Source organism: Erythranthe guttata, chromosome 11, assembly GCF_056151865.1.
Source record: "Erythranthe guttata isolate IM_541 chromosome 11, IM_541, whole genome shotgun sequence".
Taxonomy (NCBI): domain Eukaryota; kingdom Viridiplantae; phylum Streptophyta; class Magnoliopsida; order Lamiales; family Phrymaceae; genus Erythranthe; species Erythranthe guttata.
Genome location: NC_142543.1, coordinates 16,201,542 through 16,273,630, shown reverse-complemented (window position 1 = coordinate 16,273,630; position 72,089 = coordinate 16,201,542). Strand labels below are relative to the sequence as shown.

The 72,089-nt window shown below is 36.8% G+C and overlaps 2 protein-coding genes and 1 non-coding gene across 3 annotated transcripts; all 3 read left to right on the top strand.

Annotated features, from left to right (window-relative positions):
- Window positions 1-19,443: 19,443 nt before the first annotated feature.
- Window positions 19,444-19,551, top strand: LOC148767094 (small nucleolar RNA R71). The gene has a single exon (XR_016034595.1). It is a non-coding gene; the product is annotated as a small nucleolar RNA R71 (small nucleolar RNA).
- Window positions 19,552-26,309: 6,758 nt separating this feature from the next.
- On the top strand, window positions 26,310-27,478 carry LOC105959133 (uncharacterized). Its single transcript, XM_012983180.2, has one exon. It carries the CDS (start codon window positions 26,378-26,380, stop codon window positions 27,449-27,451), a length of 1,074 nt encoding a protein of 357 aa, XP_012838634.2. The 5' UTR covers window positions 26,310-26,377; the 3' UTR covers window positions 27,452-27,478.
- An 11,719-nt stretch (window positions 27,479-39,197) lies between these two features.
- Window positions 39,198-42,985, top strand: LOC105959399 (vacuolar-sorting receptor 1-like). Its single transcript, XM_088825356.1, has 6 exons — window positions 39,198-39,448; window positions 40,003-40,695; window positions 40,764-40,946; window positions 41,180-41,462; window positions 42,279-42,410; window positions 42,701-42,985. Exons 2-4 carry the CDS (start codon window positions 40,641-40,643, stop codon window positions 41,257-41,259), a joined length of 318 nt encoding a protein of 105 aa, XP_088681482.1. The 5' UTR covers window positions 39,198-39,448; window positions 40,003-40,640; the 3' UTR covers window positions 41,260-41,462; window positions 42,279-42,410; window positions 42,701-42,985.
- The last annotated feature ends 29,104 nt before the right edge of the window (window positions 42,986-72,089 follow it).

Here is a 72,089-nt window from a genome sequence, read left to right as displayed (position 1 = left end):
TTCTACCAAATGTACATTGACGTGCGGTGGGGTGGTGGCAACATAGAATTAACCAAGGAGGTTTTTTTTCTATTAATCTTCATTACTGCTACTAAAATTGAAGAGGACTTTTGATTTTTTCTTTTTCCATAAACCTAATTTAATTCCTTCTTTGTTTTTTTCTCTCTTATTTTTTTTTTCTTTTTTTCTGCCGTGATTTGCTTATCATATAGCAATTCCTGATTGAATATGGGTCTCTGATGGAGCTACAAATCAATGTTGAGGTTTTTGTTTTACCACTTCTTTGTTGTCTTTTTTTTATTTGATGGGAATTTTTTTTATTCAAATAGTTTAAAAGTGGATTTAGATAGTTACATAGTTGATTATGTTAATTTGGTTGTGGATTAAGTTAATTTTCTATTGGATTTTGATAACTTTGTATTGAATTTCGATAACATTTGAGTGGATTTTAAGTTGCTTGGAAAGGAAAATGTTTTGAATGAATTGAAGTGACATGTTTTTGATTTTTTATCCTTGTTTCTTCTTTTATTTATTTATTTATTTATTTTTTATAACAGCTGATTTTTGTTCTTTTAATTTTGGTAATGTTTTTGTTCTTGATGATTTTTTTGACGAAATTGCTGATGGGAGGAAGAAGATGATGATTTTTTCAAATAGTGGTTTACGTTTCAAAAACGAGAAGAAGATGATTACACGGACTATGCTCTAGGGTTCAATGCAGAGAAGATGGTGTCCTTTATAGTGGTTTTATAGCTTCTTTTTCGCAGAATTTTTGATGTTTTCTTGTTAGAATTCATAGTGATTTTTCTATGTTTATATAGTTGTGTATATAAAGTGGTTTTCATGTTTATATAGCTATTTTATACAGAGTGGTTTTCATGTTTATATAGTTGTTTATAGGAGTGGTTTCATAATATCAGGCTTTATTTTTGATAAATTCATAGTGGTTGTCAATAAATTTTGTACAGATTTTTAAATAACTATATATGCAGAGTGGTTTTTATGTTGACATAGTTGTTATATAGAGTGGTTTTCAAGTTTACATAGTTGTTATAAAGAGTGGTTTTCATGTTATATAGTTGTTATACGGAGTGGTTTTCATGCTTATATAGAGTGGTTTTTATTTAAAAAAAACTAGAAAGAAAATAAATAAAAATCATTTAAAAAAAATTGAAATAAAAAACCGAAAAAAAAAAAAAAAATTACAAAATTTTCTTATAAATCGAAATAAAGAAAACTATTAAAAAAACGAAAAGGAAAAAAAAAACTGGAGTAGCGTGATACAAGGAATACTTTTTGGAGAAGATTTGGGTGTGGGATTATGAGTATAATTTTTTTTTAAATTAAATAATTATAATAATTAATAATTAGTGGGGCATATATGGTTTTTCAGGCCCATTAGATTTATCTCAAATATCATTTATAAATAAATGATTTATCAAGAATTAAAATCCCAATGAAGGGTGTTTGGCATATAGCCCCTAGTTTTAAACACACTATCTCTCATACACAACCCACACACACTCCGAGCCCCACACACAAACGGTTTTTTTATTCTTTTCTTTCATTTTTTTTTTATTTTTTGCATGGAAATTCTATAATGTTGAATTTTTTAATGTGGACACATTTATAGTTTATTTCTCTTTTAGGTACTACAGTATTGTAGTATAAATCGAATTATATATGATGTTCATTTGATTATTCGACCCTAGAACTGTTAGTGAATTATTTCTAACATTCAATTCGAATTCCCATTGCACTTACATCTAAAATAAGCCTTTTTTTCCACGGCACTTTCATTTCACACACATTCAATTGGGCACCACCGTGAGGTTATTGTTGGGTGCTAAATACCAACACGCAAGTACACGTATCGCAAATAAGTAGTAAAGTAGACTCGTGAGAGTCGGATGTCGACCCCACAGGGAATACGCAAATTATTTAATCCTAAGTACCAAATCCTAACAATTGTGATTTTTTATCCAGCCTACGCAGGGTTGTCAAATTAATTAACTAAATAAATTAAACTAATTAAGAACGCAAATAATCACGAGAAAATATCAATATAAAACGGATCTAGGATTTTATCTTCCCCCTATGCGATAATTCTTCACCCAACTACTCTTCTATCATGCAAGTTACGATTCCTAATTATTAACCCAAGACACGAAATTACTCACAACCAGCTGTCGCTGTATTATAAGCCTATTATTCATAAAAGATTCACTATATGTCTATGCAAACCTAGTATAAATAAAGCATTAAATAACAAGTCTCGTAAACGGCTACCTAAGGTATTATCTATATGTCTACGATAATACATGCAATTAACACACTCATCCGGTGAAAACTACTCGAAGGCTCTTCTATCCCTGTTCTAATTATTAAAACGATCTGTCAATCAATTCTAACAATAACAAATAACAACATAAATTAGCTACGTTCATGTGCTAAATAAGATCAAGATAGAAGAAATAATCGAAGAATTAAACTTGCATATAAAAGTAGAAAAAGAGGTTCGAATTACCACATAGGGTTCCAACAAAATCCTAGAATAAAAACTTAGCTACTCATGTTCGTTACGAAAAACATAATAAAAGAAATACGGAAAAACATAAAAGCTAATAAAAGAGGAGAACTATGATGAAGAGTCGTCAAATCTTCGTCTTCGTTCTTGTGCTCCTTGATTGCGTGTAGAAAGATGAAAAATAAAAACTAAAGATAAAAGATAGATCTAATTGTGTGCTTTTGGCCTTTAAATAGGGTGCAAAAATATAATAGGGCGGGTTTCCTTGTGTAATTAAACTTCCTTCACTGCGCCACCTCGCCAATCCGGACGGCCGCGCGAGAATTCCTTCTTAAATCCGGACGGCCGTCCGGTCTTCAATTCTTCAGAATTCTGATTTTTTCACTTTTGACCCACTTTTTCTCCGAATTTGCAGTTTTCACCCCATAAGTTGCCAATTCTTCAATTTGCACCTAAAATACAAATAATAGCCATTTTAAGCACCAATTATCATTAAAACATACCAAAAGCTCCAATTAAAAGGTATAATTAAGTGTATAAATATACACTTAACACACCCCCAAACTTGAACTTTTGCTTGTCCTCAAGTAAAATCAAATTAAGAGCACAAACCACGACTATACATCTCATTACATAGATCGATTGGTCAACTTCGCGTTTTCAGAACTTGCAATTATGATGATAGTTCCTAGGTATTCGCAAGCTTAACATTCAACGGCACTTAGTCACTCACTATTACCAAAAACCACAAATCATACAATTGCTTCAAGTATCCAATATTTGCAAGTTAAAAATAGAGAGAATTTATACTTACATGCATATATTTGACTCCAAATACTCACCAAATTATTTTACTCAACTAATATTGAACAATAAGCTATTGGGATCATTGGGACTTTGTGGCTATCAATTGTTAGGCTCTTTGGTCCGTGGTAGGTAATATGGGTATGTGTGGCTAATTTTCTTGAATTGAGGTAAGTACGCCAAAATTTGAAAGATAGGCGTTTGAAACAATGAATTCACCTCTAGGGACTTTAATAAACTCGATTCTCCAAAATTCACACGTCAACACTCTTGCCTTTGAGGCAATGGATCGAGTTTTCAACACAATTCAACAACTAGTCCTTATTTCTCCCTTCTAATCTATTCTTCTTCCTCTTCTTTATTTATTTTTTTCTTTTTTTTTTTTTTTTTTGAATCGAAGAATTTAGATATATATATATTGATATACCTAAATGGGCCGGCCCAATGGGCCCTCAAATATATCTACTAATTAGGCCCACTGCACGAAAGCCCAAATACCTTCAAAGTAAGGCTTGGGCCCAACAAAGCAAGCCCAATCCAATCACCGGGATATAAATAGGTGTTTTACTCATTTGTAAAGGTACGTTCTCATTATTGATAATCCACCACGAGTTTATTCTCTCTATTCTCTCTACGATCCGTACATCTGACTTGAGCGTCGGAGGGGTTTCCGCCGGATCAACCCCCGGCTTAGTTCACGTGTGCTTATTTTGTAGGGACCTCAGGATCATCGAGTTGTCAAGCTACTGATCCGCTTTGCTCTCCCAACTCATTTTTCCATACCCCTTAGGTGAGCTATATTTTAGCTTCATCATTTTGGCGCCGTCTGTGGGAACGATGCAAACCAGATCACGTAGCCAACAAGATCCTCCTGAGGCGTCAGCTCGGAGAGAGAATGACACAGCAAGTAACCTTCCAGTCCGTGGAGGATCGGGCATACCACCTCCTCCACGCACCGCGGATCCACTTCCCCCACGTCCCACGGAGCCAGCTCCTCCACGTGTGGCAGATCCACCTCGCGAGGTTCAGGTGATCCCTCCTCGGGACCCACCACTCGCCGATCCAGCTCTCCCTGCTCCTCGAACGGTTCAAATAACCGAGGATGCGCTCCAACGCATGATAGCGGAAGCGTCAACTCGCGCCGCCACAGAGGCTGTGACTCAATATATCGCTACGATGGGAGCAAACGCTCCCAATGCGATACCAGCACCAGCTCCATTTGTAGCGCCACCTGTGGCGCCACCGCCAATCCAGAATCAAATAAGTGTCTCCTCCTCTACCTCAGATCCACGGTCCCGAGTGCAGCTATCTACCAACCATAGAGGGGCACAGCCCAGACAGCGACGTCCACGCTCACCCCCACGGGGGAATGCGTCACCACCAAGAGTCCCTCTCTTTAATGAGGGAGAAGGCGAAGTAAACAGCAGAATGTCTCGCCAAAACCTTTTCTCCCAACCAAATAATCAAAGGGATGAAAGAATGCCTCCCCCAACAAGACGCAGTCCCTTCACCATAGACATTCTCAACGAGATTTTACCTCAAGGGGTAAAGATCTCGGGGTTACCACAATTTGAAGGGACCACCGACCCACAGGAACATATAGAGAAATTCAGTGCCATGGCAGATTTATATGGCCCAACGGATGCCGCGATGTGCAAAATGTTCCGCACCACTCTCTCCAAGAGGGCAATGAATTGGTTCAACTCCCTGCCCATAGGGTCGATTGACACCTTCGCTCGGTTGTCGACCCGCTTCACCAACCAATTCGCCATCAACAAACAATATGCCAAGACTCCAGCTCATCTTTTCTCTATAGTACAGAGAGATAACGAGACGCTCCGCAACTACATTAAGCGTTTCGTAGAAGCCGTCCACGAGGTCCCCAGTGTAGGACAAGACATGCTCTCCGGGATCATGCAGCAGAACTTGAAACCGGGTAGATTCAAAGAATCTATCGCCGGAAGACCTCCAGGCAACCTAGAAGAGTTGCTGAATCGAGCCGAAAAATACGTCCGGATAGAGGAAGCCTCTACCCATGCTCCTCCTAAAAGAAAAAGGGAAGACGACCGTCAGGACAATAGGAGGCGCGACGATCGACGTCCACCACTACCACCTCAAGGCCAACCCTCTTCCTCCTACAATAGGTTCACTCCGCTGAACACTCGCCTCACGGAAATCCTTCACGTGATAGAGCAGAAAGGTTTAGCAGAACCTCCACGTCCTATGCAGCCAAACGCAAAGCGAGAAAAATCGGATCGTTATTGTCGATTCCATAAGGACAGAGGGCATACTATGGAAGAGTGTGCACAACTTAAAATGGCGATTGAGAGGCTGATCAAACAGGGCCATTTAGGCGAATACGTCGATAAGCCGCGAAATAAACGCCGTGATGATCCTCCACGCCGAGATAATAACCGAGATCAACAACAAAGACGAGAAGATGGGAGTCACCGGCGTGACCTAGATAACAATGATAACCAACCTACCCGAGGAATCATCTCCTTCATCTCCGGAGGACCGGCGGGAGGCGATTCACATAATGCAAGACGCACACTCGCTCGATCAGCGCGCATGAATCAAGAACGCGCTTCTCCATCCGAACGCGTATATCAAATACGAAGACCTGATCACAGCATAGTCTTCAACTCCTCCGACCTCGAAGGTCCAGAGGAAGACCATGTCGACGCATTAGTGGTAACAACAACGGTGGCCAACTTCTTGGTCAAGAAAATATTAGTAGATGGTGGGAGCTCAGCTGACATCATGTACCTCCATGCTTTTAAGCAGCTAGGCATAGATAATGCCCGTTTTAGTCCCATCTCCACACCCCTGAAAGGGTTCACAGGAGAAGGCATTTTGTCAATGGGAGAAGTGGAGCTGCCTGTTTCTTTAGGGGAAGACCCCTGTCGAATCATGAAACTAATCAAGTTCCTCGTCGTCGACAGGCCATCACCCTACAACATCATTCTGGGGAGGCCAGCCATCCACACATTCAAGTCAGTACCTTCCTCCTACCATCAGAAATGGAAGTTCCCTACTCCCTATGGAATGGGAGAAGTGCTTGGAGATAGACGTCTCGCTCGAGAATGCTATGCAAGGGCCCTACGAGAACCCTCAAAGAAGCCTAAACCGCCCGGAAAGGGAGACGATACCCAAAAATCCGACAAACGGAAGTGGGTCAATGCAATCATTGAGGACAATAAAGAAATCCTCATCAGTGTACCAGACGATAGCATCAAGCTAGCGGCTGTCGAAGAGCTTAAGCTCATAGAGCTCACACCTGGAGATGATTCCAAACTCCTACGCATCGGATCTGATTTAGATCCTGAGACGGAGCAGCAGCTAATCAACTTCTTGCGACACAATGGAGATGTGTTCGCATGGAAAGCCCAAGATTTGTCGGGCATTCCCCCTCAGGTAGCCCTACATCGACTTAACGTCGACAAGAGGATGAAGCCAGTCAGACAGAGGAAACGAACGTTTGGACCCGAACGCAACAAGCATATCAAAGCAGAAGTGGCTAAACTTTTAGAGGCAGGTCATATACGACCAGTTCAGTACCCTGAATGGCTGTCGAACGTAGTGCTCGTTCCTAAACCCGGAGGAAAATGGAGATTATGCGTAGACTTCACTGACCTCAACAAAGCATGTCCTAAGGACCCATTTCCTCTACCCAGAATCGATCAGCTCATCGATTCGACCTCGGGGTGCGAACTCCTCAGCTTCCTCGATGCATATCAAGGATATAACCAGATCTTACTTGCACCAGAAGATCAAGAGAAGGCTAGTTTCATCACTGACCAAGGCATCTACTGCTATCAAGTCATGCCCTTCGGGTTAAAAAACGCAGGAGCCACCTACCAGCGTCTAGTGAACAAAATGTTCGCAGATCAGATCGGTAAAAATATGGAGGTGTATATCGACGACATGCTCGTCAAAAGTGTCAAGGTCTCGGACCACCTAATTGATCTGGATCAGTGTTTCGCCACCCTGCGAAAATATAAGATGAAGCTCAACCCCCTCAAATGTTCATTCGGAGTTAAGGGAGGCAAATTTTTGGGTTATATGATTTCGCAGCGAGGAATCGAAGCTAATCCCGCTAAAATCGAAGCAATCACCTCCATGGCTCCGCCAACATCGATCAAGAAAGTTCAACAACTCAACGGCTGTTTAGCATCCCTGAATAGATTCATTTCAAGATCAGCGGACAAGGCTCTCCCATTTTTCAAGATTCTAAGGGGAGGAAAAAAGTTCGAGTGGGATGAGGCATGTCAAAAAGCCTTCACTGAGCTAAAGTCATACCTCGCTTCACCACCCTTGCTCACAAAACCTCAGCCGGGAGACACACTCATGCTGTACTTAGCTACCTCGGCTGATGCCATCAGCGCGGTCCTCATCCGAGATGGAGGAAGAGGTCACCAACCCATATACTACATAAGTCGCGCTCTTCAAGGGGCCGAGCAACGCTATACCAATATGGAGAAGCTCGCTCTCGCCCTCATCAACGCAGCCCGGAAGCTTCGACCTTACTTCCAGTCACATCAAGTAGTGGTTCTCACCAATTATCCACTGAAGCAAATACTAAGGAGTCCCGAAACGTCCGGACGATTAGCAAAATGGGCTATAGAGCTAAGTGAATACGGAGTAGAATTCAAACCCCGCCCAGCTATCAAAGCGCAAATACTGGCTGACTTTCTAGTCGAAATGACTTCAATGGAAGAAAACACCTCTCTACCTACTTGGTCTGTCAGCGTGGATGGATCTTCCACTGCCACAGGAGGAGGAGCGGGTATCGTCCTAACGAGCCCTGATGGAGATGAGTTCGAATATGCTCAACGATTCGAATTCACAGCCTCAAACAACGTCGCTGAATACGAAGCACTGATAGCGGGAATTCGCCTCGCCCTAGCAGCCGGAGCACGCAAGCTCCTAATCCAAAGCGACTCTCAGCTCGTCGTTAACCAAGTACTTGGAGTTTACGAGGCCAAAGAAGACATCATGGCCAAATACTTAGCTCTCGCGCACACCCTCTTATCTAAATTCGAGAGTTATGAGATAAAGCAAGTACCTCGCTCCAATAACGTCCATGCAGACAAATTAGCTAGGCTAGGAAGCTCCATGGCCAGCATCGGAAGTCGGAAGGTGACGCTCCTCACCTCACCTCAGCCGGAGATAAATTCGCTTACTGAAATACACTACACCGAGGAGGATGAACCATGCTGGTTCACTCCAATCCTGAATTATCTCAAGAAGGGAGAACTTCCAGCGGAATCCACCGAAGCACGAAAGTTAAAAACGAGAGCCGCTCGCTTCGTCATAGTGGGAGAAGAATTATACAAACGAGGGTTCTCATTCCCTTACCTCAAGTGCCTCGACCCGACCACAGCGGATTACGTACTTAGAGAAGTACACGAAGGCATCTGCGGAAATCACTTAAGCGGGAGAACTTTAGCTCTCAAACTACTGAGGCAAGGCTACTATTGGCCAACGATGCATGAAGACGCGAAGAAGTTAGTCCGGAAGTGTAAACCCTGCCAAGAGCATGCAAATATCACTCACCTACCAGCGGCATTAATGCAACCAATTGACAGCCCCATCCCTTTCGCCCAATGGGGGATGGACTTAGTTGGACCATTCCCACCCGCCACAGGAGGACGTAAGTACCTCATTGTAGCAGTGGAATACTTCACCAAATGGGTGGAGGCGGAACCCTTAGCACGTATCCGAGAAGAAGAAGTCATCCAATTCCTATGGAAGAACATCGTGTGCCGCTTCGGAATCCCGCGTTCCATCTCTCGGATAATGGAACCCAATTTTGCGGTGACAAAGTAAAAAATTGGTGCATCGGCTTGGACATCAAGCAGTTCTTCACATCGGTAGCAAATCCACAAGCTAACGGCCAGACGGAGGTTACAAATCGCACCATCCTCCAACACCTTAAGACAAGGCTGGGAAGTGCCAAAGGAAAATGGGTGGAAGAATTGCCTAATGCCCTATGGGCTTATCGCACAACCCCACGCGCAGCAACCGGAGAGTCGCCTTTCAATCTAGCTTTCGGAACAGAAGCTATAGCACCCGTTGAAATAGGTGAACCATCTTGGAGAATCACCAACTATGATCCAGCAGCTAATGAAGAAGCTATGCGAGGAAGCCTAGACCTTGTAGATGAGTTACGTGAGATTGCATACATCCGACAACAGATGTATAAATCACGCATGGCCAAGGCATATAACTCAAAGGTCCGCCCTCGCTCCTTTCAAGTCGGAGATTTAGTCCTCCGAAAAGCTGAAGCCTCTCACCCCATCGGTAAGCTCGACCCAAAGTGGGAAGGACCGTATAAAATCACAAAGGTGGTCAACACTGGAGCATATCGCCTCGAGAACATTGATGGACGCCCTATACCCAGAACATGGAATATAGGGAACCTCAAGCGGTTCTACGCTTAAGGTATACGTCTACCTTACTTCAAATCAGTTAAGGTCATCATCCATACCCCTTCTATATAAAAGTTACTTACAAATTGTCGCATCTGCAGGCTCCACGACCTTCCACGTAACTCGTCTTGTAAGCTGTTCCTAGATGGTTAGAAATTTTTCTACTACATAACCAGGTGCGTTAACATCCCACCTAAACTGGGGGGCTAGTAAATTTATTTTCACCAGCAATTCATCATCACATCTCACCATCTTATTACAGATTGAGATCCATTACGAGAGGATGCATATTACTCAAGCAACGGCCCAAAGAGCGAGAACACTCCATACCACATCGCCAAGGGTAACTATACTTCCATTAGCATTCAACACACGGATGATCTTATTTACTCCTACTAACGTGAAAAAATCATTCCACTAGCAGGCATGGTCGCAGAGTAACTCGCAGCAACTCACGAGTTGATTTCATATCTCGAAATGCGAGGAAGAAAAAACATCCCCATAGCATGGTACGTAGATCGGCAATGCGCATCCCCTCAGCTTCAATTACTAAGTGTTCAATACAAATGCTTAGACAAAATTCCTTTTTCTCAATTATATTTGACAGGCATAGAAACGCCAAAGGAATTCATTTTACCATCAGCACAGCAAAACGAACGAGTACAAGCAAGACGTGGAAGAAGAAGAACAAGTGTAGTACAATCACTTAGAACAATTTTTATCAAGTCAATTTTTTTTTTCTCGCTCCACCAGTAGTTATTTCCCTTCGCCTCATGAAGGCCTATCGCATTAGTCCTTTACTTACATTCGCCTCACGTAGGCATGTAACAATTCTCCTTTGCTATCGTTGAATAAATAATACTTTTCGCTTTACTATCTACGCCTTTACGTCTATACAAATTACCTCTTACCATGAGTTCAAGTCAATACCACCCTACAAACACTTAAAGAGATTTAGATAATCCGTATAGCCTGGCCAGCTGGATTAGCTAAGTCCTTTTATTTGTTTCACGAGGTGTTAATTTTAAAACGTGGCCACGGACAAATATAATTAAGACCCTAGCGGTCCAAACAAAGGGCACGACCCTTAACATAAACCTTGGGAGACTGATCCCCTCCTCAAGTACATCGCGTACAATGCTAAATGTAAACACTTAAAAGCAACGCAGTAATTCTTGACAATGTCAAAATAAATAAATCGAAATTTTAAATTTCAAAGTCAAACAAGGAAGAAAGTCAAACGAAAGAGTAGTGGACATACCCATCTACATCAGCAAAAAAAAAAAATAAAAATAAAAATAAAAATAAAAACAAGAAGGGAAAGATAACTATCCTAGCAAAAATATCTAAACTCCACCACCACGGGCAGAAGACGCCCTCACAGTGGAGTCATCAACAGCCATGTCATCCACGAGCTCTGTGCCCGTTTCGTTGCCATCGACCTCATCTTCATCTTCATCGGATATACCAGCCTCCATCCCGCGAATCACTTCCTCGCTGATCCCACCCGCATCACGCAGATATTTGCGACAAGAACGCACTAATGGCTTATAAACCACAGCCAATGCATGCTCCTCAACCATAGCAGCACACTCATCACTACCTCGGAAACTAGCTTTAGTCTCCTCCACAATGGACTCCTTATAAGCCGCACCACCTGATGTCGCGAGGAACCTCTTCCCCGTCGCCTTCTCAGCTTCATATTTCTCTTTAAGCTGATCGTAGCATTTGTTCAACTTGTGAACATCATCTTTATAAGCCTTCGCATCACCCCGGATAACCTCGAGCTCCTCCGTCCTCTCAGCAAGCTCCTCTGTCCTCCGAGCAAGCTCTTCAGAGCGTAGAGCGAGATCGGACCGCGCTTCCTCCAACTGACTTAGAAGCTCATCCTCACGTGCTTGACTTCGAGCCCGATCCTCTTCCTTACTAGCTTCCGCATTCCTACCGTGCTCCACGAGGTATCTCCAAGTCGCTACCAACTAAAAAAAAAAAAAAAAAAATATATAATAATAATAATAATAACAATATTATTCGCAAGCCAAGAGAGAATAAAACATAAAATCTTGTTTTAAATAGACAAGTACTCACCCGACATATGTCTCCACCAGCTAACTCTAGCATATGAGAAGGACCCTTACCAGACATCCGAACACGATCATACTCTCGAACGAAACCCTCGGTACTCAACATCGGCAAATCATAATCCGACACATCCCAGTACGACTCCTTACCATCGCGGTTTACTCCATAAGTAAACAGCTGTTTCCCTCCTCCACCATGGAAAGCATAAGTCTCCTCTGGCTCTACCCGTGGACGCTTAGGCACAGCCACATACTCGGTATCCACCCTCTTCCCCTTGCCACGGTCCCTCATCGGTGGACGCCCCTCCACTTCACCAGCACTGCTACGATCATCTGCGACTACTCGAGGAGCTTCTACATGGACCTCCCCACGAGGCAAACCATTTGAAGAACCTCCCAAGGTAGAGGGTACCTTCTTCGATGCCTTCTTCGATGCCTTCTTCGACGTCCCATTCGCCTTAGCTTGAAGTGCCGCAAAGGTGATACCCCCATCTACAAGAAATAAAGAATACATAAGAAACATGGGAAATAAACTACAAAAAAAAAAAAAAAAAAAAAAAAAAACAACAAAGAAGAGGAACACAAGTCAAAGCAACAAAAGGATATACGATGCTGACCCTTCACCGTCGGTATCAAACTCCTCGGATCAAATTCCACATCACACAACCCAGATTCCTCAATCCTCTTTGCCATATTTGCAGTCATCGCGAAACTCTCACACGTAGGATTCCAAACTACGGGAACGTCAAAAGTGGGAGCCCTCACGTAAAAAAAATAGTTCTTCCATTTCCCCAAAGATAACTTCACACTCTTCACGAATTGGTAATGAACGCGAGGATGAAAGCAAAAGAAAGGCATCTTATTGGGCCGATGTAACGTAAATAACGCCTTAAATAAACTCACAGACACAGGCAGACCTACTCGCACTACCCTAAAATGAAACGCCTGGAAAATCAAAACAGCACTGGGCGTTAGCTGACTATACCCAATCTTGAATTCCTCGCAGACCTTCAACAAGGTCGGATGCGGTGTAATCTGAGATGTACACGTCAAGTAACCCAAAAACACCGTATGAAATCCATCGGGTGGCGAATACAAACGGTCACCCATCTGAGGCAACAACAACTCAACGTTACTTGGCGCTCCAGATAAACGACGAATAGAGTGTAGATGCTCTTCCGTCAACACATTGTCAAAATCAACTAAGTCCAAATTAATTGGCTTAATTTTCTTTTGCTTCCTCTTATCAATCTCAATATCACCTGGCGGAATATCATCTTCCTCCTCCTCTTCATCCGTCACCTCAACTTCACTACTTAACACCGCTTCATCACTCGCCAAAGGAGCTTGATTCGAATCATCACTATCGCTCCCAAAATCCACGACTCGACGCACACTGCAACGCCCACTGGAATTCGCTTCATCAACAGCAGGGCAAATGTTAATATTGTTACGCACTTCTACATCGTCACCCCACGATTCAATAATTTCTCGCCGACCAACACTTCCTCCGTTAAACAAAACACGCGAATCAGCACCCTCGGAAATTTGCCCGTCAATTACGCCCAAACCACGCTCAAAACCGGCATCTAACGCGCCCTCACGCGCGCGCGTGGCCCCAAAAGGGGCGGATCCACGCGCGCGCACACCAGCTGCCTGCCCAGAGCCACGTGGCGCCTCCCCAATCGCCGAACCCCGCGCGTCAGCATCGATCCCCCCTTCCGACGCGCGCGCGCGTCGCTTAGAGGTTGAATCACGCGCGCGCGCGTCATCACCCTGTCCCCGCCCACGTGGCGCCTCCCCAACCACCGGATCCCGCGCGTCTGCGTCCACCCGCCTTTCCGACGCACGCGCGTGTCGCTTGGGATGCGCGCCCGCCTGCTGCACATTGATTACCGCGCGCGCGCGTCTCTCAACTCCAGCGCCCGACGCGCGCGCGCGTGCCTCTACCTCTGTACCAGCCGTGCGCACGTGGCCTCCCCCCATTGGACCACGTGCGCTGGTCCCCTCCTTTTCAGCCACAGACCCAACCCCCATCTGCACGGAATTTCGCGCACCTCCGGATGTAGATCCGTTTTTCGCACTCGACATCACAAGATTCCCGCGGTCCAAGCCAACCGTACCAAAAGTTTTCTTGCCCGATTCAACCGGATCTCGAAGTTTAATTCGCAAAGATTTCGAATTACCCGAGTTCGACATGTGAAGATTTTCTCCGCCAAGAAACAATCAAGAAAACAAAAAATTTCTACCCTACCGCAAATAAAAAATTTTCAAGAGAAGAATAGCACAGAAGAAAACCTAGAGTTCAAAGTACATACCCATATTAATCACGCAGGAGAGGCAGTTTATCTCTTTCTACCGCACGAGAAGTCTATTTATTTGGCCCTGGTATAATATTTAAAACCCTTAAATATATACCTCGCTGCCAAATAAATAAAATTATCCCTTATTAAAATTAAGGAATTAATTCACCACCAACGGAAACAATTTAATCCCCGACGCAATTAACTCTCGACACGACCCGGATTCCTCTACACAAGTCCCCATCTCGAATCGAGAGTTGGGGGGCTTAATGATATACCTAAATGGGCCGGCCCAATGGGCCCTCAAATATATCTACTAATTAGGCCCACTGCACGAAAGCCCAAATACCTTCAAAGTAAGGCTTGGGCCCAACAAAGCAAGCCCAATCCAATCACCGGGATATAAATAGGTGTTTTACTCATTTGTAAAGGTACGTTCTCATTATTGATAATCCACCACGAGTTTATTCTCTCTATTCTCTCTACGATCCGTACATCTGACTTGAGCGTCGGAGGGGTTTCCGCCGGATCAACCCCCGGCTTAGTTCACGTGTGCTTATTTTGTAGGGACCTCAGGATCATCGAGTTGTCAAGCTACTGATCCGCTTTGCTCTCCCAACTCATTTTTCCATACCCCTTAGGTGAGCTATATTTTAGCTTCATTATATATATATATAAAGATGCACATATATATCCATAGCTTTTTTTTTGTTTTTTTTTTTGTTTTTTTTTTTTTTTTTTTTCGAAGAAGAAGAAGAAGAAAGATCTTATAAAAAATTTCGACCGACCTCCAAGGGATACTTATTAAAAAATCTCCACTCTTCTACCTTCTACAGATTGGTTAAATGAAAGAACACCTTTTCTCCGAGGCTCAAATCAAGGTTTTAAGGATAATTTGACAAAAAGGGTAGGCTTGAAAGGCTCAAACGGTTCAAAGAAGGCCCAAATCATATCCCAAATCACTTACTACCAACACTTCGTATCATAAATGTCCTAAGGTGAGATTTAAAACCGAACAAAGCATGATTGAGCACAAATAAATTCCAAATTTAAAATGCAAAACATTCAACCAAAGCAATGCACAAGTTGTGATTCCTAGCAATAATTCACTTCTACGTTCCGTTGAATCGAAAGCTAAACAAATACATACTCCTTATCAACATAAAACAAGTAATCTCATCATCAAACATTGACCATCTCCCATCATCATAGTTCATCGATGCATCGAATTTTTTTTTTATTATCATTTTTTTAAGCAAATAATAAAACGGAAATAATAAAACGGCAACTAAAGCAAAAAGAAAAACATGCAAACTAACAAACAAGAAAAACATAAATAGGGCGCACATAATAGAAAAACAAATAGTTAACCACCCCCAAACTTAAAATTCACATTGCCCTCAATGTGATTCGCCCGGAGTTTAAGGATAGAAAACACCTGTTTAAGCGTCGGGACCATCGTGGGGTTGCGCACCAACTCCACCTTGCGCATGAGCATCACCATCCTCTTCATCATCCGAAAGCTCGGGTACCGGCTCAAGAATCGGTGCGGGCAACGGAGCCGGTTCGGCGCACTCGGGATTGCCGCATGCCAAATGGCGCACAATAGCTTGGAGCATCTTTCCCGACCACCGTTGGAGGGATTCAATCGTGCTCACCTTGTGCTCCACCGTGGCAAGCCGATTTCTCGTGATTACCAACTCTCGCTCCATTCTTCTTTGAAATCGTCGGTCCGAACTTGTACTTGGACCCTCGGGTGGAGCTATTGGTTGGTTATCGACGGGTTGCTCGCCATCTTGGATGGGTGCCTTGTATTGTCGGGCCGCAAGGTTACTCATCGGCTTCCGAATCGATGTAAGAATATCCGTCGTTTTGGTTGGGACCTTCGCTTTCTTGCATAAGCCGGTAACGAGGCAAGGGAAATAAAACCCTTTGGCATTGTTGACCATGGAGATCCAAAAACGTTCGGTTATGATTTCGCCTATGTTGATCGGTGTGCCCTTGAGGATGTATTATGCAAGAGCGCACCGTTCGGGGTCCACGTGAGTCCACGAGCGGGTGGGAATGAGGTTGGCACAAATGAACGTAAGGCACGCCTTGCCTACTTGGTTGATGCATTTCCACTCCAACTCGTACGCTTCTTCGGTTGAGAGGTTGGACCAAATTGGCGGTCCATCGCACAACACCTCGGCGATTTGATCTCTTGTAACCGCGAGTTTCATTTGCTCCCAATTGAATGGTGTATGGCGGAGGTGATAGAAGGCGTTGATTGCTTGGGCACACCAATCGACCCACTTTCCTCGAACCGTGCTCGATTTCCGATCCGTTGTGAGGAGGATACGGGTGTTGGCGTAGAACTCGCGGACCAAAGATAAATTGATCGACCTCTCCGGTTCCAATAATGCTTGCCACCCTCGTCGTAGGAATTCTTGATGCAACGGGGCAAATTGCGGAAGGGTGATCTCATAGGCACGCTCCGTCACAAGTTTCTTCACTTTTTGCTTCTCAAAGCGAGCACTGGCGCCTTCGACACAAAAAGCGTCGTCGTCGGGGGTCGGAAATTGGTCGGTTTTCTTGCCCTTCCCCTTGCCTTTTGAAGCGCCTTCGCCTTGTGAAGTGCCCTCCCCGTCACGTCCTCGTTTCCCCATACTTTGATAATGCTTGTGGAGGAGATTTGGAGTGAATTGGTGTGCAAAATTTCCCCCAAACTTGACTTGGGCAATTCGTCGAACACCTTGTGGGCGTTCTTGGTGGAATGGATTTTGGGAGAAATTTGTACCTTTCTTGAAGCCTCCCTGCACAAATCAACAAGACACCACCAAGATTAAGTAGTATGTGTGTGTAGTTGGTGAATTTCGGGTGAAATTTGTCAAAGAAAAGTGAAATTTTTGAAAGAGGGGGTTAGGGTTCGAATTAGGAGAGAAAGAGGTTTTGGAATTGTGAAGATTGGGGTGTGGAAAATTCTACTTAAACTGCCCGTTTTTGCACTTTCGGACGGCCGTGCGAGATTTTGGCCTAAAATCCGCACGGCCGCACCGTTTCTCGAAATTGGGCAGAAGCTGCTCCTAATCTCGGACGACCGTGCGAGATTTTAGGCATAAATCCGCACGGCCGCACCAATTTGCCAATTTGGACAGTAGCTCCTCTTAATTTCGGACGGCCGTGCGATATTTTAGGTATAAATCCGCACGGCCGCACCAATGTGTGTTTTTGTCCAGTAGCTGCGCCAAAATCTCACACGGCCGTGTGAGATTCCTGCCTTTTTCTTGCACGGCCGTGTGAATAATTGCAATTAGGTCCCTGCAAAATAAAAACTTCATATTAGTGCCCCTGAAACTTTTTTTTTTTTTTTTTCAAAGCTGAAATAAAATAAGAACTAACACTAACAAGCTAAATAAATAAAAACAAAAATAAAAAAAAAAATAAAAGAAAGAAAAACGAAGGCTCGGGTTTCCTCCCGAGAAGCGCTAAGTTTACAGTCTTCAGCCGGACTTTGTCTGCTTCTTTGTTCAAGCTAACGGGACCGAAGTCACTTGGCAATTGAATTACTCTCCCCGATGACGCTCGTTTGATTTTTTAGGTTGCCACATCCTCCTTGCACGTTCATCACTGTTAGCACCCCAACTCTTTTGACTATCTCTCGGAGGTGTTGAAATTGAGTTCGCACAATAAACGTGCTCCTTCCGATTCCCTTTTCCGTTGTCATCTCCTGCACTCAACGATGCTTTCCCATGGTCCAAAATTGAAACATCAAATTTTTCATGATTTGTAAAATCCATAAGCTCAATAGTAAAACACTCATTATTCTCACATGGATTTTTATTAGCACAAAAAACATTAAATTTGATCGTTTCATCATGCACCGTCATTGTAAGATCACCACTAGCACAATCAATTAGAGTTTTCGAAGTGGCTAAAAACGGTCTCCCTAAAATAAGAGGTATCTCCCTATCTTCATTTATATCGAGTACAACAAAATCAACCGGGAAGATAAATTTGTTCACCTTTACTAGCACATTCTCTAAAATACATTTTGGGTAAACTAAAGACCTATCGGCTAATTGAAGAGTTATAGCCGTAGGTTCAATCTCACCTAACCCAAGATTTTGATAAGTAGAATAAGGCATAAGATTAATGCTAGCACCTAAATCAATAAGCGATCTAAAGTTTTTACCTCCTATAGTACAAGGGATAGTGAACTTACCTGGATCGCCGAGTTTTTGTGGAAGGGGCCGTGTAAGAATTGCACTACATTGTTCCGTGAGTTGGATCATCTCGTTCCCTTGCAATTTCTTCCTTTTTGTCACGAGATCCTTGAGGAACTTCACCCACTTTGGCATCTTTTGAAGGGCTTCAATAAACGGAATATTTACTTGGATTTCAGCTTGTCCAAAAATCTTTGATAATCGGCATTGAGCTTCTTCTTTATAAGCTTCTGAGGATATGGAATTGGAGGGGCTCGTGATTTCACTGGGGATGATAGTGGTTCTTCGTGATTTGTTTCTTTTTCCCCAATCACGCTCGGCTTCTCACTCACCGTGTTTTGCTTCTCTTTTCGTGGGGCTTCCTCCAATTGTCTCCCATTCCTTAAACTCACAGCGTTGCACTACTCGACGTTGTTCTTCCGAGGATCTTCTGTATTTGACGGCAGTGCTCCCGATGGTCTCGCGGTTAGCTGGGTTGCAAGTTGACCCATTTGTGTTTCCAAATTTCGGATGGAGGCTTGGGTGGTTGTCATAAATTGCGCCAATATATTTGCGAGATCTCCTCATTGAGGTTGAGCTTGAGGCGGATTTTGAAATCCGGGAGCTGGTCGTGAATAATTAGGCGGTTGACCTTGAGGTGGTGCTTGCCTTTGTCCTTGCTGATTTCCTCCCCACCCAAAGTTAGGGTGATCCTTCCATCCCGGATTATATGTGTTGGAATACGGTTCCTCTGTTGTCGGTTGGTGTCATGCACATAATCAGAGACTCCGTTTCGTCTACGCCTTGATCGAGAGCTTGGACTGCATGGACTTGCTGAGTCTGCAAAGCCGCTACTTGCTTCGATAGCTTCTCCAATTGGGCCGTGATTGCAGTGACTCCATCTAACTCCAAAATTCCTCCCGTCTTGACTGCTCCGTTGTTCGACCTATCCGATGCCCGCATGTATTTATTTCTAGCAATTCGCTCCAAGAGTTCGTATGCTTCGTCGTAGGTCAAACTCATGAACATACCTCCAGCTGCAGAGTCGAGCACGGTTCTCGAGTTGTCTTGCAATCCATCGTAAAATATTTGCAGTTGGCGCCACTCTTGAAGCCCGTGATTTGGGCACCTCCTTACTAGCTGCTTGAACCGCTCCCACGTCTCGAATAACGCTTCACCGGCTTCTTGTATAAAGTTTGGAATTTCTCTCCGGATTCTCTCAGTTTTTGTTGGGGAGTTGTATGTGTTCATGAAAAGTTGTGCTAGCTGGGCCCAAGACGAGATGGAGTGCGGTGCGCGAGTTTGCAACCATTCTCTGGCTGCTCCTTGTAGGGAGTGCTTGAACATGCGGAGTTGCAATGCTTCGGGTGTTACTCCGTTCATCTTGTGCGAGTCACACGTTTCGAGAAAGTTGACCAAGTGGAGATGTGGATCTTCATGAGCCAATCCGCTGAATAGACCATTGTTTTGGAGCATCGTGAGGAGTCCCGCTCGAATCGCGAAATTGTTGGCTTCAATGGGGGGCTGCTGGATACTTGATTGAAACCCATTAAGCGTTGGAACGGTGTACTCATGCAGTGCTCGTTGACGGGGTGGTGGATTAATTAGCTGGCGTTGTTCTTGCTCAATGACGACTTCCCCTGCCGCATTCGGTAGGCGCCCTTGGTCATCTCTCTCACGATTATTCTCTTCTTCCATCGTTGTGGGAGCATTTCGAGCTAACCGTTGATTTCTCCTGGCTTGCCTAAACGTTCGCTCAATTTCGGGGTCGAGAGGTAGCAAGTTCGTGTCGTGTCTTCTTCGCATAAAAAGTACCTAAAACAACATAATAAAATAATTAAATAAAATAAAAAAATTGGCTGAAGTAAGAAAAATTGCTCAAATTTAATATTAGGATAAATAAATAATTTAGCCGTATTCTCCGGCAACAGCGCCAAAAACTTGTTGGGTGCTAAATACCAACACGCAAGTGCACGTATCGCAAACAAGTAGTAAAGTAGACTCGTGAGAGTCGGATGTCGATCCCACAGGGAATACGCAAATTATTTAATCCTAAGTACCAAATCCTAACAATTGTGATTTTTTATCCAGCCTACGCAGGGTTGTCAAATTAATTAACTAAATAAATTAAACTAATTAAGAACGCAAATAATCACGAGAAAATATCAATATAAAACGGATCTAGAATTTTATCTTCCCCCTATGCGATAATTCTTCACCCAACTAATCTTCTATCATGCAAGTTACGATTCCTGATTATTAACCCAAGACACGAAATTACTCATAACCAGCTGTCGCTGTATTATAAGCCTATTATTCATAAAAGATTCACTATATGTCTATGCAAACCTAGTATAAATAAAGCATTAAATAACAAGTCTCGTAAACGGCTACCTAAGGTATTATCTATATGTCTACGATAATACATGCAATTAACACACTCATCCGGTGAAAACTACTGGAAGGCTCTTCTATCCCTGTTCTAATTATTAAAACGATCTGTCAATCAATTCTAACAATAACAAATAGCAACATAAATTAGCTACGTTCATGCGCTAAATAAGATCAAGATAGAAGAAATAATCGAAGAATTAAACTTGCATAAAAGTAGAAAAAGAGGTTCGAATTACCACATAGGGTTCCAACAAAATCCTAGAATAAAAACTTAGCTACTCATGTTCGTTACGAAAAACATAATAAAAGAAATACGGAAAAACATAAAAGCTAATAAAAGAGGAGAACTATGATGAAGAGTCGTCAAATCTTCGTCTTCGTTCTTGTGCTCCTTGATTGCGTGTAGAAAGATGAAAAATAAAAACTAAAGATAAAAGATAGATCTAATTGTGTGCTTTTGGCCTTTAAATAGGGTGCAAAAATATAATAGGGCGGGTTTCCTTGTGTAATTAAACTTCCTTCACTGCGCCACCTCGCCAATCCGGACGGCTGTGCGAGAATTCCTTCTTAAATCCGGACGGCCGTCCGGTCTTCAATTCTTCAGAATTCTGATTTTTTCACTTTTGACCCACTTTTCTCCGAATTTGCAGTTTTCACCCCATAAGTTGCCAATTCTTCAATTTGCACCTAAAATACGAATAATAGCCATTTTAAGCACCAATTATCATTAAAACATACCAAAAGCTCCAATTAAAAGGTATAATTAAGTGTATAAATATACACTTAACAGTTATTCAGAAGGTTTTAGAAATTGCAACAGTTACGGCGGCCTATAATGTGAATAATCATTTTGATTTCGCAAATCCAGCATATTTATCGCTAGAATGTGCCAGTGAAATTAAATGCTCTAAAAAAACAATAATTAGTTAATCTGACCCGTTTAATAATTAATATGCATATATACATTTCAAGTTACTCCTTTGGGTTTACCTTGACCATTTCAAACTTGACTATACGAAAACGATGTGTCTTAAAAATTCTTAGAGGCAACTGTGGAAAATAATAATAATAATAATAATAATAATAATAATAAATAAATAAAATTTTATCCTAACAATTGTTTTATAAGGCAAGGATATTTAGAAGGGCATATTACAAATAAGCCCATCAGTGGGAACTTATTCATAAAGAGATCCGGACAATATTCTCCTTTACCAATAAGTCCACACATGGTCCAGATTTATGTAAAGGACTAAAATAACCCCTCTTACTTTTATATGCTCCAATTTCATCCTTAACTTAATTTAACTTCAATTTGACCCCAAATTTCACAAGTTATTCAATTTTGACCCAAAACTTTTTTTTTTTCACAAATTTTTTTTTTTCAAAAACTTTTTTTTTCCGCCGGATTCCGGCGTTGACCGGCGGTCAACGCCGGTCTCCGGCATTGACTTTTTTTTTTTTTTTTTTTTTTTTTTTTTTTTTTTCCCGGATTTTTTTTTTCCGGATTCCGGCGTTGACTTTTAATTTTTTTTATTTTATTTTTTTTATTATTTTTTTTTTTCTTCCGGATTTTTTTTCCGGATTCCGGCGTTGACCGGCGGTAAACACCGGTCTCCGGCGTTGACTTTTTTTTATTTTTTTTATTTTATTTTTTTTTTAATTTTTTTTTCTGTAACTTCTTTTTCCGTTTAAACAACAATATTGCTTTGAATGACAGTAATATTAACTATATTACTGTTAAACACAGTAAAAATAACTAAACTATAGTTTAACACAGTGATATTGCTATATTAATCTCTAGCACATTAATATTAACACAACAAAATTCATTATTATTGTATAATAAAGTAATATTACTATGTTGTCTGTTCAACAAATGTAAACAAAATAAAAAAAACCAAAAGAATTAATATTACTGTGAGTGACAGTAATATTACTATAGCAACAGTAATATTACTATAGCAACAGTAATATTACAATAGTAGACAGTAATATTATTACGTTACTCCGTGAATAACTCAAACAAACAAAATATCCAAACAAAAGAATAATATTGATGTGGTTGACAGGAATATTACTATAACAAACAGTAATATTACCGTCAACCACAGTAATATTACCGTCAACCACAGTAATATTATTGTGTTTACAGTAATATTACAATAATAGACAGTAATATTAATACAAACACCACAAAAAAATAATAATATTGATGTTGTTGACAGTAATATTATTGTGTTTACAGTTATTTTACTGTCAACGACAGTAATATAATTACGTTGACTTGTCAACAAATCAAAAAAAAATAAAAAAAATAATAATAAATAAAAAAATATAATATTGCATTAATTTATGTCAACGGCAACACAATTACATAAATGTAATGTCAACGGCAGTACAATTACGTTAATTAACTATCATTGACAGTATAATTACGTTAATTTACTGTCAGTGACAGCACAATTACAGTCAACGTTTAGCGGCGGACGTGGAAAAACAAAACAAACCAAACAAAACAAAACAAAACAAAAAACTTAAAAAAACACTAAAAAAAGAGACCGCCGGAAACCGGCGAAAAAATCCGGAAGAAAAGAAAAGAAAAAAAAAAAGAAGAAAGCAAAAAAAAAAAAAAAAAAAAGTCAACGCTGGAAACCGGCGAAAAAATCCGGAAGAAAGAAAAAAAAAAAAAAAAAAAAAAATTTAAAAAAGTCAACGCCGGAATCCGGCGGCAAAAAAAAAGTTTTTGAAAAAAAAAATATTTTTTGAAAAAAAAAAATTTTTGGGTCAAAATTTAATAATTTGTGAAATTTGGGGTCAAATTGAGATTAAATTAAGTTAAGGATGAAATTGGAGCATATTAAATTATACTCCAAAAAAAAGTCAAAATTGAATTGTTGTGGTCAAAATTGAACTTTTATGGACAAAATTGATTAATTTGGATTACAATTAAGAATTGGGTATAAATGGTTGAGGGTAATATTGGGATACACATGAATGTTTCCTTTAGTTATAATAAATATTAAAGGGATGGACTTATTGGTAAAAGAGATATGTCCCCTAAACCTAGAATAATAAACATGCTTGGTTGGGGACTTTTGCATAAAAATCCCTATTTAGAAATCCGTAAAGCAATTAATTGATAGCGAAAGCATTTAAGGGACTGTTTACTCGATCTTTATAGGATGTACGAGATCTAAAAAAGGAAGAAATTTTAATGTAAAGATATGATTATTAAATTATATTAAAAATTAAATTATCAGAGGAAAACAACTGAAAAATATGAGATGAGAAAATAATTATTGTCATTATTTAAAAAAATTATAAATATGTCATTAAAATTTCTTAGGTTTAGTTGTTTTCTTATTTTTATATATAAAAATAAATCATTACATTTTTTATATTTACAACTAAGATACTGGAATCTAATGGGTAGTCAATTTTATTAAAATAATATTCATGTCCAATAAAATATATGATAGAAATTGACTTTGAATTATTATTTTATTTTCATTTTTTGGAGTGTAGTAGAATTATACACGTTCACAAAGAAATTGCATAGTTGCAAATTGCTTACACTCATTTCTTAATCGCTAGTCCTTAGTTGTAGCCTAGTAGGCTTCGCATAGAATATATGTAGTCAAATATATATATATGTAGAGTGATGTTTGAATTACGTATACACAATTGAATATATATTCACATAAGCAAATTTATATTTATTATTTTTTTAATTTATTTGCTTATGGTATCTTTTCTGGACTATGATTTAATATGGGATATGCCGAGTGATTGTTAATCGTAGATGGGGTTAAATAATCATTCATTAAGCATACACATATATATATCGGTGTGTCGGTGTCTTGGGGTTTTGCAGAATTTATATCTAGTGTAATACAATTATTTATGCAGATCCATGGTTTAATACCATATGATGTATTTCATCAAGTGTAGCATCTCATAAACCGTGTGTGTGATATTATGTCTAGATCTACGATTAACACTAACCCCCAATATACATAACATTTAATTTGTAACATCTAATTAATATAACTCCTCAATATGACTATTGAGTGGTTTGCCCTAATTGATGCATGCACTAACAAAAGAATATTCGTCTGCTCATGTGGAGTCATGAAATTTCTTACAAGTCAAGAACAAAATATATATATATATTTCTAATTTCATCACCTTTAGATATTATTTGTTTCCAATTATTTCATCACCTTTAGATATTTCATGTTTGTTTTTGTTCCATATTCATCAATTTTCTTACGTAAGGGTTTAGATTTTCCTACTCTAACCAACTTAAATAAACTCAAACAATTAATAAATATTTAGTAGATACAAAAATGTGTCCAAATATAAAGCAACATTATAGTTTCATATTAAGTTCATTAATTATGTCTAATAACATATGAAATATTTGTACATTGTAATATAATGCAATGATGTTGTGGAGTGTAAAAATGTGGAATTAACAAATATATATTAAGTTATTATAATTGTTATTAATTTTATGAAGCTAATTAATTTTACAAAAGAAATATACATTTAAGTCCTTGAAATTAATTTCGTTATTACGTGTGAATTGAAATTCTCTTCGAACGCCTAAGAAACTAGATTTTCAAATTTTATTACTTTTTCAATAAATTAAAGTCAAATTATAATTTACGACTACCATCTATAATCGCGATACCTATAATATTGTCCGCAGATAAACAAAAAAGTGTAATACTTTCCATAAATTAAAAGTAGCCAAGACGTATTATTATCATTCATCGGCAAAATCTCGTGATTTGATTATCGATTAATTAATACAATCATTGCACTTCCTATATAAAAAAATAAACGCGTTTCAGTTTCCAAAATAAATGAAACACGGCCTCTATAAATACAGCGGACACCCGTTCATAGTTAAATCAACAGTACAAGAATACAGAAGAACACAGTTCTATATAATATATATCTCACTAAGTATATATTCATAGAGTTTCTTCAAAGTGTTCAATTAGCTTTCTCTTTGTCAAAGTAATGGGTTATCAAACTAGCATATATGGTTATGCAATATTGATCTTATTGCAATTTTTTCTCCATCACCGGTAAGTTTATTTCTTTTTTTTTTTCTTTTCTTTTTTAATTTCTATTTTTATCCATTTGTTTCGATTATTAATTATTCTATTCGTAGTTGGTAACTTGAAGATTTAATTTTGAAATATATATTATTTTTTAATTTATTTTTGTTAATTTGGTATGCAAATCATTATATGAAAGTAATGACTAAATCTAGAATCAAGATTTATCAAATGAGATGCATGCATAATTATGCAGTTGACTATAAATGGACGTAGAATGCCCTAATTCAAAATCAGATTGCCAAATCCTATACTCAAATTTTCTTTTAAATGAAATGTTAAATTATCGTTACCAAAATAAAGAAATAAATCTGTAAATCGAAATCAGATTAAATCATATCTCACACAATTTAATGATGAAAAAAAATCCAACCTAAATTTTATTTCCCACAATTTCACTATAAATACCCCACAAACAAACGTAGAGCGCATACACACACAGTACACACAGAGCAAAGTTTCATTTCATATACAGAATAATTCTCTGCAACTCAATTCTAATTTTCTATTCAACAATGGCGGGCAGGCAAACGAGGGGGCGACAGAGAATCCCGATCAGGCTGATCGAAAACCAGGACGATCTGTACGCCACCTTCTCTAAGCGGCGATTGGGGCTTTATAAGAAGGCGAGCGAGCTGAGCACGCTTTGTGGTGTGGACATTGGTATAATTATCTTCTCCCCTACCGATAACCCTTTCTCCTTCTTCCATCCGTCAATGGAGTCGGTCATCGACCGATTCAGGAACCCCAATCAGCCCCTCAGCGACTACGCGCGGGTGGTTGAGGCGCACACACGCGCCCGGATCGATAACCTGAACCGGCGGCTGGACGAGATCCATGAGGAGAAGGACCGCCTTAAGGAGAGGGAGAAGGAGCTCGACGAGATCGACCGGAATCGGCCCAAGGGGTGGTGGGAGGAAACCCCGATCGAGAGCCTCTCGCCCGAGCAGGTCCAGGAATGGAAGGCGTGGTTTCGCGCCTTCAAGGTCAAAATACAGAACCGGATCTCGGAGCTCAACAACATTGGAGCTTCGACTTCCGGTGCCGCCGCGGCGGATGCGGCGGCGGTGCCGCCTCCGCCGACTGGAGGCGAGATAGTTCCGGGCATGTTTGCTCAGAACTACGACTTCCCTCCGGGGCCGTCGTCGTCGTCTGACTCTCCGGTGGCATTCGGGGATCACCAGTTTGCCACCACACAGTACTACAATGCGCCGCCTTACACTACGGGCGGTGCTAGTGGAAGCGGCGGCGGAGGACAGTACTTTGTTACTCAGGCGGGTGAGGGGCCGTCTGGTAGTGGCAGCGGGCAGTTTTCTGTCCCGTACAATTTTGGTGCTCCTACATTTGGGGCGGAGGGTTCGTCGGCGGCGGCGGCGGCTGGAGGAAGTGGCGGTGGTGGCCAGTTTCCTCCGATGCAGTACAATTATTTTCCACCACCGCCGCAACAATCGGATCATGATAATCAGAATCAGGATCCGACATCTGCTACTGTTGGAGAATATTCCATACAGTATAATTATATTCCCCGGTGGGGGCAGGATCCATCTTCTGGTGGAGGAGCCGGTCCTTCCCACCGTGGGAATATTTAGTTTTTTTCTTTTTTTTTTTTTTTTCTTAAATAAAATTTAATGTGTTGTATAGTTTGTTTGCATTAATTAATGCATGGTTTTTTTGTTGTTGTTAGTTACTTTTTTTAACGTATAAATAACTTGCATGGTTTTTTTGTTGTATTAATTAATTACTTAATTAATTATTGTATGGTTTTTTTAACGTATAAATAATTATTTGCATTTTGAGTGTGTCTTTGTTATCTAAAAAGTTCCTCTAATTTTATTAAATAATAATTATTAATTTATCAATTAATTAATATTTTACCAAATTAATAAAAATTTCGTAGTCCAGAATTTATTTAATTTATATGAGTTAAATTGTATATAAATATTTGAAAACATGTGTTCGGCTTTAATAACAACCAAATTAATTATGAGGAATAAAAGTGTCAAGATGTTATTGTGAATACGAGAACTGAAGAGAACAAATTATTTATATCACGATGAACCGGTAATTAGATGGGACATATTACAAATAAATCCATTAATGAGTACTTATTCATAAAGAGATCCAGACAAAAATCTTCTTTACCAATAAGTCCACACATGGTTCAGATTTTTGTAAAGGACTAAAATAACCCCTCATACTTTAATATGCTCCAATTTCATCATTAACTTAATTTAAACCCCAAATTTCACAAATTATTCAATTTTGACCCAAATTTTTTTTTCCCGCCGGATTCCGGCGTTGACTTTTCAACTTTTTTTTTCTTCCAGATTTTTTCGCCGGATTCCGGCGTTGACCGGCGGATTTTTTTTTTCTTTTTTTTTTTTTTCTGTAACCTTTTTTTTTCCGTTTAAACAACAATATTGCTGTGATTGACAGTAATATTAACTATATTACTGTTAAACACAGTAAAATTAACTAAACTATAGTTTAACACAATAATATTGCTATATTAATCTCTAGCACATTAATATTAACACAACAAAACTCATTATTATTGTGTAATAAAGTAATATTGACCGTTCAACAAATGTAAACATAATAAAAAAAACCAAACGAATTAATATTACTGTGAGTGACAGTAATATTACCGTCAACCACAGTAATATTACCGTCAACCACAGTAATATTACAATAATAGACAGTAATATTTTACGTTACTCCGTGAATAACTCAAGCAAACAAAAAATCCAAATAAAATAATAATATTGATGTGGTTGACAGCAATATTACTATAACAACAGTAATATTACCGTCAACCACAGTAATATTATTGTGTTTACAGTAATATTACAATAATAGACAGTAATATTATTACGTTACTCCGTGAATAACTCAAACAAAACAAAAACCCCAAAAAAATAATAATATTGATGTTGTTGACAGTAATATTATTGTGTTTACAGTTATTTTACTATGAACGACAGTAATATAATTACGCTAACTTGTCAACAAATCAAAAAAAAAATAATAATAATAAAAAATAAGAAATAATAATATTACGTTAATTTACTGTCAATGACAGCACAATTACATAAATGTAATGTCAACAGCAGTACAATTACGTTAATTAATTATTATTGACAGTATAATTACGTTAATTTATTGTCAGTGACAGCACAATTACGGTCAACGTTTAGCGGCGGACGTGGAAAAACAAAACAAACCAAACAAAAAAAAAAACTTAAAAAAACACTAAAAAAAGTCAACGCCGGAAACCGGCGAAAAAATCCGGAAGAGAAGAAAAAAAAAAGTTTTGGGTCAAAATTGAATAATTTGTGAAATTTTGGGTCTAATTGAGATTAAATTAAGTTAAGGATGAAATTGGAGCATATTAAATTATGCTCCAAAAAAAAGTCAAAATTGAATTTTTTTGGGCAAAATTGGATTTTTGTGGACAAAATTGATAAATTGGGGTTACAATTAAGAATTGGGTATAAATGGTTGAGGGTAATATTGGGATATACATGAATGTTTCCTTTAGTTATAATAAATATTAAAGGGATGGGCTTATTGGTGAAAGAGATATAGCCCCTAAACCTAGAATAATAAACATGCTTGGTTGGGGACTTATGCATAAAAACCCCAATTAGATGTTATATTCGGTTATTTACATTTGGATGACTTCAACCGTAGAAAATTCGTAGATCTATATATAATCAGAAACACACAAAATAGCTGAAGGATTTTTTTCCTTTTGTAAAATATTTCTTTGTGATAAAAACTATATTTTTTAAATATGTTGATGATGCATTTATACATGATTTATTTTGTTTGAAGGGTGCAAAGTGCTATTAACTAAACATTAAATACACTTAGAAATGCAAACTTAAGGTCGGTGATTACGACTCTTTTGCCTTCAGAAGACACATAACTGTCAATTTTCTCGAATGCGGTTGTGTGAATCTAGAAAACTGAGCATAACTTCTGGTAACGAACTTCTTTCTTATAAACCATTTTTTTGTGTTTGAAACTACACTTCAAAACTTTTTAATTATATATGTAGGCATGGGCTATATTTTAAAACAATTCTCCTCTAAAAAATCCGCTTTGTGAAACTAATTGACGTATCGAGAAGTGTTCCAATGAATAATTCACTTTGCACATAAATAAACAATTGAGCTTGGAGAAGTCCACTTTGTGAAACCAAACAAATCACCTTATGAAATACTTACAGTCTGGAGAGACGAGGGATTAATTTAAATGATAGGATGATGTCTCCCTAGAGAATTCTCTTGAAAACAGAATTGCTAGAGATTATGGATATTACTCACCTCAATATATAGTACTTGATAACATTAGACATCTTTCGAGGCGCATAGTTTCATTCAGAGGGCAAATTAAAATTATTTTGTCAAACATCTCTTCATTAATGTGGAGTTTTTCGAGATAAAGTTCTTTTATATGCTTAGAGAGTATCTTGTGATCTTCAATAGTCAAAATGAATCTTCTCACACACAAATCTTTGAGAGATTCAGCTTCAAAGACTATAGATGGCAAATGAACCTATCTGTATCAATTCAAATAAACTTTGTTACACCCATATTTTGAAGTAATGGGATCCATTTTTCAAGAAACAAAACCGATTCTTAATCATAATTGTAGCACAACCTTTGATCACAATACCGTATGTGTTACACTTACTATGTTTAATTTAAGGATAAATTACACCCGCACCCCTGAGCTATATTAAAATAACTTTAAGGTCCCTGTTGTATCTGTAATTACAATTACCCCCTAAAACATTGTTAGAAACTCTAACAGGTTAATGCATTGGATACGTTGTTCCGATAAAATTTTAAGGGACTATTATTTTCAGCAAGTGGTGGAGACAAAATAGAGTTAGGGGTGATTTAAGAAATATTGGGGGAACCATCTCACCCCCTAGCTCTATGTTGTCCATCACTTACTGAAACTAATAGTATGTTAGAACTCTATCGGAATAACATATCCAATGCATTATCCCGTTAGAGTTTCTAACAGTGTTTCAGGGGGTAATTGTAATTACCGATACTACAGGGACCGTAAAATTATTTTGCATACTTCAGGGGTGTATATGTAATTTACCCTTAATTTATTGATCCGTATGTGGTTACATAGCCACTTCCTCAAAGGTCCATTTGTAATTTTATTGCTAAAAGTTAATGTTGGACCCAAATTGATATTGTAGTGACTTGTGGGAAGTTGTAAAGTTAGACAAAAAGATAACTTTGACCGTTAGTGGGAACTATGACATGTTTTGAGAAATTATTAGAAAGTTCTCAAATAATATGATATGAGAAATCAAAAAATAAATACTTAGATATGTAAGTTTATAGCGATTCACGTGTATAATAATGATGATTAGAAAATTAAAAAAGAATTTTGTACTCGATATCTTTTATTTTGAAAATTAATCGGATAATGTTAATTATTAACTCCATCTCATATAATATGTTCTACATTATAAAACATCAATATGTTATATTATTTTACTTGCTTTTAGAATTCAAGAAGTACAAAAATTAATTATTTCAACCTTGTAAGTAAATAAATGCAATTATTTCAAATTTATAAGATTTGAAAATCATATCAAATATATCAATTCAATAATTCACTTTTAAGACGGATTAAATATTTGTCACAATTAAGTCTTGTATATCCCCACGTGATAATTATTTCAATAATTCCTATATTAGCACTTGAGCAGCGAGTAAATGATAGCATCTGGATCGGGTTTAATTCCAGTTTATGAGTAAACTAAATTGATATACATGAATTTTCGCTTGATAGAATTTCAATAACTTTCTGCAAAAAAATTGCCATTTTTTATATTTATTTTATACATAACTTATATAAATAAAATATAATATTATAAGAATCAAATATTTTATCTTCTTAAGTAAATGAACGCAATCACATTCACTAGTAAATTTTATGGTACTCTACAATAATTCACTTACTATTCAAACAAACAATTCCACATAATTTTTACTCACCAAAGAAAAGTTAGATAGGTCACTATTTTATTGGAAAAAACAATAAATAATTTTTGCCTATTTTGCCCTTACCTTGTAACTACCCTAATACTACCATTGTTTACTCATTTCAAAGGTCTCGAATCCTGTCTATATATTGAACGCCCGTGACACATCAGAACTCATCACACACACGAGTAAGAGGCGTAAGAGATATTGAGTTTATGTGAATAAAAGACAAAGGGTGAAAATAATATAGAGTTTGAATCAAAGGTAAAACTCGAAGATGGAGAAAGGAGGAAGCTCAAACATAGAATATAAATATACAAGAGGAGCACGCACATCTGGTACAACTGCACTCAATTTTTCCTGCAATTCGATTTTTAAGACTAAATCCATATGAACAATGTGCATAGATTTGTTTTTTTTTCAATTTAATTTTCACATTTCTCATTTGCAGAAGTAAAAATCAATTGTTAATTTGCTAGATTTAGTTTTAGGATAGTCGATCTTCTATTAGCTAATTTGGTGCGATTTAAGTTCACAAATATTTTTGATGCTAAATGGATATCTTTGTGTTAATTAGATAAAACATGATCTTTTGCCGCTTTCGTATATAATTCTATTCTTATTTCTTTTATGCTTGATGAGCAACGCCTTATTTAATTTTAATTTCTATGGTACTTTTTAGAAGAAAAAAAATGGTCAAACATAGAAAACACATTAATATTAATTATTTTGATTTTGTTCATGTACTAATTGGATCCCAATTTTCCATGCTTTCACTTAAATCCAACACGGTGTAATTAGTTCCTTAATTCAATAAAAAAAATCACAGTTAATGACTGGTCTTTATTTTATCACAAAACAAAATGTGACCATATGGATCAAATTATAATGAGTTCTTAATGTGGATGAAATTGGTTTCGATCGATGAAAAAGGGAAATTTAAGTCAATATAATCTTAATCTTTTTAAGGATGCATCTCTGTTTAAATTCAATTATTATGTTGCATATATCATTTATCGATACACGTCATATGTATATACATATTAAATAAACTTCAACATAAAACATACAAGTAAAAAATGTTACATAGTATAAAGAGTGTGAATTTAGTGCAATTTAAGTGAACTTCTCGTGCGTTTTACACAATTTGTTAGCTATTGGACAAAAATGAATAAATTCACACCAATATACTTGGTTCTTTGTACGCGATAAAGATAATAGAAATTGGTCATAAAACAAGACCAAGAAATAGCAGAAAATTGACTAGTCAATTTAATTTATAAATGTACTTGAACATGTTTGAGTTTTTAGTTTGTTCTACGTACTTATATATTTTTGAAAAATATTGATTTTTTATTTATTACATTGCATATATAAATCCTACATTGCATTCATGTTTATATTTTGTTTAAATACATATAAACTGTGTATTTGTATTTGAACTATATATAACGTTTAGCCAATTATATATTCGTGAGTATATATTGAGATTACTATCATTGTGTAAAAAGAAGATAGAGTGATAAGATTTCCATTAAAATATGTTAATAACCAATTATCATTTCAGTAAATAGTCATCCGGGAAGGGGGTGCCGCCCGTGCCGCTGCTACAGCCACCAATGCCGCCAACATCGCGGGCGCCCCACTGAATCTCGTTGCTGAAGAAGTGAACCAAGAGCAGCAGGGCTTCAAAAAAGACGCAGACGAGTACATGCCGATAGCTAATATCACCCGAATCTTGCGGCGCATCCTCCCCACCCATGCCAAAGTCGCCGACGATGCCAAGGAAGCTATCCAGGAATGCGTCTCAGAGTTCATCAGCTTTATCACCGCCGAGGCAAACCGGCGGTGCCGCCGTGACTACAGGACAACAGTCACACCAGAGGACGTGCTGGCAGCAATGGCCTCTCTAGGTTTCGACGACTATTTGGAGTCACTCACAGTTTTCCTCAACAACCACCGCACGCAGCAGGACCCCGAGCGTGGCTCTAGGAATCAAATATCGCAGTTTGTTAGGCGAGATGACGGGGTCGGAGTTGGCTTCCTTCACCACCAACAACCGCAAGGTGCTCCCACGGTGTGGCCGCCGCCACCACCACCACCACTGGCGGCGCCAACAATGGGGTATTATGTCCCCTTACCGCCACCTGTTGCTATGGAAGATGAGGAAGAATTTGGTGGGCTGCCGAAGGTAACAAATAAATTTGGTGGTGGAAAAGAGTTTGACCCGTTTCAGTAGTTTGAAATATGATAAAATGCACTGAAAACCCACAAACAATTAAAAGCTTTTTTCTATGGTTGTTAAGTATTTTTATTTTATTATCCTTGTTGTTAAAGATTTTTTGCTACATGCATATATTGACTTTTATAGATTGGTTGAAATTGATACTATACTTTGTGTCTTTATAAAAAATATCAACTAGATTTTGGTATAACAAACTAAAATTATCAAAATTATACTACTTTAAACAGCATTGGTACAATATCGTAAATAGTGGTTAAGGTAATGGTATGACATTCTCTATACTATAAGAACAAAGTACAGTATTATACAATGTAATCAATATCGCGATACGTTACGATTTCTATAGAAATGATTACTCGGCATATGTATCGATCTTCTTCAAATATTGGTAAATATCGCACGATATCGTGATACAATAGAATATCACAATACTATACGATATCTACAATATTTTATTGTGAGGATGATTTTTGCGCTTTCCAACACATCTTGGGTTAACTTTGAGCGATTTTTACGACATTGTGGGGAGATTTTGTGTGATTTTAAGCAAAATGTATTGTGATTTGTGCTATTTTTAGCACATTTTGGATGATTAATGCGATTTTCAACATGATTGTTTTATTACACTTGTGTTTGGATCCTTATTTTAATTAAGGCAAAGAAAAAATAAATTGATTCAAATAAATTCTACTATTGTCCTCATCAAAATCAACAAGTTTGTTCAAAATCACAAAAATCAAAAGCAATTTATATTAGCATAGGTAATAAAATCGACACTAGCATTCGTCCTATAGGTTATTTAATATTAAAACTTTAATTTAGATGTTTTTGAATGAGTGGTTTGAGTTTAAAATATTAAAATTTACATGCTGATTGTATTTTTATTATATAGAGATTACTTTTACTATATTTTTAATAATTAGTCAAACATCTTACGATACGATGGGATATGTTAAGGAAAATTATATGCGATATATTTTCGATTTGATAAGATTAATATGCTATTTTATATCATAGTATAATTGTGTTATTTGTTTACTCTTTTTCATACTATTTATAATTTTATTCTATTTTTTTGTTTCCAATACATTGTTTTAACGTATATAAAGTTTTTTTTCACTTTCCTATATTTTTTTATTTCCTACAATTGTTATCTTTTTGTTTATTTATTGTATGTATTTTGATGTTAATTATAACAAAAAAAAATAATTAAATAAGAGTTGAGTGGACTTTAAAATTAAGTTGTACGATTTACGAAGTCATTTGCAAGACAATGATAAGAAAAACTTGACAAATTTAATATAAAGAAGGGCAGAGTACCCATGTACCAATGTATAAAATATCTCGATAAAATAATGCTATACAGTTGGTATATGAAAGTGGTCACAAACATTGATCTGTCTACCAAATTAACTCATCCCTAGATTTTGATATCCCTAAAATACAAAACACAGTTGTTAACCAATAGTGAATTAGGGCAAGAAGCCCGACTTGAATTTGAAAGACTTTAAGAGAAATGTTTGAACTGGAGGAGTAGAATAGATCACCTTGGCCTGGTGCACTTTTTAAATGACGAATAATGTGATGGAGAGCTTGCATGTGCCATGTCCTTGGATTAGACACAAATTGACTAAGACAATGTGATACAGCCCAGTTATGCATCGAAGTTACCGCTGAGCTGGCCGGAGTGCAAACTCCAATTGTGCATGCTGATGAAGATGGTAATGAGATACACGAAGATTATCATGCTCCTAATGAGTGCCATGAAGGTGTATCTTCGAGTTTGATTATTGATGGAGTTGGTTGTACCAATGCGACTAGTTATACTTCAGTGGGAATGTTGAGTGTATCAACTTTGGAGTATTCTAGGCCATATGAGCTACAATTGTTTGAAGATGACTGTGAAAGATGGTTTTTATATGCTCCTTTTTATATATGTCCGGATTCGAGGACAAATCCTTTTAAAGAGGGGGAGTATGATACGATCCACACAAGCTCAAAGATGAAGAATTGGAAGAAGCGCAAGCGTACGAGTTGAGAGGCTATTCGAGTTATCCTTGGAGAATAAAGGTTTGAATGAAACTTTTGAAGAGTTAATAGTTTGGAATTGGAAGAAAAGAAAAAGGAAATTCATCGGACTAGCCGAATTCCATGCATCCGAGATTCTCGCCTATTTCTGGCAGTTTTACCATGCGGGTTGTAACTCTCTCATATCACATCCAATTTAGGTGATTCGAATTGCTACGGAAAGTCAACTGGAAGATATAAAACTTTTATGCTTTGATCCGAGAGATATTCGAAGTGGAATAGGTCAGAAATCGAGCTTGAAGTCAAGACACGTGCATAGCCAAGTGTCTACTCGAGTTATGAAGAATGTTCGTGTCGTCGACTTGATGTTTGGAGTTTAGATTTTATTAAAATACGTTTTTATTTTAGAATTTATTATGTTTTTATTATTTTAGAGTTCTTAATGGTTAGTATTTGCTTATTTATTTAGTTTCTTATTATACTTTAGGTAGGAGTCCTTTTCCTTGTGAAAATGGAGTCTTTTTAGACCTTATAAATAGGTTGCCACTTTAGCTTATTTTAAAGGAACGAATTTTGATGACTTAATTGAGAATATTCTCTTTGGTTCTTTAAGAACTCTTCGAACTTATCGGTGGATTCCGTTTTTTCACCCCGACTTATCAATCGATCTTTCACAATCGATTGTGACGTCTTTTCACATACCAAGGTTCTTGCCTCTTTATAGGCAACGAGTCGCAGTTCCACCCTTTTGAATCCTTGTTTTTGGATGTTTTCGATCTTGCTTCCGCGTAAGGTATTAGGGTCTCGTAACAAGTTCTACGTGGTTCGTATCAGTTGGTAACCAGAGCCAACATCCAAAACAGGTTTCACCTATCTTTATTTTTTGTTGTGTCTTCTAGTATATCTCATATTTTCTTGAGTTGTGTTATTTAGAGTCTTCGTAAGAAAATATATATACAAAAAAATTCGAATATTTATTTTTTGTTTAGATTTCTTTTCAGCCAAGTTAGGGTTTGTTCGTGTCAAAAGAAAAAAGAAAAAAGAAAAAAAAGTCGAATTTTGTTCTTGTTTAGAGTTCCTTACAGCCCAAGTTAGGGTTTATTAGTGTCAAAAAAAAGAAAAAAAAATTGTTTTGATCATGTCAGAGAAGGCCGGTTATAAAGGTAAAAGAATTGAGCAGCGTAGGATGTCGTCCATGGGAAAATGGTTTCAGGAACTTCAGGATTAGATGGAATGAATTGTTACCCAACTAAAGGAACTACGCAAAGATCAACATGTTCGAGGGCCATACGTATGACGTGATGTTCACCAACCAGTTATACCTTATCCTGATAAAGAGGTAGATCGTGATGGAAATTTTTGTGTGAACGCTACAAAATCAAGGAGGGAGAGTATGAGACGAGGGTCCAGATTGGAAACTTCGAGCCGAGGATATTTTGGTCGAGAAAGAGATGGCGTAGATCGAAACCTTAGCTCAATGAAATTGACGATACCATCGTTTCAAAGTAAGAGTGATCCCTAGGCGTAGATTCAATGGGAAAGCAAGGTTGAGCACGTATTCGATTGTAATTACTATTCCGAAAAGAAGAAAGTGAAGCTCGTCGTCGAAGCGTTCATTGACTATGCAATTAGTTGGTGGGACCAATTTGTCTTAACTAGGCGGCGTTGTGGCGAACCACCAATTGAAGATTGGGAGTCCATGAAGGCAGCTATGAGAAGGAGGTTCGTTTCTTCCCATTATTATTGGGAATTGAAGATGCAGAGCTTGAGGCAGGTTACTAAGTTGGAAGAAAGGAGTTCATCGAGTTTGAAATCACATAGGAGATCTTCAACGAGCCTAACGAGAGAACCATTACAAAAGCCCAAAGCAGAGGAAATTCTACGAGACAAAGGAGACTACGAGCAATTGATAAGAATGGGTGATTCTTTATCGCCACTTGAAAAGGAAGATACTCGTCAAGATTTTGAGAAACAAAACACTCAAACTGATTTGGGAGTTATTAATGAGCTAGTTGAGGTCGAGTCCAAGGGAGAAGAAAATTGCAAACCCACGCCACCAGTTGAAGAAAAAGAAGGTTCGGATTCGAGGGCGAATCCTTTTGAAGATGTAGAGAATGATACAGCCCAGCTATGCATCGAAGTTACCGCTAAGCTAGCTGGAGTGCAAACTCCAATTGTGCATGCTGATGAAGAAGGTGATGAGATACACGAAGATTATCTTGCTCCTAATGAGTGCCATGAAGGTGTCGTATCTTCGAGTTTGATTATTGATGGAGTTGGTTGTACCAATGCAACTAGCTATACTTCAGTGGGAATGTTGAGTGTATCAACTTTGGAGTATTCTAGACCATATGAGCTACAGTTGTTTGAAGATGATCGTGAAAGATGGTTTCTATATGCTCCTTTTTATATATGTCCGGATTCGAGGACGAATCCTTTTAAAGAGGGGGAGTATGATACGATCCACACAAGCTCAAAGATGAAGAATTGGAAGAAGCGCAAACGTACGAGCTTGGAGAGGCCATTCGAGTTATCCTTGGAGAATAAATGTTTGAATGAAACTTTTGAAGAGTTAATGGTTTGGAATTGGAAGAAAAGAAAAAGGAAATTCATCGGACTAGCCGAATTCCATGCATCCGAGATTCTCGCCTATTTCTGGCAGTTTTACCATGCGGATTATAACTCTCCCATATCACATCCAATTTAGGTGATTATAATTTGTACGGAAAGCCAACTGGAAGATCTAAAACTTTGATGTTTTGATCCGAGAGAGATTCGAAGTGGAAGAGGTCAGAAATCGAACTTGAAGTCAAGACACGTGCACAACCAAGTGTCAACTCGAGTTATAAAGAATGTTCGTGTCGTCGACTTGATGTTTGGAGTTTAGATTTTATTAAACTACGTTTTTATTTTAGAATTTATTATGTCTTTTTGGCCCATTTAATGCTGAAACATGGTCGTTGGCCTCACTCTCACCAATTAGCGTCTCCAAATCTTATATTTTTCCTTTATTTTTGAAGTAGCTCGACCGCGACGCGTGTGCTTCATTTTTTCTTTTCTTTTATTCTGCTCACTGCAGAACGACGTTGTTTCCACCAACTCTGTAAATTGCTCCTCCTTGGTCGCTCGCTGCTGCCGCCCGCCACCGCCGCCTTGGCCGGCGGCCACCGCCTCTTCGATTGATGCTGAGCTCCACCTGGTGGTCGGCGCCTACAAATTCTGACTGCCACATCCAGCTTCTGGCCCCCCACCGCCTCCCTTGTATTGTCCCTTCCAAAAATTTTCAGGGGGTAAATTTTCCTTATTTGCTTAGTTTCTAATGGGTGGTTGCTATACCATGTTCCGTTGTGTTAATTTTTGGTTGTCTGGTTCTGCTAATTCATTTTGATTGCTTAGTGCATGCGTGTTAACTGAAATACTAAATTGATTCGGGATCAGGTGTTGACTTACTCTACTCATTATGCCATTTATTAATACTTCAAATCGGCTCGAGTGCGATAACTTTGGAGTTGAATTATACATGGCTAAACCAATTTTTACTAAACAATTCTCCATAAGATTATGAATGAATTGTTTGGATTGAATACAAATTCAGAATAATATGTAATGTTTTTGCTCTTATCCTTCTTTGTGATTGATGTATTATGGATTTTAACATCTTTGAGTGTTTATTAGCGACTTATATATGTTGCAAGAGTATGATTTCGTTTGGGAACTGCATGACCATGTGCAAGCACACTTGTCTTAATTCTTGATTAGTTATGTTCATATGTCGCTTAAAATATGCTCGCATATTTATTCCTTCGTCACTGTCTGGCAACTTATCTTCCTCGTGTACTGGCAGAATGCTTTTTTACATTAAGGGCGTGGAATGCTCAGAATGCTGGAGCAGCAGCTATTCTTGTGGCAGATGACAGGGTTGAGCCTCTTATTACCATGGACACCCCCGAAGAAGAAGATGCACGTGCCGATTATCTGCAGAACATTACTATTCCATCAGCACTCATCAGCAAAGATCTCGGTGACAAAATAAAGAAAGAATTATCCAAAGGAGAAATGGTCAACATAAACCTTGACTGGAGGGAGGCTCTTCCACATCCTGACGAGTGAGTCGAGTACGAGTTCTGGACAAACAGTAATGATGAGTGTGGTCCCAAGTGTGTGAGTCAGTTAGATTTTGTTAAAAGTTTCAAGGGAGCTGCTCAGATTCTTGAACAGAAAGGGTAGACTCAGTTCAGTCCGCATTATATAACATGGTATTGTCCTGAGGCTTTTATATTGAGTAAACAGTGTAAGTCACAGTGCATCAACCGTGGGAGGTATTGTGCACCGGATCCCGAGCAGGATTTCAGCAGAGGATATGATGGGAAGGATGTTGTGGTGCAAAATCTACGACAAGCTTGCTTCTTTAAGGTCACTAATGAAAGTGGAAAACCATGGCAGTGGTGGGACTATGTTACGGATTTCTCAATTCGCTGTCCAATGAAAGAGAAGAAGTATACCAAAGAGTGTGCAGATGAAGTAATTAAGTCACTTGGTAGGTCATATTCTTTCGCTGAATTTATTTATTTTTAAAGTCCGTTAGTTACTAATGCTTGTTTGCAGGAGTTGATATTAAGAAAATTGATGAATGCATTGGAGACACCGAGGCAGATGTTGAAAATCCGATTCTAAAAGCAGAACAGGAAGCGCAGGTTTATCACATGACACCTTCAGGGGTAGGATTTGTGAGTGCCCTATTGTGCGGGGGCGTGAAATTCAACGGTGATGGTTATACTCATTGTGAAGGTAAATTTGGTGCTTCCTCTCTCTCACCCCACATATAATCCCCTCGTTAACCATCCAGAAACTGGAACATGCGTTTTCATATATTATTTTTATCTTCAAAATTCTGTTTGAATCATAATTAACATGAGAACTTAGTCACGCGCATGAGAAAGAAACTGAAAAACGAAAACCTTGTTTCATTTGCTCCTATTACTGACATTCATCGTCGTGTTTCTCCTGTTTGGCCTTGGAAGCTTCTGGAGCATTAAGATGTGAAATAAACAATGGAGGCTGTTGGAAGGGAACACAGGGTGGAAGGACATATTCTGCATGAATTGTGAGTTTGCTCACTCCTTCTAGAAAGCCTTGGTTTATTTTTGGTATAGTTTTAGGTTGCTGGAGGCAGGCAGCATGGTCAGTAATTCATGGTTTGTACAAGTTTCGCGTACCTACAATTGTCGACCCCCTGCTGCCGCCGTCGCTTCGATTGTAGGCTGGCTGTGATTTCGAGGTCTGTGACTCTCAGAACGTGAAAAGGTAAATCCCATTATGTTCTTTACTTTTTATGTGCCTGGCTTTAAGTTCTCCGAACAATGCTATATGGAAATAATGGAAGAGTTTGAAGAGTAGACAAACTAACAAAGATACTGCTGATTGCCGTAGTGTGAATAAAAAGCTAGGTGCCTCGAGCAAATTACTCCTCCATTAAGAGAAGATTTAATTGTTTACTGATCTCGTTATAGTTTTGATTTTGGGTTTATTTGTTATATGTTGACTGGGAAGAAGATTACTTTTTAGGGCTGAAATGTGTTGTCCATTATTTATAGGTATTGATATCCTCAATCAAAAACATAGTGTTGAAGAACTAAAAACAATTTATTTTCTCTGTTTTTGACAATATAATTTTGCAGTGAAAAATCAATATTTGCATACTATAATTTCTTTAGTGTATAATTTATTTTATTTATATATTTGTGATCTGGTATATCAACTATGTTTCTTGTCAATATTGACGGCTTGTTATGGAGATGAGCTTGTTAAAGCCAATGAGATTTATAATTAATATATTATACTTTTCTATTGCTAATAGACAAATGGGATTGGGTAATAATCTTCTGTGGACATATGTTTTTAAATAAAATGCTAAAGTAATTTATAGTTCTTTAATCATGAAGACAAACATGTAGTCAGTAATCTTCATATTGTATGGGTCTAACTGTTTTTATCCCTGTAGTTGCTATGTAATTGTAGAAGTTTATATAAAAAATAAATTGTGAAAAGTTAGCATCAAAGCTACATTCTGGGATTTATGTTCTGGATAATGGTCCATTCACCACCCTTTTTGTTCGACAGGAGAGAGAGCTACTCAACTTTTTCCTGCACGAGGTATACCAGTCATTACTGTCCGGATATCTCATGAGGCCAGATAGGGCAGTTGGTAGCACTTGTCAAATTCGAGTTCCTCTCTGGGAACTCATCTCAAAGGTTCTTTTTTTCCCGCTCATTAGCCCTTCGCTGTTATGCAATTATGTGAAAGAAATTTGGTAAATATTTGTGATGCTTGCAGTTATAAGAGAAGAAACATAGAGATTGACATAAACGTTTCATTATATGATTTTACTATACAACGTTAGGTGACGACAACGTCTCTCTATGTTCTCATCGCCGAAAAAAGGGTCTTCCACATGGAATATTATTGTCGTATAATGTTCCTAATCATTAGTTCATCACCATTGCTCTTTTTTTTTTTTTTTTTTTTTTTTTTTTTTTTTTAGTAATCAAGCTACGGCAGTGAAGGGCTGTTGAGGCTGACTGGTGAAACGGACCAGCCACTACTTTGCTCAGATACATGTGTTAGATACTGTTACATATAGTAATTTTCACTCTGTATTTAATAATAGTTGTTTTCTCTTTTTAAAGTTGTGGTTAAGTTAAACACGACTCTGTTTTAGTTTTAGATATTGTGTTTTAGTTTCCGTTGTATATATACCCATTCATGTGATATACAGCTGGGTATTGTAACAGATTTTTAATTCAATAATAATTTCAAGTTTTTCCCTCTTTTCTCTCTTTACGTTTCTTCTTTCTTCTCCATCAAAAGTCGTCAATGGCGGTTTGTCAAAACCTAAATTAGGTTTCTACATGGTATCAGTTTCAGGCGTTCTTCTGCCCATCACAAATTCACCACAATTGGTGAACTGATTTCTTCGCTTCATCTTTTACCTTCGTTCTCTCCTATCAATTTTTCCCCATGGCGGCCGCTCGATCTCCGATTGATGAGGCTTCCAGCCCTTATTATTTGCATCCCTCCGATGGTCCCAATTTAATACTCGTCTCTCAAGCTTTAACTGAGGACAATTATGCATCTTGGTCTCGTGCAATGATAATCTCTCTCACGGTGAAAAACAAGGTCAGTTTCGTCACCGGCACAATTGTTGATCCCGGCATCCAAGATCCGATCCTCCAAAATGCTTGGATTCGCAATAACAGCATGGTCATGTCTTGGATCATCAACGCCGTGTCCAAAGATATTCAAGGTAGCATTATGTACTCTCTCTCTGCTAAAGACATTTGGGATGATTTAAAAGTTAGGTTCTCACAAACCAATGGCCCTAGGATCTTCCAGCTCCGTCGTGAATTGGCAAATCTCTCCCAAGGTTCTCAATCTGTAAATGTGTACTTTACCAAAGTCAAAGCCATCTGGGATGAATTAGCCAATTATAGACCTTCTTGTACTTGCAATAAATGTACTTGTGGAGGATTGACTGGTTTATCTGCTCACTACAATCAAGAATACGTGATGAGTTTCTTGATGGGGCTTAATGAACATCTCAGTCAAACCAGAGGCCAAATCCTTCTCATGGATCCTCTTCCTTCCATCAGCAAGGTTTTTGCCTTTGTATCTCAAGAAGAAAGGCAGCGCTCTGTTTCTGCCATCTCCCATGAGCCTTTGGCCGCCAGCTTTGCTGCCACTGCTGCTTTTCGAAGACCAACAAATAATCAGTTTTACAATCCCAATTTCAAGAAAAAGGACCGCCCCTTTTGCACTCACTGCCACCTGAATGGACATACTGTGGAGAAGTGTTACAAACTACATGGTTATCCCCCTAGATTCAAGCCCAGACCAAGAGCTCCTCCTCCTCAAGGCTCCAACATCAATCAAGTTTCTAGTCAACAGGCTCCTCTTCCCATGGCTTCTGCTGAGAATCCTCTCCATCCTACTCCTATTGAAGGTTTTCTACAGAACATGACCCCTACCCAATGTCAACACCTCATGTCCATGCTTTCTTCCACAGTGGTTGCTTCTGGACAGAACATTGGTACAGTTTCATGTGTCTCAGGTATTTTTTCTTCTCTTTTTACTAATCAATCTCCCATCCTGCCTCATCACTGGATAATGGACTCAGGAGCTTCCAGACACATTTGCAATGATAAGTCTGCTTTCTTTAACTTAAAATATGTGGATAATGCTAGTGTAATTTTACCTGATGCCACTATGTTTCATGTCCCTTGCATTGGTGATGTTCAATTAAATTCCACCATTACTCTCACTAATGTTTTTTATGTCCCTCAATTTACCTTTAACCTTATCTCTGTCAGTGCCCTTCTCATGAACAATTCTTATACTCTCAGTTTCAATATGCACTCATTTCTTCTTCAGGACAAGGCTTGCAGGATGATTGGCAAGGGTAACAAGATTGAAGGTCTTTATGTCTTAGATCAGTCTCATATAGGTTTTTGTAATAAAATTTCTACTGTTATCTGGCATAAAAGACTTGGTCACATGCCTTTCAAAACCTTAAAGTCTCATAAAGGAACACATTGCTGTTGATTCCCCTAGTACTATGTCCACTGATGTATGTTGTCATGTTTGTCCCATTGCTAAACAAAAACGTTTACCTTTTAATAAAACTACTCATTCTGCATCTGCTTGTTTTGATCTTTCACATTGTGATGTTTGGGGCCCTTATAAAGTTCCTTCCTACAATGGCTACAAATACTTTGTTACTTTGGTTGATGATTACTCTAGATTCACTTGGGTGCACATGTTGAAAGCTAAGTCTGATGTCTTGCATATTATTCCTCGTTTTCTCCATATGGTTAACACTCAATTTGGTAAACAAGTCAAAATTTTTAGATCTGATAATGCTCCGGAATTAGCTTTCACTGATCTTTTTGCCTCCCTTGGCATCATTCACCATTTTTCTTGTGTTCAAACACCTCAGCAAAATGCTATTGTTGAGAGAAAACACCAGCACATCTTAAATGTTGCTAGATCTCTGTTTTTTGAATCCAAACTGCCTATAGAATATTGGAATGAGTCCATTCTTACTTCTATTTATCTCATTAATCGAACCCCTGCCAAAAACCTTGATAATAAAACTCCTTAAAATCTGTTATACCCTGACCTTATATTTGACTATCAATCTCTTAAGGTTTTTGGTTGTCTAGCTTTTGCTTCCACTCGTCAGGCTGCCAGAGACAAGTTCCAGCCCAGAGCCAGAATGTGTGTCTTTCTGGGATATCCACCAGGTATTAAGGGGTATAAGTTACTTGATTTTCATTCTAAAATTGTTTTTGTTTCTAGGGATGTGGTTTTCCATGAGGATCAATTCCCTTTTTCCTCCATTTCTCCAACTCCCATATTGGACAGTATCACTGGCTCTCTCCCTCATCTGGTCATTCCCTCTAACAATAATCCTAATTCAGCATATGCCAGTGATATTGATCCTGACTATAGTCCTTTACATGATTCTTCTCTCTCTCCCCATATTTCTGAAGTTGAAGTCCCTATATCTGGTGTTGAAGCTCCCAGAAGATCTACTAGACCTGTTAAAACTCCTACCTATTTGAGGGATTATGCTTGTTTTGCTCCATTCACATCCAAATACCCTATTTGTAATTTTGTTGGTTATCACAAGTTATCTCCTTATTATAAAAATTTAATTCTTAATATTACTGCTGAAAGTGAACCCATATTTTATAAGCAAGCCTCTAAGCATGCTCACTGGGTTCAGGCCATGAATGAAGAGCTGGATGCTCTGACTGCAAACAACACCTGGTCTGTTGTTCCTTTACCCTATGATAAATTGCCCATTAGTTGTAAATGGATTTATAAAATAAAAAGGAACCAGGATGGCAGCATAGATAGGTATAAGGCTAGGCTTGTTACCAGAGGTTTCACTCAACAAAAGGGAGTTGATTATATAGATACTTTCTCTCCTGTAGTTAAACTTGTTACTGTTAAGGTTTTACTCTCATTAGCTGCTGTTCATAACTGGGAATTACATCAATTAGATGTTAATAATGCTTTTCTTAATGGTGATTTAAAAGAAGAAGTTTATATGGACTTACCTTTGGGTTACAATTCTCCAGTGGTTGCCTCTAATGCTCATTTGGTTTGCAAATTAAATAAGTCCATCCATGGCTTAAAGCAGGCATCCAGACAATGGATTGCTAAGTTTACAGAGGCTGTTTTAACCTTAGGTTTTGTTCAATCCATGTCTGACTACTCTCTTTTTACTAGAGGTTCAGGTGCTTCTTTTATTGCGTTACTAGTTTATGTTGATGATTTAATTATAGCAGGTCCTTCTTCTGCTCCTATTACTCAACTTAAACTTGCCTTAAGCAACAAGTTCAAATTAAAGGATTTGGGAAATTTAAAGTATTTCTTGGGCCTTGAAATTGCTAGATCTAAGTCTGGCATCACTGTTTCACAAAGACAGTATACCCTTAAACTTCTTGAAGAATCTAATTACACAGATTGTAAACCTCTGCCTCTCCCTATGGATGCCAAACTTAAACTCAGTGCAGCTGATGGGGACTTGCTTGCTGATCCTTCTCAGTATAGGAGGTTAATTGGTCAATTGCTTTATCTTACTATTACCAGACCTGACATTACTTATTCTATTCATAGGCTCAGTCAATTTGTTTCTCAACCAAGAACTGCACACTTAAAGGCTGCTCATCATGTTCTCAGATTTTTGAAGAATGCCCCTGGTCAAGGTCTTTTTTATTCCTCTATTTCTGACAATATTTTAAAAGGTTTTTCAGATGCAGGTTGGGGCTCATGCTTGGATACTAGGAAATCCACTTCTGGTTTCTGTTTCTTCTTTGGTAACAGTCTTATTTCCTGGAAATCTAAAAAGCAAGCTACTGTGTCAAGATCTTCTGCAGAGGCTGAATACAGGGCACTTGCATCAGCTTCCAGTGAACTCCTATGGCTTCTCCAGCTTCTTAAAGATTTTCATGTTCATCCTGCTTCTACTCTTTTATTTTGTGATAATTTGGCAGCTGTTCATATTGCCTCTAATCCTACATTTCATGAGAGGACCAAGCACATCGAGATTGATTGCCACTTTGTCAGAAATCATGTCACTAAAAGAAAGATACGGCTCATGCCTATCAAAAGCCATGATCAGCTTGCTGATATATTCACTAAATCTCTATCGCTTCCTGCCTTCACACATTTGCTTTCCAAGATGGCCTTAATCAATATTTACAGTCCATCTTGAGGGGGGGATGTTAGATACTGTTACATATAGTAATTTTCAGTCTGTATTTGATAATAGTTGTTTTCTCTTTTTAAAGTTGTGGTTAAGTTAAACACGACTCTGTTTTAGTTTTAGATATCGTGTTTTAGTTTCCGTTGTATATATACCCATTCATGTGATATACAACTGGGTATTGTAACAGATTTTTAATTCAATAATAATTTCAAGTTTTTCCCTCTTTTCTCTCTTTACGTTTCTTGTTTCTTCTCCATCAAAAGTCGTCAATGGCGGTTTATCAAAACCTAAATTAGGTTTCTACAACATGTTCATGGACTACTTGAAAACGCTGCACTTCTTGTGGCATAATTTTTGCTATGTTTTATTCCTTGGCTGCGTTTTTACTTTTTTTTTTGGGTTACTCCAGTATCCGTTGCTCATTGTTTTCTTGCCTTCTGTATAAGGCATGACTTAGTATCTTCGGTAACAAATATTTCATATTGTTTTCTTTAGGGACGATAGTTTATGTGGCCTACGTTGCAATTGCAAATTTGACCCCAAAGTGGATCTTTCTTGCAATATCTGAAATATCCGCCACCAACGCATAATGCTTCGACTTCTCCTCAGTTATAATCGTGTGTAACTCATTTACGAAAATACGCAATACCGAGCTTTAAATCTTATGATTTACGATTCAAATCTTATGCTTCAATTCATTCATACCTAAGTCAAATAAATCTTAAATATCAACAACTTGATCATATTTTACGAGTTTCGATTTAAGAAAACTTTAATTTGTTATATTATTTATAATCAACTTGAGATATTACAGATTTGGTCCCTTTATTACATACTTTTTTTTTTAATTTTGGTCCTTAAACAAGAAATGCAGCCCAAGTGGGGGTCAATTTGTAATTTCTGGAAATTCACTGAAACAATTTTGAAAATTGCAGAATCACCGCTATACTTACTCCATATTCCCAGCCGTTCCACCCAAATAGCAAATTTAACACCAGAGTGGATATCTCTTACAATATCCGAAATATCCGCCACCAACACAGGATGATTCGACTCCTCCGCTATAATTGCGTATGACTCATTTATGAAAATTCGCAATACGAATTTTAAAATCTTTTGATTTACGATTCAAGTCTTACGGTTTAATTCATTCATACCTAAGTCGATTCACATGTTAAAATAAATCTTAAATATCAACAACACGTTCAAATTTTACTATTTACGACTTAGGAAAACAATAATTTAATATATTGTTTATAATAAACGTGTTATAATTACTATTTTGGTCCCTATATTATATACCCTTTTTAATATCAGTCCTTAAAACGGAAATGCCCCCAAGTGGAGGTCAATTTGTAATTTCCGAAAACCCACCTCCCTGGCTGAAGCAGTTCTGAAAATTGCAGAATCACCCCTATACCTACTCCATCTTCCTAACCGCTCTACCCAATTTGCGAATTTGACCCCAAAGTGGATCTCTTTTTCAATATCCAAAATATTCGCCACATTTATGAAAATTCGCAATACCGAGCATAAAATGTTATGACTTACGATTCAAATCTTACGATTGAATTCATTCATATCTATGTCGATTCAAATGTTCAAATAAATCTTAATTATCAACAAATCGATCAAATTTACGAATTTTTGGTCCCTATATTATTATACCTTCTTTTTTTTTTTTTTTTTTTTTTTTTATTTTTTTATTTTATAATTTTGGTCCTTAACCTGAAATGCACCCCAAGTGGGGGTCAATTTGTAATTTTTCAAAATCCACCTCCCTCACTGTAACAATTTTGAAAATTGCAGAATCACCCCTATACGTACTCCATCTTCCCAGTCCCTCCACCGAAATTGCAAATTTAACCCCAAAGTGGATTTCTCTTGCAGTATCCGAAATATCCGCCACCAACGCAGTATGATTCTACTCCTCCTGAGCTATAATCACGTGTGACTTATTTACGAAAATTCGCAATACGGTTTAAAATCTTATGATTTACGATTCAAATCTTAAGATTCAATTATTTCATACCTAAGTCGATTCAAAAGTTAAAATAAATCTTACAGATCAACAAAGCGATCAAATTTTAGGATTTACGATTTAAGAAAACTTTAATTTATTAAAATATTTTTAATAAAATTATGATAATTACAATTTTGGTTCCTATATTATATAGCATTTATAATTTTGGTCCTTCAACCGGAAATGCCCCCCAAGTGGACGTTAATTTGTAATTTCCAAAAATCCATCTCCCTGGCAGAAACAATTGTGAAGATTGCAGAATCACCCCTATACTTACTCCATCTTCCTAACCGCTCCACCCAACTTGCAAATTTGACCCCAAAGTGGATCTCTCTTTCAATACCCAAAATATCCGCCACATTTACGAAAATTCGCAGTACCGAGCATAAAATCTTATGATTTACTATTCAAATCTTACGATTCAATCCATTCATATCTATGTCGATTAAAATGTTAAAATAAATCTTAAATATTAAATAATCAATAAAATTTTACGATTTTTTGTCCCTATATTACATACATTTTTTTTAATATTTGGTCCTTAAAAAAGAAATACACCCCAATTGGGGGTCAATTTGTAATTTCTGAAAATTCACTTCCCTAACTGAAACAGTTTTGAAAATTGCAGAATCACCGCTATACTTACTCCATCTTCATAGCCATTCCACCCAAGTAGCAAATTTAACACCAAAGTGGATCTCTCTTGCAATATCCGCCATCAACGCAGTATGCTTCGACTCATCGACTACAATCGCGTGTGACTCATTTACGAAAATTCGCAATACAGAGATTAAAATCTTATGATTTATGATTCAATTCATTCTTACATAAGTCGATTCAAATATTAAAATAAATCTTAAATATCGTCAAAACGATCAAATTTTACGATTTACGATTTAAGAAAACAATAATTTATTATATTATTTATAATAAACATGTTATAATTACTATTTTGTCCCTATATTATATAACGTTTTTAATATCGGTCCTTCAACCGGAAATGCCCCCAAGTGGAGGTCAATTTGTAATTTCCGAAAATTCACCTCCCTGGCTAAAATAGCTCTGAAAATTGCTGAATCACCCCTATACTTACTCCATCTTCCTAGCCGCTGCACCCAAATTGCAAATTTGACCACTAAGTGGATCTCTCTTTCAATATCCAAAATATCTGCCACATTTATGGAAATTCGCAATACCGAGCATAAAATGTTATGACTTACGATTCAAATCTTACGATTCAATTCATTCATATCTATGTCGATTCAAATGTTCAAATAAATCTTAATTATCAACAAATCCATCAAATTTACGAATTTTTGGTCCCTATATTATTATACCTTTTTTTTTTTTTTTAATTTTGGTCCTTGACCAGAAATGCACCCCAAGTGGGGGTCAATTTGTAATTTTTCGAAATCCACCTCCCTCACTGTAACAGTTTTGAAAATTGCAGAATCACCCCTATACATACTCCATCTTCCCGGTCCCTCCACCCAAATTGCAAATTTAACCCCAAAGTGGATCTTTCTTGCAGTATCTAAAATATCCACCACCAACGCAGTATGCTTCTACTCGATCCTCCTCAGCTATAATCACGTGTGACTCATTTATGAAAATTCACAATACCGTTTAAAATCTTATGATTTACGATTCAAATCTTACGATTCAATTCGTTCATACCTAAGTCGATTCAAAAGTTAAAATAAATCTTACATATCAACAAAGCGATCAAATTTTACGATTTACAATTTATAAAAACTTTAGTTTATTATAATATTTTTAATAAACTTGTGATGATTACAATTTTGGTCCCTATATTATATAGCATTTATAATTTTGATCCTTCAACCGGAAATGCCCCCAAGTGGAGGTTAATTTGTAATTTTCGAAAATCCACCTCCTTGGCAGAAACAGTTGTGAAGATTGCAGAATCACCCCTATACTTACTCTATCTTCCTAACCGCTCCACCCAAATTCCAAATTTGACCTCAAAGTGGATCTCTCTTTCAATATTCAAAATATCCGCCACATTTACAAAAATTCGCAATACCGAGCATACAATCTTATGATTTACGATTCAAATCTTACGATTCAATCCATTCATATCTATGTCGATTCAAATGTTAAAATAATTCTTAAATATAAACTAATCAATAAAATTTTACGATTTTTGGTCCCTATATTACATACATTTTTTTTTAAATTTGGGTCCGTAAACAAGAAATGCACCCCAAGTGGGGGTCAATTTGTAATTTCTGGAAATCCTCTTCACTCACTGAAACAATTTTGAAAATTGCAGAATCACCGCTATACTTACTCCATCTTCCCAGCCGTTCCACCCAAGTAGCAAATTTAACACCAAAGTGGATCTCTCTTGCAATATATGAAATATCCGCTATCAACGCAGTATGCTTCGACTGCTCGACTATAATCGCGTGTGACTCATTTACGAAAATTCGCAATACCGAGTTTAAAATCTTATGATTTACGATTCAATTCATTCATTCCTAAGTCGATTCAAATATTAAATAAATCTTAAATATCATCAAAATGATCTAATTTTACGATTTACGATTTCAGAAAACATTAATTTATTATATTATTTATAATAAACATGTTATACTTACTATTTTTGTCCCTCTATTATATAACATTTTTAATATCGGTCATTAAACCGGAAATGCCCCCAAGTGGAGGTCAATTTGTAATTTCCGAAAATCCATCTCCCTGGCTAAAACAACTCTGAGAATTGCAGAATCACCCCTATACTTACTCCATCTTCCTAGGCGCTGCACCCAAATTGCAAATGTGACCCCAAAGTGGATCTCTCTTTCAATATCCAAAATACCTGCCACATTTATGAAAATTCGCAATACCGAGCATAAAATGTTATGACTTACAATTCAAATCTTACGATTCAATTCATTCATATCTATGTCGATTCAAATGTTAAAATAAATCTTAATTATCAACAAATCGATCAAATTTACGAATCTTTGGTCCCTATATTATTATACCTTTTTTTTTTTTTTTTTTTTTTTACTTTTGGTCCTTAACCAAAAATGCACCCCAAGTGGGGGTCAATTTGTATTTTTTTGAAATTGACCTCCCTCACTGTAATAGTTTTGAAAATTGCAGATGCACCCCTATACGTACTCCATCTTCCCGATCGCTCCACCCAAATTGCAAATTGAAGCCCGAAATGGATCTCTCTTGCAGTATCCGAAATATCCGCCACCAATGCAGTATGCTTCTACTCTTCCTCAGGTATAACCACGTGTGACTCATTTACGAAAATTCGCAATACCGTTTAAAATCTTATGATTTACGATTCAAATCTTACGATTCAATTCGTTCATGCCTAAGTCGATTCAAAAGTTCAAATAAATCTTACATATCAAAAAAGCGATCAAATTTTACGTTTTACGATTTATCATGAAAACTTTAATTTATTATAATATTTTTAATAAACTCGTTATGATTACAATTTTGGTCCCTATATTATATAGCATTTATAATTTTGGTCCTTCAACCAGAAATGCCCCCCAAGTGGAGGTTAATTTGTAATTTCCGAAAATCCACCTCTCTGGCAGAAACAATTGTGAAAATTGCAGAATCACCCCTATACTTACTCCATCTTCCTAACCGCTCCACTTAAATTGCAAATTTGACCCCAAAGTGGGGATCTCTCTTTCAATACCCAAAATATCCGCCACATTTACGAAAATTCACAATACCGAGCGTAAAATCTTATGATTTACGATTCAAATCTTACGATTCAATCCATTCATATCTATGTCGATTCAAATGTTAAAATAAATCTTAAATATAAACTAATCAATAAAATTTTACGATTTTTGGTTCCTATATTACATACATTTTTTTTTTAAATTTCGGTCTTTAAACAAGAAATGCACCCCAAGTGGGGGTCAATTTGTAATTTCTGGAAATCCACTTCCCAGACTGAAACAATTTTGAAAATTGGAGAATCACCGCTATACTTACTCCATCTTCCTAGCCGATCCACCCAAGTATCAAATTTAACTCCAAAGTGGATCTCTCTTGCAATATCTGAAATATCCGCCATCAACGTAGTATGCTTCGACTCCTCGACTATAATAGCGTGTGACTCATTTACGAAAATTCGCAATACCGAGTTCAAAATCTTATGATTTACGATTCAATTCATTCATACCTAAGTCGATTCAAATATTAAAATAAATCTGAATATCGTCAAAACGATCAAATTTTACGATTTTTGATTTAAGAAAAATAATAATTTATTATATTATTTATAATAAACATGTTATAATTACTATTTTTGTCCCTATATTATATACCATTTTTAATATCGGTCCTTCAACCAGAAATGCCCCCAAGTGGAGGTCAATTTGTAATTAACGAAAATCCACCTCCCTGGCTAAAACACCACTGAAAATTGCAGAAACACCCATATACGTACTCCATCTTCCTAGCTGCTGCACCCAAATTGCAAATTTGACCCCAAAGTGGATCTCTCTTTCAATATCCAAAATATCCGCCACATTTATGAAAATTCGCAATACCAAGCATAAAATCTTATGATTTACAATTCAAATCTTACGATTCAATTCATTCATATCTATGTCGATTCAAATGTTAAAATAAATCTTAAATATCAACAAATCGATCCTATTTTACGATTTTTGGTCCATATATAATATACATTTTTTTTTTGTTCTCAAACCAGAAATGCACCCCAAGTGGGGGTCAATTTGTAATATCTAGAAATCCACTTCCTTGGGTGAAAGAGTTTTGAAAATTACAGAATCACCTCTATTACTTACTCCATCTTCCCAGTCGCTCCACCCAAATTGCAGATTTAACCCCAAAGTGGATCTCTCTTGCAATATCCAAAATATCCGACACCAACGGAGTTTGCTTCTACTCCTCCTCAACTATAATCGCGTGTGACTCATTTACGAAAATTCGCAATACCGAGTTTAAAATCTTAAGATTTACGATTCAAATCTTACGATTCAATTTATTCATACCTAAGTCGATTCAAAAGTTAAAATAAATCTTACATATCAACAAAGCGATCAAATTTTACGATTTACGATTTAAGAAAATTTTAATTTATTATAATATTTTTAATAAACTTGTGATAATTACAGTTTTGGTCCCTATATTATATAGCATTTATAATTTTGGTCCTTCAACCGGAAATGCCCCCATGTGGAGGTTAATTTGTAATTTCCGAAAATCCACCATCGTGGCAGAAACAGTTGGGAAGATTGCAGAATCACCCCTATACTTACTCCGTCTTCCTAACCCCTCCACCCAAATTGCAAATTTGACCCCAAAGTGGATCTCTCTTTCAATATCCAAAATATCCGCAACATTTACGAAAATTCGCAATAATCTTATGATTTACGATTCAAATCTTATGATTCAATCGATTCATATCTATGCCGATTCAAATGTTAAAATAAATCTTAATTATAAACTAATCGATCAAATTTTATGATTTTTGGTCCCTATATTAATACATTTTTTTTTTAATTTTGGTCCATAAACAATAAATGCACCCCAAGTGGGGGTCAATTTGTAATTTCTAGAAATCCACTTCCCTGACTGAAACAATTTTAAAAATTGCAGAATCACTGCTATACTTACTCTATCTTCCCAGCCGTTCCACCCCAGTAGCAAATTTAACACCTAAGTGGATCTCTCTTGCAATATCTGAAATATCCGCCATCAGCGCAGTATGCTTCGACTCCTTGACTATAATCGCGTGTGACTCATTTACGAAAATTTGCAATACCGAGTTTAAAATCTTATGATTTACGATTCAATTCAGTCACACCTAAGTCGATTCAAATATTAAAATAAATCATAAATATCGACAAAACGATCAAATTTTACAATTTACGATTTACGATTTACGATATTTTTTTATATTATTTATAATAAACATGTTATAATTACTATTTTTGTCCCTATATTATATAACATTTTTAATATCGGTCCTTAACCAGAAATGCCCCCAAGTGGAGGTCAATTTGTAATTTCCGAAAATCCATCCCCTAGCTAAAACAGCTCTGAAAATTGCAGAATCACCCCTATACTTGCTCCATCTTCCTAACCGCTCCACCGAAATTGCAAATGTGACCCCAAAGTGGATCTCTCTTTCAATATCCAAAATATCCGCCACATTTATGAAAATTCGCAATACCGAGCATCAAATCGTATGATTTACGATTCAAATCTTACGATTCAATTCATTCATATCTATGTCGATTCAAATGTTAAAATAAATCTTAAATATCAACAAATCGATCAAATTTTACTATTTTTGGTCCCTATATTATTATATTTATTTTATAATTCTAGTCCTTAAACTATAAATGCGCCCCAAGTGGGGGTGAATTTATAATTTTTGGAAATCGACCTCCCTGACTGTAACAGTTTTGAAAATTGCAGAATCACCCCTATAATTACTCCATCTTTCCAGCCGCTCCAGCCCAATTGCATATTTATCCCCAAAGTGGATCTCTCTCCTCATCTATAATCGCGTGTGACTCATTTATGCAACTTCGCAATACCGTGTTTAAAATCTTATGATTTACAATTCAAATCTTACGATTCAATTTGTTCATACCTAAGTCAATTCAAAAGCTAAAATAAATCTTAAATATCAACAAAACGATCAAAGTTTACGATTTACGATTTAAGAAAACTTTAATTTATTATATTCTTTTATGATAATTACAGTTTTGGTCCATATATTATAGATATTTTTTTTATTTTTGGTCCTTAAACCAGAATTGCCCCCCAAGTGGAGGTTTATTTATAATTTCCAAAAATCCACCTCCCTGGCTTAAATAGTTGTGAAGATTGCAAAATCACCCCTATACTTACCCCATCTTCCACTCCACCCAAATTGCAAATTTGAACCCAAAGTGGATCTCTCTTTCAGTATCCAAAATATCCGTCGCATTTACGAAAATTCGCAACAAAGAGCATAAAATCTTATGATTTACGATTCAATTCGTTCATACCTAAGTCGATTCAAAAGTTAAAATAAATATTACATATCAACAAAGCGATCAAATTTTACGAATTACGATTTAAGAAAACTTTCATTTATTATAATATTTTTAATAAACTTGTGATAATTATAGTTCTGGTCCATATATTATATAGCATTTATAATTTTGGTCCACATTTACGAAAATTCGCAATACCGAGCATAAAATATTATGAATTAGGATTCAAATCTGACGATTCAATTCATTCATATCTATGTCAATTCAAATGTTAAAATAAATCTTAAATATCAGGTAATCGATCAAAGTTTACGATTTTTGGTCCCTATATTACATACATTGTTTTTTTTTTTTTTTTTTTTTTTTTTTTTTTTTTTTTTTTTTTTTTTTTTTTTAGTTTTTGTCCTTAAAGAAGAAATGCATCCCAAGTGCGGGTCAATTTGTAATTTCTGGTAATCCACTTCCTTGACTAAACAGTTTTGCAAATTGCAGAATCACCGCTATATTTATTCCATTTTCCCAGTCGTTTCACCCAAATAGCAAATTTAACACCAAAGTGGATCTCTCTTGCAATATCCGAAATATCTACCACCAACGCATTATGCTTCGACTCCTCAACTATAATCGCGTGTGACTCATTTACGAAAATTCGCAATACCGAGTTTAAAATCTTATGATTTACGATTAAAATCTTACGATTCAATTATTCATACTTAAGTCGATTCAAATGTTAAAATAAATCTTAAATATCGACAAAACGATCAAATTTTACGATATACGCTTTAAGAAAACAATAACTTATTATATTATTTATAATTAAAGTGTCATAATTACTATTTTGGTTCCTATGTTATATCTCATTTTTAGTTTGGTCCTAAAACCGGAAATGCCCTCAAGTGGAGGTCAATTGGTAATCTCGAAAATCCACCTCCCTAGCTGAAGTAGTTCTGAAAATTGCATAATCACCCCTATACTTACTCAATCTTCCTAACCGCTCCATCCTAATTGCAAATTCGACCCCAAAGTGGATCTCTCTTTCAATATCCAAAATATCTGCCACATTTATGAAAATTCGCAATACCGAGAATAAAATCGTACGATTTACGATTCAATTCATTCATATCTATGTTGATTCAAATGTTAAAATAAATCTTTAATATCAACAAATCGATCAAATTTTACGATTTTTGGTCCCTATATTATTATACCACTTTTTAATTTGGTCCTTAAACCAGAAATTCACCCCTAGTGGGGGTCAATTTGTAATTTTTGGAAATCCACCTCCCTGGCGGAAACAATTTGAAAATTACATAATCACCCCTATACTTACTCCATCTTCCCAGCCGCTCCACCCAAATTGCATATTTAACCCCAAAGTGGATCTCTCTTGCAATATCTTAAATATCCGCCACCAACGCAATATGCTTCAAGTCCTCCTCAGCTATAATCGCGTGTGACTCATTTACGAAAATTCGCATTACCAAGTTTAGAATCTTATGATTTACGATTCAAATCATACGATTCAATTTATTCATACCTAAGTCAATTCAAATATTAAAATAAATCTTAAATATCGACAAAACGATCAAATTGTACAATTTACAATTGAAGAAAACTTTATTTTATTATATTACTTATAATAAACATGTTATAATTACAAATTTGGTCCCTATATTATATATAATATCAGTCTTTCAACCGGAAATGCCCCCAAGTGGAGGTCAATTTGTAAATTTCCGAAAACCCACCTCCCTGGCTGAAACAATTGTGAAGATTGCACAATCAACCCTATACTTACTCCATCTCCCTAGCTGCTCCACCCAAATTGCAATTTTGACCCCAAAGAGTGGATCTCTCTTTCAGTATCCAAAATATCAGCCACATTTACGAAAATTCGCAATAACGAGCATACAATCTTATGATTTCCGATTCAATTCATTCTTATCTATGTCGATTCAAATGTTAAAATAAATCTTAAATATCAACTAATCGATCACATTTTACAATTTTTGGTCCCTATATAATACATACATTTTTTTAATTTGGTCCTTAAACAAGAAATCCACCCCAAGTTGGGGTCAATTTGTAATTTCTGGAAATCCACCTCCCTGGCCGAAACAGTTTTGAAAATTGCAGAATCACCCCTATACTTACTCCATCTTCCCACCCGTTTCGTCCAAATTGCAGATTTAACCCCAAAGTGGATCTCTCTTGCAATATCCGAAATATCCGCCACCAACGCAGTTTGCTTCTACTCATCCTCACCTATAATCGTGTGTGACTCATTTACGAAAATTCGCAATACCGAGCATAAAATCTTATGGTTTACGATTCAAGTCTTACGATTTAATTCATTCATATCTATGTCGCTTCAAATGTTAAAATAAATCTTAAATATAAACTAATCGTCAAATTTTCTAATTTTTGGTCCCTATATTACATACATTTTTTTTATTTTGGTCTTTAAACAAGAAATGCACCCCAAGTGGGGGTCAATTTGTAATTTCTGGAAATCCACTTCCCTGACTGAAACAATTTTAAAAATTGCAGAATCACCGCTATACTTAATCCATCTTCCACGTCGTTCCACCCAAATTGCAAATTTAACACCAAAGTGGATCTCTCTTGCAATATCCGAAATATCTGCCACCAACGCAGTATGCTTCGATTCCTCGACTATAATCGTGTGTGACTCATTTACAAAAATTCGTAATACCGCGTTTAAAATCTTTTGATTTACGATTCAAATCTTAGGATTCAATTATTCATACCTAAGTCGATTCAAATGTTAAAATAAATCTTAATTATCGACAAAACGATCATATTTTACGATTTACGATTTAAGAAAACAATAATTTATAATAAACGTGTTATAATTACTATTTTGGTCCCTATATTATATACCATTTGTAATTTTGGTCTTTAAACCGGAAATGCCCCCAAGTGAAAATCAAGTTGTAATTTCCGAAAATCCACATCCCTGGCTGAAACAATTGTGAAGATTGAAGAATCACCCCTATACTTACTCCATATTCCTAGCCGCTCCACCCTAATTACAAATTTGACCCCAAAGTGGATCTCTCTTTCAATATCCAAAATATCTGCCACATTTATTATCACAAGTTTATCATAAATAATATAATAAATTAAAGTTTTCCTAAATTGTAAATCGAAAAATTTGATCGATTTGTTAATATTTAAGACAACAAATCCACCTCCCCTTCCGACACAGTTTTGAAAATTGCAGAATCACCCCTATACTTACTCCATCTTCCCAGCCGCTCCACCCGAATTTTACCTAATCGTAAAAAAAAGATAAAAAAATAAAATTCAGCCTAAAAATCGATATATGAAAGTATGTCGAAAATACATAATACAATAAGTTCTTGTATTCACCCGAGGCACCCGGCACCGCGCATTGCGCGGTGCTCTACACTAGTATATATATATATATATATATATATATATATATATATATATATATATATATATATATATATATATATATATATATATATATATATATATATATATATATATATATATATATATATATATATATATATATATATATATATATATACATAACTAATAGTACTTAATAACGACCTTCTAGGATCATTAACACCATATTTGCCTTGTGTTCGTCGTTCGAGCAAAAAAACGATGTCGAGGTCTTTGCTATTATCGCAAATTCTTGAAGTCATGTTAAGCTTTTGCTCGGTAAGAACAATACTGGTTTTCAAGCGCATCAAACACTTGCTTTCTAGCTAACGATACGCATACGCCTTTTTCGAATCCCATTCAACTCACCAGTTCACCCATTTGGTGCTCCATTTTCTCGAAGAATTGGTCCATCTCAACATATCAACTATCAACGGGATCATGACGTGGTCGCTTCTAATACCTTGATTTATATAGATTTTGCGGATGTTGCCTCGTCAACACGGAAGTACATATGGGTGCTTATATAACCGACATGTACAACTAATTCACACAATATCGAAGACGGTCAAACATATAATAAAAAGTACCAAGCGAACAGCTAAAATCGAAAACAAAGTCATGTTGCACTTACAATATTATGTCCAGAATGCAAAAAATAAATATCCAACCAAATTACAACATACTTTTCCATGGATATTTGACAGTAAGCGAACATAGTAAACCATGAGAAAAAAGTTTAGCATAAACAAAGAACCCATATTTGACGGTCTAGTTAGGTAAATATCGGAATTCGTTTATGAAATTTGGGTGAAACAATTGTCGATTGAATACTAGCAAGATTTGTCTCCCGTCCAAGTCTTAGTTTTGTCTTAAAAATTAAATGGAATTACAACATTTTTAATAAGAAAGATTCTAACAGATGGTTGGACTGGCATACGATCTTTGGAACTGTCGTAACAGTGCAATTTTCCTAAAATGAATGGTCTAAATGTTACAATTAATTGAAGAGGAGGATCTCGATTTATTGAAACTGAAAAACGGTTGCAGTACCTCGTTGCACCATAAAGGCGAAATCCCTCGCCCCCAGGGCCCCCATCCCTTGGCCCGACAAGGATTGATGGAGGAATGTAAATCATGGTAACTCAACGGCCCGTTAAGGTAGCGGACCCGGACCTGGTGCCCACAAGGAACCAACTCATTGGAGTTGAAATTCCCACACTGCGGCTGCCAGGATTCGATCCTAGGACCTTGCACCAACTTACCACCTCCGGAACCAGTTGAGCTACACCCATGCGGGCCGGTTGCAGTACCTCGTAAGATTGGGGTTGGGTGGTAAAGGAGGAATTTGGGAAGAAAATAGCTATTTATTGTAATATTTATGTAATTGTTGCTACTTGTAAGAGTACTCTTGACATTACTCATTAGGGCAGATGATGGGATTATTCGGTAATAAATTATGAATCCAAAGTTGGCTTGATAACTAATATCATTTGAGTGATAAAAGTGGTGGGCCCAGTTTTATACCATGTTGTCCAATTACTAAACCAAATACCATACTAACTGGTACTAATTGTCCCGTCATAGCTAATAATGCCAATCAAAAAGGCCCTTGTTAGAATGGTGTTAACGTCAATAGTATCAATTAAGGGGTTTTTATGCATAAATTTCTGACCAACCATTTTTATTATTCTAGGTTCAGAGTCTATATTTCTTTCGTCAATAACCTCATCCTTTTAATTTGTATTATAAATAAAGGAAAATTTAATATATATGACAAAAATACCCCCAACTATTTAAACCCATTCTTACTTTTAACCCCAATTTTATTTCAATTTTGACCGCAAGAATTCAATTTTTAACTTTTTTTTTATCAAAATATTTTTTAATTTTTTTTTCCATTCATTTTCCCGCCAGCCACTGAACATTGATAGTTGTTGTACTGTCGTTGACAAACTGTACTATCGTTGATAGTACAATTACTGTAAACACAATAATTTTATTGTCAACCACATCAATATATTATTATTTTTGTTTGATTTTTTTTATTTTGTTTGATTTGTTAACTAGTCAACGTAATAATGTTATTGCCTTTTATTGTAATATTACTGTCGTTGATAGTAAAATGACTATTAACACAATAATATTACTGTCGTTGATAGTAAAATTACTGTAAACACAATAATATTACTGTCAACCACTTCAATATTATTATTTTTTTGCTTTTTTTTTTTGATTTGTTGACCGATCAACGGAATAGTATTACTGTCGTTACAATATTGTGGTTTAGATTAATATTACTATCAACCATATCAATATTAATGCTTTTGGCTTCTTATTATGTTTGTCTTTGTTGAACGGACAATATATTAATATTAAACACAATAAAAGTGATTTTTGTTGTGTTAATATTAATGTGCTAGAGAGTAAAATAGCTGATCCAGGCACATTTGCCTCATAATGCCAGTAAGAAAAAACCCAATGTATTTCAGACCCAACCCCTCATTGAGGCTGTCACTAGCGTTATCACCCTTCCCCATAAGGAATAGACGGCTGACAGATGGAACTAGCTTTGCGGCTTAACTGACAACAACGGTGGAAAGGTCTGCGGTGACAAATAAGAGACCCACCACGTGAGATCGAGGCGAGTCCTCTTTCAGGACAAGCACCCAACTTTTAGAAAGCGAGCCCCCACTCCGCATAACTATGAGAGCCCGCAAGCTCGCCAACGGTCGCTTCGCACGATAAATAGCCCGCAACCCAAGGAAAATGCTCGGCACTGACAGAACAGAAGCCCGAAAGGTTAGTGGGACCCATTGGCTTACCTAAATGGCAAGTATAAATAGCAGTCTTGAGGTACAAGAATGCATTCAGAATCTCGCCTATTTTACCAATTTATATATATATATATATATATATATATATATATATATATATATATATATATATATATATATATATATATATATATATATATATATATATATATATGGGCGGACCCAAGGCTTCTGTTGGGGGGCACCCGCCCCTGCAGAATTTTTTTTTTAACTTTGTTTTTATTTTTTTAATATTTTGGCTTATTTATGTATTAATTTATACACTTTAGCCCCCCCAAAGTTAAAATTTTATACCATTTAACCCCAAAACTTTTTTTTCGCCCCCCACCCAAAACCCCCTGGGTCCGCCCCTATATATATATATATATATATATATATATAGTTTCTTCTCGAGAAAACACCTAACTGATTTGATCGTCGGAGTGCTAACGCCGGAAGACTCCTCTCGATACTCATGTTTTGCAGGTCTATTAAGCTTGGAGTTGTCTTTCTTCTTTGGGCCTTCTTCCGGTGGCCACAAGCCTTAGTTTTTCTATCCGCCCATTTAGCTTGAATCAACTGGCGTCATCTGTGGGAACGATACCCGTAAGCTAGAGACGTTGAGAAAGGGACCTGGATTCCTCAAAAGAAGTCTCTCATGGAGGGGGAGAGAGGAAGATTATACAAATGATCATGGGGGGCCCTCCTCTTGGGTCCCTTCTCGGCGATAAAGGGCAAGTGTGCCAAAGAGGGGAGCACGTACATATGGCTAGGCTGCGCAGGCCTCTTATATGCTTCGACAATAAAGATAAGCAAGGTGTTCTAAGTCCTCATGATGACACGTTGGTCATCACGGCCCGTCCGGGGGCTATGCCATGACTCGCGTATTCGTCGACACCGAGAGCTCGGCCGACATCATATACCACCACTGTCTAGAGCAAATGAGACTCGATCTACCAATCACCCAGAGCAGGTCACCATATACAATTTCGCCGGAGGGGCTGTGAGCTCTGAGGGGGAGGTCGTGTCGTCGTGCTACCCGTGACGCTGGGGAGGGAGCCTGTGGCCTTGATGCATGACGTCAATTTTTTTGGTGGTAAGAGCCCCATCTACTTATAATATCATACTCGGACGCCTGATGTTGAATCTATTCCATGTGTAGTGTCCACCTACCACCTAAAAATGAAGTTCCCCGCCAATGTATTGACAGGGGAGGTGATAGGCGAGTAGGAGGATTCTCGGAGGTGTTACCTAGAGGGAGTGCAGGAAGCAGGGAGAAAACGGCTCGCGGGTATACTAACTGCTGACCAGACAAAGAACGAGTGTGAAAGCGAAGAGGGAGAACAACACCTAGAGCCCGCGGGAGATAGAGCTCCTTACGGTCGAGCTATTCCCGGAAAAAAACGGCTACACCACTCGAATGAGAGGTGGCCTGAGCCCCATTGTGCGAGCGGAGCTCGAGCGATTCCTGCAGAGTAACAATGATGTCTACTCATGGATACATGTTTCATTTATCTATACTGAACCGTGATAGTTTATATTTCTTTTACCAAAACTATTATCAAAACGGTTTATGTATTGTTATGGTTTTACATATATTTTAACCAAAGTATATTATTTTTAATTCAGCATAATATGAAACAAAAAAGTTAATTTGGTCTAATTTAAATAAAATATTAAATGATATAGAAATAATACAACTTCACTATCTAATTAATTTCTCAAGTATATAAGAAGTTTCGCATTATTCATCAGTCGTATGTCATGATTTCATACTACTGAAGTTAATCATTTACATTTTCGATATCCTGTAGTGACTACTGCTATTTTAATCACCTTTTTGTTGTTTTGAAACATCAATAGTGATGTAGTGTCTTAATTATTTTTTCTATCATTACAATAAAATTTATTTCGTATTAACATAATTTAAATGGCAAATAGATACTCGTGAGTATCCGAATACCGGAGGTAATAGTTAAGGTATTTCGGTTACCCTTTCAAATAAGTTTGATATGATTCTGATTCATGATTATTAAATGGTAATGGTTCTGGAATTTCACATTTTTTTAAGATATCCACTCCGCTTTTGTCCCCAAGTGAAGTACATAAGACATGTTGCTGCAAATAAGCCAAAAAATGTTAGACAATACGAAATTTGAGATTAATCATAAACAAATAACTATTGTTTAAAAAAATCAAATATGAAAGAAAAACAAATTAATGAAATTGGACATATTTATTGTCTTTAACTTAAAAAAAATAATTTGTCCTAAATCTTCATCAAATGAGCAAACTTTTATCACAACATTTATGGGCTTAATTTCACTTTGCACCCTTCAAATATAGTATTTCAGCACTTTGCACCCTTGAAAAAAATAATAGCACTTTGCATCCTTGAAACACAATAAATCGTGCATAAGGAACTCTAAATGAATTTTTAAAGCTAATGAAGGCAATTTTATTATTTTATTGGTATTTGTTGAGGATGCCAAGTATGAAAACATTTTTTTACATCCATCAATCCTTCTGAAACTAGAAAGTTAAAAATAGAAATACATGTCATCAATATATTAAAAAAAAATCACAAAACAATATTTTACAAAAAACGAAAGGAACAAAAATCCTTCAGTTATTTTGTTACCAAATAATTTGAAAATTATAGTTTTTTTCCAAAGTTTCGTACCAAATATTTTCACTAATTAGAATCAAAGATCCATCAATCAAATAGCTTGGTCATAAAAGTTTTTTTTTTTTTTTTGAAATAAAGTCAGAAAAAGTTTTTATTTGGCAAGAAATTGTAGTTCTTTTTAGTAATTCGTCGTGATTTTTTATTTTTTGGTATTTTGTACGCTCGAATATATGTTGGAGGTAGAAAAAAATAATAATTTAATTTGTTATTTTGGACCATGAAAATGATAAAAATCAATAAAAATTGAAACTACCCTCATTAATTTTAAATATTCAATTCATGGTTCACTGTGAATGATTTATTATATTTCCAGGGTGCAAAGTGCTACTAATTCAATGGTGCAAAGTACCAAAATACTACATTTCAAGGGTGCAAGTTGGAATTAAGCCCTCATTTATAATATGTTTAAATTATGTGGCAACACTTTTGCAATATTGCTGGCTGATTTATACTTACAAATAAAAATGTATAGTTCCTGTTAAAAAAAAGTATAACTGAAAATTCATTAATCATTAATGATTAACTGAAAAAAATCTCCTATACTTTGGAGTTTTGTGCTTTGCACGAACATACCTAAATTTCATTATTTGTTGCACCCATGTCAACTTTGTCTATTTTTGCCAAAAACATAACCAGAGGCCACAACACATGAGAAACACATGATTTGAGTTGATTTTTTCGTTGAGCAATTGGTGGGTGCTGTACTTCAGTAGGTGGTGGCGGTGTTGAAGGTTGCGGCGTCTGCCGCGGCGCGTTCTCTGGTGGTTTCTCTTCCTTCTTAGCCTCCTCCGAGGCTGGTTTTTTTTCTTCCTCCATTTTTTGCCTTTTCCTTGGATTCGGGCTTCTTCTTAGTTCTTATCCTATTAGGAAACTATATATTTTATTACAAGATTAGACAAAGTAAATATATTAGAATATCGTGTAAATATTTGTAGAGTAGTAATTAGCCATAATTCTTGTAATTCGCTAATTTGTGGTGTCTTTCGGTGGCTATATTATGCCATATGACCTAATGAGAGAAATCAAGTTTTTCCACAATTCTATTTTCTCGATAATATGGTTTTATTCATTCTCTCTCATATTAATATGGTACCAGAGCTTTAGGGCGTATTTTTTTTCCCCGCTGGCCGCTGCTACTTCCTCAAATCTTCTTCTTCTTCTGCATCTTTCATATTTCAAGTCATGGCCAAAGATGCAGAAAGAAAATCTAACCTCATCAATCCTGCATCACCATACTATCTCCATCCTTCCACGAATCCGGGTTCAGTCCTAACCCAAATTAAATTGAAAATGTGAGAATTATTCCTTTTGGGAACAAGCTGTTAAATTAGCTTTAAGATCTCAGAATAAAATCAGGTTTATCGATGGGTCTATTTCTAAACCAAGTCCAACTAATTCTAAATTCGTCGCATGGGAGATTGTCAATTCCATGTTATGTTCTTGGGTTGCGAATTTATTAGACGACCCCATTCGGGCAACCGTCTCTCGTCCTACTGAGATCAAAACCTTGTGGGATTGTCTCAAAACCCGTTACTCTGCCAAAAATGGTCCAAAATTTTATAAGTTGTGGTCCGATCTCACCATTATAAAACAGTCAGGGTCATCGATTATGTCTTATTACACTCAATTTCTTGGTATGTGGGAAAATCTTTCAACTTTGTTCCCGCTAGGATCTTGTCAATGTGCAAAAGGTTCTCCCCAATACTCAATTGGTTTAACAGTCTCAAAACCTATCAATTCTTAATGGATTTGAATGAGTCTTATAGTACCTTACGGAACCAAATCATTAGCCTCTTCCTGAAATCGATCGGGTCTATGCCATGGTGAGCCAGGAGGAGAGCAACAAGTCAGCATTCCAGTAGAGAGAGTATGCTCCTGCTGTGCGGTTTTCGGTGCAAATGCATTACCAATCGTCAGCTCAATCGGGTCTTTCACCTGCTCCACCCAGTGGTCGACCACACTGTACTCACTGTCAAAGGTATGGTCATACCTATGACCGCTGCTAGAACCGCCTCGGCATATCTCCCACACTAGTCCGAGGTAGGTGTCGCGGCAAAGGACGACATCACTCTTCTGCAGGTCGTGGACAATCTTCCCCAATGTTTGCTGCCGCTACTCAGCAGAGTATCTTAGCCCCCAAGAAGCACCAATGAGCTAGCTCTTCTTTACCAATTCTTCCTGGTCTTTCGAGAGATCAAGTGCAATGTTTGTTAGCCTTGATTGAGTACAGCCCTGACGGTAATTCTATGTCTGGTAAGTGGAATTGTGATAAAAATTGGTTAATTGATAGTGGAGCGTCGCACCATATGACTGGCTACTTATCTTTATTAACTAATACTCATACTATTATTCCATCTCCGATTGAACAACGGTGCAGAAGCAACCGCAACCGCAACCAAAGAAGGCAACTATATTTTATACCCCGGGCTTATCCTGCACCATGTCTTATTTGTGCCACACTTACCGATGGATTTGATTTCGGTTAGCAAATTAATTTATGGTGCGAAATGTTTTGTCAAATTTATTGATCATATGTTTCTTGTGCAAGACCGCACCACGAGGATCCCGATTGGTCAGTGTGAGACGCGAGAAGGGGTGTACTACTACAAGACTGTGGTGATCTCATCTGCTGCTGCAAAACAGACAATAGAAACTTATGATATATGGCACCGCCGATTGGGTCCCTCGCTGATGTCATTTTTGAGTATTAATGGCAATAAGGTGGATTTTTCTAAACTCTATTTGTGATATTTGTTGTAGAGACAAACAAGCTCGCTCTAGTTTTCCTTTAAGTACTCATTGTGCTACAGACATTTTTGACATGATTCATTGTGATATTCGGGGCCCCTATCGAAAGTCTACTCATTCTGGTGCTAAGTATTTCCTTACAATTATCGATAATTTTAGTCTGACAGTATGGGTATTTTAATTGCATGAAAAGAGTGACGAAAGCCTCTTATTACAACAATTTTGTTTTATGGCCAAAACCCAATTCGATAAACTAATAAAAACTATTCGTAATTATAATGGTATGGAATTTGTCTCAAACACCATGACCTCATTTTATGCTCAACATGGTATTTTACACCAAACTAGCATATTTTAAATGTTGCTCGTGCTCTTCTTTTCCAAGCATTACTTGCAATAGAGTTTTGGGGGGAGTGTGTTCTTGCCGCTGGTCATCTCATTAACCGAACTCCTTCTCTTTTGTTACATGGCCTCACGCCACATGATAAATTATTCTCTCAATCACCTTCCCTTAACCATCTTCGAGTCATTGATGTTTATGGTATGCTCATTACAAAGATGGCAATATGAGTATTTAGTCCTGTAACTTTGCTAGCTGGGAGTTTTAGTCCATCATGTTTCAAAATCAGAATTTTAGTCCTGTAAGTTATAAAAGTTGAGAATTTTGGTCATGTGACCTGCTATACTAGATAATGTGATGGTTGTTGAATGAGTTGGCATTTAATTTATAAAAATAAATAAATTAGCCTATGTTATTAATGAATTGGATGGTTTTGGAGAAAAGTTTGATCATCGATGTCAAAAAACCAAAATAATGGGAAGTATTTATATATTTATTTTTTGTTATATTTTTGCAATACAAAACCTCAAATTGATTAAAATACATCATTATATTTTTTTATGAAGGAAATAAGCATAACAAATGTTTAATTAATATTTCTTAGTTTTTATTTGTTTAATTAAATACATATTTATTTAAATATTTATTTTTTTTCAAATCTATACTTAGTAATCACAATAAAATTGAACCAACAATAAAATTCAACAAAAATACGAGAAATTTTTTATATTAAAACTTGTTGTAGAGTTAAATGATATGCATAGTCACAATAATTAGTATAAAAAAACAAAAACACATTTACGTAACATAACAATAATAAAATATATTCAAAATTCTATTAAATTAAATGTACAAAAATATCATTCTAGAGCCTCCAAACATAAAATACGTTTTTTTCAATAAGACAAACATAACATACCTTATCAAACTAAGAGTAAAAAATTCACATAGTTGAGTAATAAAATATAATTAATTACTATTTTTTTTAATTGAAAACTATGAAATATTAATTAAAAAATAATTACTACAAAAATGCTTATTTCATTCATCAAATAAAAAAATAATTTGATAGTATATTTTATTTCTCTCCAAAATCGTCAACTCATTACCCACATCATCTAGTTTATTTTTAATCTATAATTTATTATAAATTAAATGCCAATTCATTGAACCAACCATTGTCTAACCTATTATAACAGGTCATAGGACCAAAATTCTCAACTTTTGAAACTAACATGACTAAAATTCTGATTTTGAAACATGATAGACTAAACTTACATGATAAAATTCTCATTTGGCCTTACAAAGATCGGTCAAAAGATAAATTTTCTCCTCGAAGCCGTCAATGTATATTCTTGGGATATCCTTATGGTAAAAAGGGTTAGAAGATCATGGATTTAGAAACCCACAAATTGTTTGTTTCCCGAGATGTTATATTTGATGAGAATGTTTTTCCTTTTGCTCAAACCAATATTCCATCAACTGAAATATCCCAAACTCCACTAACATCAATACTTGGTCATGGAACACTTCTACATTTGAAGAACAAAATTTTGAGTGTAAAGAGTGAGGGGGAGCAGCTCCAAACATTTAATCATTGTCAAATTTTCCTGCCGAGTCATCCTCTTCTAATTTGGAGCCTGCACTTGGTCGGGCTCAACGATCTTGTCACCCGCCTTCCCATCTTCGTGATTATGTGTGTCACACGGCTACAATAGTACACCCCAAATCGTCTGACCCCTCATCCGGATCCTCAGGTATGCGGTTTCCACTAGCGAACTATGTTACATGTGAATTTTTTTCTAAATCTCATTCTATGTTTTTTGCTGCCATATCTGCCGGGATAGAACACTATACGTTTTCTGAGGCTTTACAGGATCCAAACTGGAAGCAGGCTATGCGAACATAAATTGATGCTTTAGAACGCAATGGCACTTGGACCATTTCCGATCTTTCTGCCGGTAAGAAGCCCATAAGTTGTAAATGGGTCTTGAAATTGAAAAACAATGTCGATGGTTCTATTGAGCATCATCAACATAAATTAAACATTAAAATGCAAAATTAAAATAAAAACAAATTTAAACATAATTAAACTTTCAAATACCCGGCAGATGGTTATGATTACCATTACTCACACTCAATCGCCATAATCCATCCTCCGTTGATTTTTTGCCAATTAACCTGAACGGACAAGAACGTTTCTTCAATAGTACGTGTCGTCCAGATTGATATCTTGCACACGTTAAAACATGATATTTTTCTGATTTACAATGATTAATCAGTCGATGATTATTACTAATTGTTGTGTCATTTGCCCACATAATTAACGCTTCTCTACTGTCACACACAATGCCACGTTCAAAGAAGTGACTATGATCGTGAGATTGTTCTCTTAGTTCCTACATAAATATTTAAAATTAAAAGACAATATTTAAGGGATTTCGTAGAAAAACATACGAAATGTAAACTACAATTTCGTGTAAAAACACACGAAATAAGAGCTTCCATTTCGTAGGTTTTACTACGAAATGTAAGCTTTAATTCCGTATACTTGTCTACGAAACAAACAACAAACGATTTTAAGACATATATCGTATACTATTACACGAAATGAAAGCATATATTTCGTGTGTTATAACACGAAATGTCTAACAACGTTGATAATGAACAAAAAACGTGTATTTTCACCTCAAATTCGAAGTCGTTGTCATCCATGTCGATAATACTTGTGCTCTAACTGATATTGGTCGAACAATTACTCAAATTGAAAAATTTCAAGAATTAAAGGTTCAGAGTGTTTGAGAGGAGATTTGGATAAGATTTGGAAAATAAAAAAAAAATGAATTATTTTGCACTGCGAGTAGTAAAAACCGCACTGATAATAGCAAACCCCTTTCTTTGGCACTACATTTGACAATAAAATTCCTACAGGTACCCAATACCCATTATAATTTAATTATTTATTGGGTCACGAGCCCGATTGAGAAGATCATTATTACGAAACTCAACCACCTTCAAATAATATTTGGATGTAACTAATTAAACCCAACTCAATTGACAAGGTATAAATAACGATTTAATTCATTTGTTAAAGGTACTTTCTATAATCCAGAGCAATTCAAGTATTTACATTCTCTTTACAATTTTCATGATCCGTACGTATGACTTGAGCGTCGGAGGAGTTTTCGCCGGATCAACCCCGGTTTAGTTTACATGTGTTCTATTCGCAAGGATCTTAGGACCATCTAGCCCGTGAGCCGGTGATCCCCTTCGCTCTCCCAACACGTTTTACTCCACTACCCAAGGTGACCTAATATTTAGCATCATCACATTTAGGGCCGGCAATTGGGTCATGTGAGCCGAGCTTTGGTCGGCTCAAGCTCACGTACCACCGGACCTCGTTACTATAGGCTCAAGCTCACATACCATCGGGCTTCATTAGTATAAGCTCAAGCTCGGCTCATGTATTTTTTCGGGTTTCGGGTTTATATCGGGCCCCGTTACTATATAACTGTAATGAGTAAAAAAAATTATAAAAATAAGTGATAAACAAGATTTACCTCCATT

What these genes read in the sequence shown, in the direction of transcription:
- LOC105959399 (XM_088825356.1), top strand. Translation starts at nt 40,641, where the DNA reads ATGAAAGAGAAGAAGTATACCAAAGAGTGTGCAGATGAAGTAATTAAG. An exon ending in TGAAGTAATTAAGTCACTTG is followed by an intron (nt 40,696 to 40,763) that starts GTAGGTCATATT and finishes GCTTGTTTGCAG; the next exon opens with GAGTTGATATTAAGAAAATT. An exon ending in TGGTTATACTCATTGTGAAG is followed by an intron (nt 40,947 to 41,179) that starts GTAAATTTGGTG and finishes TGGCCTTGGAAG; the next exon opens with CTTCTGGAGCATTAAGATGT.
- LOC105959133 (XM_012983180.2), top strand. Translation starts at nt 26,378, where the DNA reads ATGGCGGGCAGGCAAACGAGGGGGCGACAGAGAATCCCGATCAGGCTG.